At 32.2% G+C, this 66374-nt stretch overlaps 6 protein-coding genes and 1 pseudogene across 21 annotated transcripts; 1 reads left to right on the forward strand and 6 right to left on the reverse strand.

Annotated features, from left to right (window-relative positions):
- Positions 1 to 9754: 9754 nt before the first annotated feature.
- LOC111318038 (homeobox-leucine zipper protein HOX3-like) lies at positions 9755 to 13308 on the reverse strand. The gene is made up of 4 exons (XM_022920655.2): positions 13079 to 13308; positions 12588 to 12790; positions 12365 to 12444; positions 9755 to 10271 (listed from the first exon to the last, which is right to left on the reverse strand). The coding sequence occupies exons 1-4, from the start codon at positions 13164 to 13166 to the stop codon at positions 9941 to 9943; spliced, it is 702 nt and encodes a 233-aa protein (XP_022776390.2). The 5' UTR covers positions 13167 to 13308; the 3' UTR covers positions 9755 to 9940.
- A 6258-nt stretch (positions 13309 to 19566) lies between these two features.
- Positions 19567 to 39251, reverse strand: LOC111318039 (DEAD/DEAH box RNA helicase family protein). 10 transcript variants are annotated; one of them, XM_089753896.1, is made up of 18 exons: positions 39089 to 39251; positions 37016 to 37112; positions 35343 to 35425; positions 35118 to 35253; positions 32416 to 33054; positions 32198 to 32310; positions 31278 to 31512; positions 30556 to 30716; positions 28493 to 28574; positions 26640 to 26729; positions 25238 to 25471; positions 23825 to 23896; positions 23446 to 23598; positions 23230 to 23373; positions 21941 to 22099; positions 21406 to 21489; positions 20486 to 21058; positions 19567 to 19927 (listed from the first exon to the last, which is right to left on the reverse strand). In XM_089753896.1, exons 2-18 carry the CDS (start codon positions 37067 to 37069, stop codon positions 19835 to 19837), a joined length of 3105 nt encoding a protein of 1034 aa, XP_089610022.1. In that variant the 5' UTR covers positions 37070 to 37112; positions 39089 to 39251; the 3' UTR covers positions 19567 to 19834. The 10 variants fall into 10 exon arrangements, with proteins under 10 accessions (XP_089610022.1, XP_022776392.2, XP_089610015.1 ...); XM_022920657.2 differs by lacking the exon at positions 39089 to 39251 and adding an exon at positions 37492 to 37746; XM_089753889.1 differs by lacking the exon at positions 39089 to 39251 and adding an exon at positions 37469 to 37746.
- Positions 39252 to 39531: 280 nt separating this feature from the next.
- SCPL50 (serine carboxypeptidase-like 50) lies at positions 39532 to 41124 on the reverse strand. Its single transcript, XM_022920659.2, has one exon. It carries the CDS (start codon positions 41010 to 41012, stop codon positions 39639 to 39641), a length of 1374 nt encoding a protein of 457 aa, XP_022776394.2. The 5' UTR covers positions 41013 to 41124; the 3' UTR covers positions 39532 to 39638.
- Positions 41125 to 41513: 389 nt separating this feature from the next.
- Positions 41514 to 43660, forward strand: LOC111318044 (uncharacterized). Its single transcript, XM_022920668.2, has 4 exons — positions 41514 to 41815; positions 41907 to 41988; positions 42080 to 42196; positions 43432 to 43660. Exons 1-4 carry the CDS (start codon positions 41688 to 41690, stop codon positions 43480 to 43482), a joined length of 378 nt encoding a protein of 125 aa, XP_022776403.1. The 5' UTR covers positions 41514 to 41687; the 3' UTR covers positions 43483 to 43660.
- A 990-nt stretch (positions 43661 to 44650) lies between these two features.
- Positions 44651 to 50077, reverse strand: MPK17 (MAP kinase 17). 6 transcript variants are annotated; one of them, XM_089753930.1, is made up of 13 exons: positions 49661 to 50077; positions 49255 to 49443; positions 48253 to 48378; positions 47970 to 48000; positions 47745 to 47872; positions 47585 to 47644; positions 47020 to 47169; positions 46728 to 46883; positions 46496 to 46633; positions 46311 to 46384; positions 45356 to 45454; positions 45020 to 45269; positions 44651 to 44919 (listed from the first exon to the last, which is right to left on the reverse strand). In XM_089753930.1, exons 3-13 carry the CDS (start codon positions 48373 to 48375, stop codon positions 44887 to 44889), a joined length of 1242 nt encoding a protein of 413 aa, XP_089610056.1. In that variant the 5' UTR covers positions 48376 to 48378; positions 49255 to 49443; positions 49661 to 50077; the 3' UTR covers positions 44651 to 44886. The 6 variants fall into 6 exon arrangements, with proteins under 6 accessions (XP_089610056.1, XP_022776396.2, XP_089610052.1 ...); XM_022920661.2 differs by having other exon boundaries at positions 47970 to 48378; positions 49661 to 49894; XM_089753926.1 differs by having other exon boundaries at positions 47970 to 48410; positions 49661 to 49856.
- A 1745-nt stretch (positions 50078 to 51822) lies between these two features.
- LOC111318043 (uncharacterized) lies at positions 51823 to 56321 on the reverse strand. The gene is made up of 3 exons (XM_089753933.1): positions 55826 to 56321; positions 54402 to 55016; positions 51823 to 52696 (listed from the first exon to the last, which is right to left on the reverse strand). The coding sequence occupies exons 1-3, from the start codon at positions 56006 to 56008 to the stop codon at positions 52028 to 52030; spliced, it is 1467 nt and encodes a 488-aa protein (XP_089610059.1). The 5' UTR covers positions 56009 to 56321; the 3' UTR covers positions 51823 to 52027.
- Positions 56322 to 56838: 517 nt separating this feature from the next.
- On the reverse strand, positions 56839 to 60721 carry LOC111318045 (nudix hydrolase 25-like; annotated as a pseudogene). The gene is made up of 6 exons (XR_016333388.1): positions 60472 to 60721; positions 60006 to 60056; positions 59367 to 59459; positions 58745 to 58839; positions 57286 to 57397; positions 56839 to 57149 (listed from the first exon to the last, which is right to left on the reverse strand). The product of XR_016333388.1 is annotated as a nudix hydrolase 25-like (transcript).
- Between the last annotated feature and the right edge of the window lie 5653 nt (positions 60722 to 66374).

A 66374-nucleotide genomic window follows, 5' to 3' on the forward strand; every position in this document is an offset into this window, starting at 1 on the left:
CTCTACTTTATTTTTAATTATCCCACTTTCTCACGAAGTCTCAAATTTTTTCTTCTTATTTTTTCTTTTTCAGCTTCTAATTCTTTCTTTACAAGCTTAATTTCTGATAATTGCATTTCTTTTGAAAGATTAGCTTATCAATATGAGCTATCATCAAGATGGAGTATTATATCTCTAAACTGCTTTGCTTTTCAAATTTGATAATCAAGGGTGACTTTATCGATGAGAGGCCCCCAATTTCATTCTTCGTGTTTTTTTCCATGCTTAGATCAACTACTTCGAGGTTTTTGGTGAATTTGGTTCCCCGTAAATGAATTCTACCTAAAACAAGCCATGAGTGACAGGAACAAACTGCTTTACACCAAATTGCCTAAGCACAATTAACGAAGCATAATTTACAATGCCCCATAGCCCTAATAATGGCATCCACAGCTCATTTCCTCCATGATACAATAAGGGCACATAGGGCATCTAAGGTGCCATCCATTCAATTTCATCATCAGTAAGCTTTTGCCAGAAAATGACCCACTATTCCTTAGTCTTCAATGTTGGCCATTGTCTTTTGCAGTACTCTTCAATTGGTGCTTCGTTTCGTAGATACGATTTTAAGACTGCACTATTCTCACACTTGAAATAACTTCTAACCTACACATATAATAGCATTACATATTTTATGAACTATCTCCTTCTATTTCATTGATAAAAATTCAATGATCGGATGGTTTTTGCTAGAACTGTTAGTGTAGGATTAATTGCTTAAATTTTAATTTGCTCAAAAAAAAATCTACGACAGTTATCTCAATATAACCCAAAGTCTTTGAAAAGATCACCTTACCATACAATGATAGAGCAAACACAACCATGCCTTGATCATCATTTAAATGTTCTTGAATAAAGTTTCATAGAAAGTCTTAAAGAATGCCGAGATGTTCATCTTTAGGCTTCACGAAGAAATCAATGGTTTTCACTTTAACCCCCATAAGCTTGACCAACTTTTTACGATAACCTGATTTTAACTTTCGGGTAAATACTTTATCTGGACATTGTAGTTATATCTCAAGCAAAACTGAATATTCTTCAATAGTTGGCACCAAATCTTCCTGATTAAAAGTGAAACATCTATAGGATGAATCTCAAAATTGCATAACTGCCCTAATCAATCATTCATCCATCACTATCGAAATAAGAGATGTAATCTACCCGTACTTCTTGCAAAAGCTTTTTTTTTCTCTTCATTTAATTGACCTTAGATAGCATTTAAATCTTCTAAATCATTTTACGTGAGATTCAAATGCACTTTTTTTGGTAACTCTGATACATAACCAGTAAGAAAACAATCTTCACTATTTTGTTGGGCTTCTTTTGACCAAACATGTACTTCATTATGCGACTAACATGGGACATTGATTGAGGATGAGCAAATCTGTAGTTCTATAGGATCCATGAAGACTTCTTAGGAGAAAGTTATCCTAAAGTAAATATTGTATGACATGATTATGCAAAAAAGAAAAGAAAATAAATAAAATTGAGTTAGTGTAAGGATGTGGTTTGAGAAAAAATATTTTTTTATGTTTTGAGATTTTTTGTTTTGTATTACACATAACTTTCATTCTCATATGTTTTAGACTTAAGTATTTTCTACAAAAGGGTGGACGAGGCTCTACTTAAGGTTAGCTTCTTAGGCTTATTACATGCTAGGTTTAGGTTGACTTATGCCAAAGATTCTCAAATTATTCTTTACTTTCGTTCATGTTGGACTAGTAAGGTACCCCGATCCTCACCCATTACAGGCTACAAACGGAATGGGTTCAATTTGAGTGAAAGTATTTCACTTGTCATTACGAAAGTTATCACCTCACGAGAGCATAGGTACTCTACTTCCTCCTATAAGGGACGAAGCCCAGGTATAGAGCTCATGTATGAAATGCATCATGTTATTGTGTGTGCAAATATATCCTAATTTATTGAGAGTAATATATACAAAAAAAAAATAAAAAATAAAAGGCATAGTAAAATAAACATGTGAATTTTTGTTTTTGTTTTAGATCTATTTTTGTTTTTTATTTTTTTTGTTAAAAGTGAAAAATAAAAATCTAAGAAATCGATTAGGACTGTTTAAATCAAAATTTGAGGATAACACATAGTTAATTTTGACTTGACTCTTTAAAGACGTCCCCAGCGAAGTCGTCCCCAACGAAGTCGTCAAGCTGTCATAATAGTTTTACGTCTGTCAATGAATTTGAAAATGAAATAAAAATATAATGGAGTCGCCGCCAATCTTTTTTTTTACTAGGTGCGATTGGCCACCTAATAAAATCTATCATTTTAATAAGATTTTAAAATTAATTAAAATTTATTAAAAAGATAATTTTATGGTCTGCAAAATAGTCTGGATTCAGGAGTCGGTTACGCGTGAGGAAGGATTAGCACCCCCATAGCACCTGCTTAAAAACAGTACCACTTAACTACGTGTTATCCTTTGATTTTGATAGAAAACAATCTTATTTTTTGGTATTTGAAAAATAATTTTTTTGATTTTTTCATATGTTGAAAATTATTTTTTTTAAAATTTTATTTAGTGCTTCAATTTTATTCGAGAAAAATAAATTAGAATCTTTTTTATAGAAATAATTCTTAAAATATTTCAGTACGTTAGTAACATTAAAAGAACTTTTTCTCACCTAAAGATTTCTTAGGCATCGCTTCTTGAAATACCTTAGAGTTTCATCCTCAGAGGCTCAAATTTATTTTTCATAAAAGACTATGTCATGCATGCAATGTAAAATGTTATCATGTTGATGCACACATTTTATTCTCTTTTTTAGAAATTTTATTAATTGTTTTATTTGATATTTTATTTTTTAATTTAAATTTTGAAGAAAAAGAAGTTTTTATTATATTGAAGATTTTTTATAAATATTTCAATACACTAGTAATATTTTTAAAAATCTTCTTACCTAAGGATTTCGTAAAGCATCACTACTCAGAATACATTTAGAATCCCATCATTGGGTAAATTTCATTTTTTCTCATTTTTATTACTTTATTTTAGTTTTTTTATATAAATTAATTTTATTTTTTATTAATAAAAAGAAAATTTTTATTGTATTAAAAATTTTTTATAAATACTCCAATACACTAGTAGTTTTAAAAAAAAATCTTCTCACCTAAAGAAATCTTAGGTATCACTACTCGGAGTACGTTTGAATCTCATCATCGGATAAAAATTTTCATTTTTCTTTACATTTTTTTATTAATTTATAAGGTTTATTCTAATATTAACAAAATTATCAAAAACACTTTATTATATATTTTATCATATTTTTTATTTATTTCAACAAAAATTTATTCTAACATATATAAACATTTTAGTATGTATGAATATTAATAATTAAATTTACAATAATATATAAAAAAAATTCAAAAAAAAAATTTTACCTAAACACTGTCTGGGCCGGTTTAGCGGTTTGGCGTCGATTTGATCCAATCTGGCCAAGTTCAACTGGACCGGTTAAGAGACAAAGGGAGAACGGGTTGTCGAGTCGGATATACGGATCCCGGGTCAAGTTACAAGTCGATGCGCGGATCCTCTCGGGTTGAAAGAGCATTATTTTGCTTCTTTCCTAAACGACGTCATTTTGAAGGCCTGTTTAAAGGCCAAATCAACTAATTTTTTTTATTTTTTTTCCTTTTTCTTCCTTTAAAACTCTCTCTTTCTCTCTCTAGCAACACAAAATCCAGTGACTGCTCCGTCGTGCTAATCGTTATCGGTGGTCACCGACCATCGTCTGTCGGTTGCCAGAAAAAGCCAAAATCTTTGAAATAAATGTTCCCAGCCTCTTGAGTCCAAATCCGAGCTTAGTTTTACAAAAAAAAGCTTTGAACAGCAAGGATCTACCCTGAAAGGTTTCGACCAAACTGGTTTTTCTTGTTTCTGTGATTTTTTTTTTTTTGTAGATTGGCGTTGTAGTTCCTATTCCAGGGATTGTTGGTTTGCTTGTATTTTGGTATTTGATTTTTTTTGCAAGAATCTTTTTTTTTAATCTGGCAGTGTCTTTTTTTTTTTTGTTTTTGTTTTTGTAGGGTTTCTAGGCTTTTCCCTTTTTCTTTCAATTCATTGCTCTATTTATAGAGCAAAAATGAGTTTTGGGATTTTGGTGGCCTAGGATTAAGGCGGCCATCGACTGTCAAAATGGTTGTTGGTGGCTGTCAGGGTTACTGGCAGCGTAGCTGTAGACGACTGTCAAAGCCACTGCCAGAAAAAAAAAAAGAAAAGAAAAAAAGAAAAAAATAGAAAAAATAAATAAAATGGTGTTTACAAGAACCAAGATGATTGTTAGGATAATTTAAAATTAAATTGTACCTTTTTTTAGAATAGACATTGTAAGAGTGCTATAACCTTCCTACATATAACCTAACTCCTTAACCTAGTTCTGTTCAAAACGCTAGAACATATTCTTTAGGGACTCTTAATCAAACTTAGGATTTTCTTAAAATGATAGATTCATTAAGTGACCAATCACACCTTAATAAAAGATTAGTGGTGACTTCTTAAGTTGTATCTAGATATAGGTCTATGAATCTATACATTATAACAATAGATATTAAATATAAGAGCAATATATAGCTTCAAATCCTATAAAATTTAACAAAAATTTATCCTATACATAAAAGGTGAACCTTAAAACTTTATAAACAAGATTAAAGAATGAACACATATCTCATTAATATTTATATATACATAATGTTTAAATAAATAAATTATTCAATAAATTTATTGTAATCATCTTGGGGAGTTTAAGAACTCCACCTGATGCATAGAATAATGATTCAAATTGAAATTCTAAGCTAGAAATTGTTGATTAGAGTGATCATTAGACAAACTAAATGAAGAAATGAGCTTGCATCACTTTACTAACGAATCTTTGATACACCTATTAAGATGTTTATATATTAAAATATTTTACTAATGAATGCATTAACAGTACTTGTTATAAAATAATTATTTATATTTTTTAATATTTTCATTCAATAAATTAAAATTAATCATATTAATTATAACGATCAACTATTATATTTAATTATAATGTTGAATTTTCTATTACACTTTGATTTGGTTGAATTTTTCATTCCATTTTCATTAGCTTTGATCTAAACATCATCAGAAATAAAAAGTATAATGACAAAATTCAATCAAACCAAAGTAAAGAGGGGGACTATTTACACCCCAATTTTCTCTCTTCAGGTCTTATTACTTTTAAAACCCATTTCTTCTTCTCTTCACATCCTAAATCAAAACACTAATTTGTTAAAAAACCCAAACACCCTATACCCCATTTCTTCTTCTTCACTGAAAACCTTAAACCCTTTAGAGATTAAGCCTCAAATCAAACCCCAATCACCCTTTTGATGTTAGATAGATAACTTAGAATCATGAGCAAAATCATTTGTTTTTTTTTTCATTTTTTCATTTGATTTTGTGTTTAATTTCAAAAGATTCAAGATTTTAAGTTTAAGGGTGAGATTTAGGGCAATGATTCAAGCATTTCAAAAATGAATTTTTGAAAATTGTTGAAGGTTTTTGAAAATAAATGTTTGAAAACTTCTTTAACATACTAAAAATTCATTTCTAGAATCCCTTTTCGGATATTCACTTTCAAAAACTTTTGAGAATTTTTGGAAATGTATTTTTAGAATTTTTTCAATGGTTTCTAGATATTCATTTTCAGAATCCTTCAAAAACTTTCAAAAATGGATTTTCGGTACACAGTAATCTTCGGCCACTAATAGAGATCAAATAATTTTTCAGTACACAAGAATTGACCTCATTTTGTCATTAGTAGATTAGCAAATCCGCTAATAGGGACTTCTAATCTTTCAGCTATTAGACACTGTACATTTAATAACATTTGTAATATTTTATAATTCTGATAAATATGCATCTAAAAGGAATCGTTAAGTATAAAGACGCGCTCATACAAATTAGCTACTGCCCCATATGCAATGGAGCATGACTACCTCATTGCAAATGGTTCAGCAGTCATTTACACGAACACTTGTCACAATTAGTAATTCCTTTCAAATGCACATTTATTAAAATTGATAACATGTTTGGAATGTTATTAACCAAACAATGTTTAGCCGAAAAAGTAAAGATTTCTACTACCGAATTTAAATATCGCATATATCAGAGAAATCACTATAGACCCATTTAGAGATCATAACGAGAGACATCTAATATTCTCGTGATAGACATTGATCAAAAAATCACAACAAAAAAATTAAAGTAAAAAATTACTTTCAAAAATGCACTTCCAAATAATTACAATACTTTTTGTAAATACACTTCCTAATAATTGCAACATTTTTCAAAAATGAATTTTTAGTAGAATAAAAAATTTTCTAAAAATGCATTTTCGGTATATTGAAAAAATTTCTAAAAATTTATTTCATATAACTTATTGAGAAGTGATGTAAAAGATAAAAAATAATTAATTTATGAATATTTAAGTAATTTTTTTATTAATTAATATTTTAAAATGTACTTAAACTTTTTTAAAATGCAAATAGTCCTATTCCAAAGTAGATTTATAAAACTCGACCTTCTACTATAATACAATGATAAAATTGCCTTTATCCGTCTCTTTTAATAGGTTAGCTCTAGTCACCGGCACTTGGTCTCTCTCATCGGCATCCACCAAATGCACGTGCAAAAGTCTAACAATCAGCCCACCCGTCAAGGAACGGATGCTTCTTTCATTGGGCCTTGGTAATTTTTTGTTTGGATCGAGGATAAATTTGCTTGGCCCAATTTTCTGGATTCCCAGAAAAATATACGTAGTCATTATTTGTCCGTAGCTCTCTCTTAATAGGACAACTACAACTTTATTATACACTAACCATTAAACTAAACATAAAGATTAATTGTTGTCATCTTAGGCACGCTATGGGTTGAACCAAAATCTCACCATTTTCAAATGCATCGATATGTGGACAGTCAAACCACCATTAGTTGTTGGACACGTAATACATAATGTTGATTCAATATATCTATCTTAATCTTCGAGCCATGATATGTTTAACCTAAGATTTAATCGTAATTAGAAATAATAATAATTAATACAAAAGAAGATTAGGATATTAATAAATTTAACAATGAGAATTTTTTCTACAAAATATCTGTAAGTTTTGTCTCAATCTTTTTTCCTTTTTTGGACGATTTTAAAAGCATTATTTTTAATATTTTTTGATATATTCGTGATTTTATTTTTGAGTATTTTTTACAAAAATCAAATTAAGTTAATAAAAAAGATAACCCATCCTCTTACCAACTGGAATAACCTAAAAGGTGAATGCATCATTGAGGATTTTGCATGTATAGAAAGTAGGGTTTGGAGGTTTCGTGCTTGCGGGGCTTTGCTTAATCATTATTGTTTACTAAAACCAAAGCCTTCCATGTGAAAGAACATTCTTTTGAGATAGTGTCACTCCGACCACAACAAAAACCCATCCTAGTGGCTAATGCTAGCTATTTTTCCTTACTCCCATAATTAGCATTTGTCATAATTCATCTTTCTCTTTGTTTCTTCAAGTAGGAGGAGCAATTTTCCAAAAGACAGCTAAGGCTTTCATTGATCAATCTCACTCCCTATGGATTCACCACTTGGATTTTTTTGAGAAAATGAGGGAACATATTTGATGGTAGTTGGGGACATGTTGAGTTTTGACAGATTTTAGGTTGGGAAGGGAATTTTGGTGACAAATTCTTTGAGCATGTGTCATGGCAGGTATGCCCCGTGAGCAAACCAATTGCAGTAAGGCACAAGTCAGCTCAGTTTGAGGCCCTTCGATTTGGTTTCTTACCTCAAAGGGAGTCCACATTAACTGCCCAATTATGCCAGTCCGTGTGTATTTGTTAAAACTATCAAACTACTTTTCTTTACTGAATAAAGAAAAAAATATGAAAGGAAAATCAAGAAGGAACTTTCATTTTTGGGGTATGTCCCACAAAAGTAAGATCTTGAGTTGTAGGGTAAGGTGTTTGTTTGAGACAAGATCACAGGGTGTGTCCTTGGGTTTATGCGAAGGCAAACCCCCCCCCCCCCCCCCCCCCCCGGGTTTTCCTGGCTGTGGTTGCCGAACTCAACCTCCGAATCATCAAGATTTGTCCGGTCTTAGTACCCCCAAAACAAAATCTAAACCATTTGTTTTTCTAAGCCTTTCGTTTTGAAGGATAAGGCCCACACTCAGGCTTCAGTTTTACTCAGGCTCATTACAGAGGAAAAGTCCAAGGGATATATAGGCCTCGATTCAAGGAGGGCTTCGGTCCAACTGGTCTCTCAAGGCACAAATTTTAAACCCATTTTAAAGAGCAAGCCAATAGCCACTCCCTCAAATTTGCCATTTCAACTTCAGTATTTTATGAAAATGAAAATATGCAAAACCCTCGTACTACAAACCCTATTTCCTCCCATGTGGTGGGACAATGCTATGAGAGGTACTTATATATCTTAAAATTTATTGGTCTGATGATTATAATGCTCCAACAAACCTTAAGCCATGAACAGATCATACCTAACTTCTTAATACAATTTTCAGAAGTTGGTTCTACCTCTCATCTTTTGGTGGAAGGCGTGACTGATCAAACCCGAGTTCTTAGGTGAATTTAGTTTATCAACCCAAGTGAATTAACCGACAAAGTTTAAAGGTTAAAACTGTGGTGAGGTTGGTATCATCATAATGGATCTGATATAAGCTTTAGACATCATAGCATTAGTCCACGACATGAGAGATATATCTACCAAGTTCGCGCACATTAGTGTGTTTTGTTTCTTCTGGCAAAATCATTTGAAAGTGACTTTGCTCAACTTTTTGCCATAAGTATTCATTATTGTGATGCCAACCAACCCATCCTTCTCTCAACACAACTGATTTTTTTTGGATACCATTGGTAATTGCTACTATATATGTCTCTGCCTGCACAGTTGAGCTCGTGATCGCTAACCGGGACTTTATTTCTTTACTTGGCTACCAATTTTTTACTTAATTAGGATGGTTCATAGCCTCAACCTTGGTTGAAAATTGGCTCAAGGAGGCTCAAAATCATCTTAATTAGCTAGAAATTGATGTCAGGATTTAAGAATCATATAATTTCCTCAATTTAAAATCACTTTTTACTTTTTAATTTGTTAGAATTTTTTGGTAAATATGCGACTAATTGATGATTTTATATTTTAATAAAATAAGCTGATAATTTAATAAATATGGAAGAGAACCAACTAAATTAATATACAAACTTATAATTTTGCACATTTTTATTAGATCATTGTGGTAAGACAGTTGTGTAACCCTTAACCTCATAAATCTTTTATGAGACTATTAGGGTTTTCCTTTAAAAATGTATATGACTAGTAGTTTTCACGTCTTAACCCACACTATCTATCCATTGATAGTGATGAATAAGAAATAGAGCAAAGAAGAAGATTATCCTGTCTAGAATTTTAATTTGCTTCTATTGCCCAAACAAGTATGTTATTTAGATTATTTAATTCTGATTTTCTAACTATCACATATAATTTTGAAATTTTGCTTACATAATTTCCTCAAATTTAAAACAATTTGGTTTCTTTTTTCCTTCTATTTCCCTTTATTTTATTTTCTATGACCTTTTTTAGGCAAAACAATATACAAAGTTATGGATTTTCTAACAACTTTTTGGCTTTGGAGGCACTTGAAAAGAATAAAAAAGTGCATATAGGCAGGCAATAATAGAATCTTGATCAATAAAATAAAGAGACAGCAAAACCACGTAAAATCCCTATGTAGATTAGATACCAATATTTAGTATCTATCCCATACAATTGTGTGTAAACTAATATGAACATTCCCTAAATCATTTGCTTTTTAAATTAACTTCTTAAAGTGGGGTCATTAAGCCTGACTAACAAGCCGCCGAAGATGGCCTTGATTGGAGGGCTGATGTTCCAACGTTAGAGGACAATGTGGTGGCAGTGGCAGTGGCAGTGGCGGAGTTCATTTTTGCGGGGCCTTTGTCAAGGGCAGTGGTGGTGACACGCTCACACCGAGGGCACATTGTAAGTGTTGATGCAGGGAGAGGTTCACAGCTATGAGGCGAAATCACTGTTGGCGGCCCTACCTTCATGGCCCTAAGCTCCTCCACCTCCCTTTGAAGCCTTCGGTTCTGTTCAGTCAGTGATCCGAACCATCTCTTCAGGTACTCACACTCCATCTCTGTCTGCTTCAACTTGCTCCTACATATTTGGTTTTTCGTTATTTTCATTATACAAATTAATTAAACATGTTGTAACAAAGCTAATAAACTCTATGAACCCAAAATTTAATTTAGTTAGTTTCATATATATAATCAGGTGAGATAACATTCAACATGTCTAGAATTCGAATCCCATAATTTACAATCCCTTTTCATATTCCGAGACTATGATTTCTTTGTAAAAGAAAAGTAATAAACTCTATCAAGATTTTTTTTTTCTTTCATGATATGGTTTTATAATTCCTTTTGTTACATAAAATATGCAAAGGAAACATAAAACATGGGATTTTGAAACTTTCCCAATCTGAATTAGCACAAAAAATGCTACTAATTTCAGCAAGAATGCGAAAGCCTTGTCTATAGCATTTTCTTTTTGTTCTTTATCCCTTTTCAATTGATTGGTTGATTCCAAACGATTACTCAAAGAAAGTCCATGCTTACACACACAAATATATATATATATATATATGTGTGTGTGAGCGCGCACGCGCGCATGATATAACAACGACGTGCAAGGTCCTTACAATTTCATGTGGCGTGACCAACCCAGCTAGCTGCTTATAAAAACTTGAGAACAGATATGCATTTAAGTATGAAATTAATAAAGCTCTTAAATAAGTAAATACTTTTTGGGATCATCTTTTCATTCCTTTACCGTTTTTTTCCTTTAGCTGATCGTGAATGGAGAGTAATAAATTCAAACTTCGATTGTATTCATATCTAATATAGGTGCATTTATTATCTTATTAAATGCTAACCATTACATACGGCCAAATCATGAAATCATCTATCTATAACTCAAAAGAAACAACAATTTCTATTACAATCATAATTCTGTACCTAAAATGTCAAACTGTTGTATGATCGTTGTATGATCTGGTAGTGAAGTATTGAATTCTTATTCAATAATCAGAATTTAATTTCTCATAACATCAAATATAAAAAAAATAATTCAAAAATTTGTTCTCAATTACTAGTGCATTGATTAAAAAATGATTATAATAGCAAATTAAGCTTGGGGTTTCCTTTTCCCTTTATTGATTCCATTCAATAATGTAATACACGTATGTGAGAATTCATTAATGCATGGCTAAGTCCAACGAATGATGGGTCAAAGCAGCACTTTGTTAGGGGGGTGATGAGGGCGATGATCTGACTAGCACACGAGGCCAGAAACAGACATGCATATATATTCTCAATTGCAGTTATCATTGTTATATATTGGTGTTTTTAGACAAACCATCATTACTTTGATCCTCAAAGCTCTACCAGCTCATGAAACCAAACCACATCATTAATTCTTCATAGATCTGTTCGGCTACTTGTCGGTCATGTGTCGTTTTTTCTATAAACCAGTTCTAGGTTTTGTTTATGCTTCGTTATTGCTTTTTGTGTCTGTTGAAAGTAGTGTTCTATATCCCTCTACCCCATTTATTGCTCTTTCTTAATTATTATATTCAGCTAAATTTCATGCTAAGTTTTATAATGATAAAATTATTTTGAGGAAAATAATGAACTTTTTCCATTGTAGATGTTAATAAACACAAAGTCTTATACCATATATATGGAACTGCAACTTCCTTTGGCAGCATCGAATCCTATGAAATTTTCTCTGAAAGATAAGTTCTACTAGTTCTCTTCTTTTTAATTAACGAGAAAACGGAAAATTTCATAATAACTAAAATTTTGAAACATCATAAAATATATAAAAATATTGTATCCATAATAGTAGAATTTATTGAATAGCATCATAAAATATAAAAATATTATATCCACAATAACTAAAAGTTTGAAAAAAAAATCCATCGTTTCACTTTATACTTATATTATTAGTGTACGAAAAATATACGGGTCGAATTTGATTCAGATTATATACTTTGTGATATTCTGTTAACGTTTTGATGATATCTACCCTAAGCTACTTTTAATCCCTCCCACCAACAAAATAACAAGGACCCAGAAAAATGAAAAAAAAAAAATCTATCAGAAAAAATGGGAATTCATTTAAATGAAGAAATATATTAATTTATGTATATGAATATTTGTATACGTATAGGGTAGAGTAAGCAGTACCTGGCCCTACGGTTCTGGAACCAAACTTCAACCTGCCTTGGCCTAAGATTCAGCTGCAAAGCCAATGCTTCTTTCTGTTTCTGAAACCACAAACTCCAAAAGGCATTAAATAAAGAGATTATCTGATGAATTTATTGGACATTTTATGTGAAAAAGAAATGGTGGTGTTGGGTGTTAGTCAATTATTAATTTTAATAGGTAGTAGTTTTGAAAATTTACATACAGGGTTTAGGGTATGGTTTTGTCTGAAACTTTCTTCAAGAAGGCGAGACTGTTCTTTTGTTAGACGAAGTTTTTTGCGAGGAGGGGCTCCATTGTAGCTTTCTTCTTCATCTTCCATGCTTGCTGTGATCCACTCATCTTCTGCTCCTCCTGATGGTACTTGGTTTATATCCAAATCTCTCACCGTTGAACCCACTTGATCACCTTTAATGTAATACAGAAAAGGAAAATATATCAAATTTAAAGCTAAATCAATCAATATTCATCAACCACGATCGAGGACGATCATGATAACAGCGAAAAGAAAAGGAAAGACCCTTTTTTGGAAACCATGCATGGAATCCGAGTACAGAAGAACAAAGGCTGAAACCTCATAAAACATGGGATTTTGAAAGGATAAAAAATATTTGATATATATCTTCTAAAATTAAGAAGCAATAAGTAAAATAAAAGGGTGGGAAAAGAAAGTAAAAGGGATTTTTTTTTGCTTACCAGAAGAAGGAAGAAGAGGGGAAGAAGAGAAGCCAGGAACTGATATTGTCAACTCCAAGTTAGAAGAGAAGGTTGGTAAAACCGCCATGAAAGTTGCAGGAAAAAAAAAAAAAGAAAAGATGACGATTGGTTTTAAGAAGAGAAAAGGTAAAGTTTTTAAAAAGCTATATATAAAAAAGAGAGAGAGAGACAGTATGTTGAATGAAATGAAAGAGAAAAAAGAGGGGAGGTGGATAGATATAGAGGTCAAAGTAATAAATAGATATAATAAATAATAATAAAAAAGGAAGCAAAATAAGAATTAAAGATAGGAAGTGCTGAATCGGTAGGGTTTTTGACTGTGGTCACCAAGTCAAAGGGTTTGACCATCTGATCTGAGACACGTGTCAGAGATTGAAAAATCTTGGTGGTGTAAGAGAATAACCGGCAGATTTTTTTAAAAAAATTAAGATAGATAAATTATTTAATTTTTTAAATTAAAATAAAATATGTAATAATTTAAAATAAATAATTATAAATTATATATTTAAAATAATTTTGATAAACGATCACCAATCAAATTTATACTAAAAAATTTTTCGACTTAGAGGACGAGCGGCAGGTTTTCTGTTTATAAGTGGTGAGTCTGATTGTCGGTTCACAGGTTAGCTGATGAAATGATTGGAAGCTTGGACTGGGAGGGGGCTTGGGTCCGGGCAGGGCAGGCCCCTCTCCCATAATCCCGTTTAGAATATACCTACACCTACAATATTAATAACCCCTTCTCATTTTTTCTTTCCTCTAACGCTGAGTGTTGACCTGACCCTTCAAGTTCAAGTTCAAGTTCAAGTTCAAGTTCCACGACGGGATTTGCCATCTTAAGCCACAACCCCATTGCACTTTCATGGTCTTTGGACTTTGAGGCATCTGGGTCATCCACTTTTTCTGACCGTTTGATGGAGAAATTGTTGATTGGTGTGAGATCGTTGGTGGGGGTAACGTAGGGAAAATGTTGGGTTTTGGGTATTGCCATTATTATAGTTATTGATATTGATGTTGAGGAGTTTTAATGCTGTTTTACGTGTTGACGGGTACAGAGGAATTGTAACGACCTATTTCAACATTAATGCAAAGGAGAAGAAGTCATAAATTAGGGACAAGAGACATTTATGGAGGATGAAGAACCATTTTTGTTTTTGTTTTTGGGATCTCACTCTTCTTTATTACTATTGCATTTTTAGAACATATTTAATAGTACAACAATTATTATCATTCATATCTTTTTTATTTCAATTCATTTGAAAAGTTTGATACATAAATAAAGAAAATGAATTTACTATTTTTTTTTAAGAATGTAATAATTATTAATTGTTATACTCTTGACCTTTTTTTTCAAACAACTCTTATATTTTTGGTAAAATAATCCTTGACTTTGATCAAAAGCCCGCATAAACGCACTATTAATTAAAAAAATATGTAACAGTTTTTTAATTTCATTAATTTAGTTAAAAAATTTTATGATCAATGCATAAAAAAGAAGTCTGATTGGTTCAAAAAATATACGGAAGATTCCAGAATTATGTTAATTAATTACTCGTATATATGTTCTTAATGTTTTCTTACCATTTCAATTAAGACAAGTAAACGGATTTTTTTATTGATCAATTAAAATTAATTTTATGGTGTGATTAGGGATGTTAATAGGTAAGATATGAGTAGAGCAAAATATTTTATATTTTTATATTTAGATTTTTATATTATATTTATATTTATATCTAACGAATATTTTAAATTTATTTTTATTTTATACTCACGAATATTTAATAGGTATGAATAATTTTTATATTATAATTTATAAAAAAAACTAAAAACTAAAATTTTTTTTTAGTATTTTTTATTTGTATCTTATATATTTAGATAATTTTTTATAAATATATATGTTAGATGTGAATACGAAACAAGTATTATATTATTTATTTTTATTTTCGTACCAATAAAATTTTAAAATTATATCTATTTTTATTTTTATATTTATAATATAATATTCATCTATGTTTAATCGAATAAAAAATTAAATTTTTATTGAACATGAGTAAAACCTTAAGTTGACTAACTAACAAAATAAAATGAAAGGAAATTTGGTGTACAAGGAAATGGGGATCAATCAACCAAGGTGTGGCCAAAATTGACCTGAATAACCGGACTGCCAATCAAAACTCAAAGATTAAGTCAATTGCATGTTGGAGGGGTTGGTTTTGGGTAGCAACAGAAACCTGATAAGCAACTTTGATTTGACGTTGGGGAACCTTGACTCGATCGTACTGGCCAAGTTTTGTATCCATATTGCAACCAGTTCCATCTTTTTTCACCCAATTCATTATTATTAGTTTTAATCCCACACTAATTAAAAAATAAACTTTGTTTAAATAAAGATTAAAAAATTTGAGATTTAATTCAATTGATTTATTTATTTTTATTTAAAAATAATTAGAAAATAAATAAAAAAAATCAAAACTCTTCTGACTTGTAACCTAGACTTTCCTTTTCTTCTAATAATACCATAAATTCATAAATAAATGTCACATAATTTGTCTTAATGTTGTTCATTTTTAATTTCTAGATTTCAATCCAAGGTAAAGTGGTAAGAATATGCGATTGGAGAAAATTTTTTGTCTTAATTAATCAGACATTTAGTATTTTGCTTAAACATTTATATCTAATTAAACCACTTTAGTCATGATCATGACTTTTTGAACAAATCCCAAAATATTTAGAGCATGTTTGACATGGAAAATCTCCTGAAAATTTTTCCATAAATTAAATACCGAGGAGAAGAACTTAATTATGATCAGTATGCTTTCCTGGTAATTTACACTATAGACTGCTGACCCCTTCTTTCCAAGTTACAACTGCCACTAGTTTGCGCAGCTCAAAAACTTTGAATGTTTTACTGACAATTTCAAACATTAAAAATATAAAAATAATATGATTTAAATTTTTAATAAAAATCATAAATAAATTTAACAAAATTAAAAATATATATTTTATATTTTGTATCGACATAAATTATAACACGTAATTTTAATATAAAATATAATATAAATATATAAATTTTTAATATTTTATATGATATAAATACATAAATTATCAAATTTAATTTTTACATAACTAGGCATAATTATTCCTAACTACCTCTTGTTTTTTCCCCCAGCAGTAAAGTGTACAAATCCTGATTTTGCATTGATAGCTTGTCCAGAATCTGAAAATCTGTTAGCCTTTCTTTTGTGAGAATTTTTAACTTTGTGAAGCCTATTTCCATTTTTTTTTCCTTTCTACAAAAAAAATTGAGAGAAATTAGATATTTGAAATTAAAATGTATATTATATTCGGATGAAAGCACCATTGCAATAACAATGTTTATACCTATTTTCTTGACTCGTACTACACGACCAACAAAAAGCTTTACTTTTTCATTTGTTATCACATTTTGTAAGATATAACTTTTTCCGATATAAAAATTCTTATGGGATGGTTTAAGTCTTGAGTGACAATAACATAGGTTGTTTTTTTTTTTTGTATTTTTTTTTTAACTATAAGGGATATAGCTAATGAAAAAGAGGAGGATTTTTTATTCGAATACCAATATATATTTTTTAATTTTTATTATTATTTATTTTTTTAAAGTTGTTATAAACCAACAGCAAATGATAAAAAGCAAACTCATTAATTAAAGATATTCATGGGCCGAGCTTGTACGTTTTAAAGTCAAGTTTAAATTCCGCCCAACTCAATCATTTATATAATATTTTATTTTAAGTATTTTTATATTAATATTTAATTACATTTCAAAATAAAATAAATTAATTTTGTTAATAAAATCATATTTTGAGCTATGATAAACTGGATTTTGGACTTGAAAACCTAATATATGTCTAAAACTCAAGCCTGTATTTTACCTTTGTTAGCCTACTTAATAATGAAAAACAATGCGAAAGAAGTGAGTTGACCACTGGAATTATCAACGTAAACCAATGCTTTCTTCAAAAAAAAAAAAAAATCTGATAATCAAAATTGTTTACTCAAGCTGTGACAAGCATCTTGACCCTCGTTATATAGGTTGATATATAAAGAGTTTTAAATTATTTTTTTTCTCACAAATCTCATTTCATCATTCACCCAAAACTTGAACATAAAAATGTTGGTAAAATATTGACTTTTTAGTTTTAGTAATTAGAGTTCAACTCTTAAAAAAAAAGGAAATGTTCAAAAAAAGAAACACAAGTTTGTAATCACTATGACGTTGCCTTAATTAGGGACAACAAATTAAGCTTGGTATATGCTGTAAACAGTTCAAATTTATACAAAATAAAAGGCTGAAAGAGGGTAAGAGATCATTTAATATCATTCTTCAGATAGTGAACATGAAATCTGTCAAAATGGACTTCGATGTCCAACACGAGACAAATAAGCCTTTGAGTCTCTCGAATTATGTTATTCTGATTGAGAATTTCAATCATTTTAGCATTTGTCTATAGAGAATACAAGAAAATAATACCAGCATGAATAGAAACTTTCATTAAAATCTCAAGAAACATCCAAAGCCAAACCGGAGATTTAGAAAAAAAAAAAAAAAAAAAAAACAAAGGTTATCTTCTAACCAATATGCTTCACCTAAAAATTAATTTATCTTTCCTTTTTTTTTCCTTAATAGTAGTATAGGAAACTCCAATTATACGAATTATTTTTTTATTGACTTTTTTTAGTATTGTTTAACACTAATAGCTAATAGCTTTAGGTTTACTTTTTGGTAACAGCAGATTCCTGATGGCCGATAATTGGTTTGTATTTTGAAAAAAACTGAGCAGAAGCTTTTTCCTTGGAACTGAATATTAGTAGCTTTTATTTACTCAATAAACAATTTAAATGCTTATACTGAGGTGGATACTGTTGAAAATACTTTTTTGTTGAATGTTATGTCTTCACACACATACATATATATATATATATATAAATAATGAAATACCCTTTAAAAGTAAAGAATGGTGTAAGCAACTGGTAAATGTTTGATCATTACAATGTCGACACTATGATCACTTAAAAGTAAAAAAATCAATCCATTCTTTCATGATGTTTTGGAGTTGTCTCGTACATAAAACAAACTCTAAAATGAAATAGGAATATTAATTTAAGTCGCAGTAAAGTTTATTTTTGTTTGAATTCAAATTTATTAAAAATTTATAAAAAGATAATTTTTTATTAATTTATTAATTTTAATATAAATAAATTTATTTAAATTAATCCAACAATTAAATTTATTAAACGAAATCTAAAAACATTTTACAATTAAAAAAAAATAATGAACCTCTTATTTTGGTGCCCCTTACACAATGATATTTCGAATTAATTAACTCTTATTACTTATTGGAATATTTTGTTCTTTTAATAATACCTTTTTAATTTTTGTTTCATGGAAGGGTGCTACAAAATTTTTAAAAAGTTGAACATTTTTAGTCGGAATATAATAGTAATTATTTGACTAATTACCTATTGACAATTACCAATATAAGAATGAAAATGGGTATAAATTTTTTTTTCCTGATAAGGAAAATGGGTAAATTAAGTTGGGGTTTGATCAATGAGTTTATAATGTAGTAGTTTGAAGTTTAAAGCCTGGGCCGGAGGCAACTTTCCATCGGGGAATGGCTGGGATGGTAGGAGAAGCGAAGAGGAATTGAGAAAATATATGGGAAAAGCGTGGCAGTGAGTGGGGCCCACATTTATGATGATTAAGTGTTGTGTACAACACCAATGGGACATGGAAACGCTGTGGACCCAGCTTGGAAGATTGAGTAGGGAACCAGGTGTGGACCCCCCTTTGTCTGCTTGTCCTCACTCCTCCCCTTCCCCCCTCTTCCCTTCAACATCCCATGTTTTGTAATCTCGGCCGATAACATGTGGGACCCCTCCTTCACTTCCCCAACTGCCCTCTCTCTTTTTTTCTTTTTTTTTTTTAAGTGCAAATATGCTATCACATGTGCGAAAACAAGTTTGTGTTTACCAACAATAACAAAATCCAATTATGATTTTCTTGTTAATTACACAATGAAAGGCAATTTTTATCATTTTATACATGTTTCATTATGTTTATTCTAAAATTCAAATTAGAAAATTTTAAAAATGAATTATGCTTTGATTAGGCATGATTGTTCTATGCAAAGCTTATCTTAATCACCGAGGTCGGTTTAATGTTAAGAACAATTACTGTCTAAAGTTTGAATCTATTAAAAAAATTATAAAAATAATTTTTTATTAACTTACTAAATTCAAATAAATAATTTTTTATTAATTTTTTATTAACAATCAAATTCGAAGTTACCTTGCAATCTAGTTGAATACTCGTGAAAGCAAAAGAATCGATAAAATGAAACAGCCCTGTAATCTTAAAGAATGCATAAATCCAACTTTTACTAGAATTAGCTAGATGCTGTAATTAACATGCTCCGGTACTATGAACTAGTAAAATTGTAATTCATCCTTTTTTCTTTTTAATTGAAAAATTGTGATTCATCTATTCACAGCGAGACAGGCAACACCGAGAACTGTACAGCTTTTACTAGTTGATTTTGGCTTTACAGCACATCAAATGAGCATACAGCAAAAGGGCAAGTAACCTACCTAAACAGAATGCTATATAAGCAAGGTCTATGCACCATGCCAAGCCTGCAGCTATGTTCAATATTAAAATATGATAAGCTGTTGAATTTACCATGACATAGCTCAATCACCCAGAAGACAAAGTGGCTGTCGCATGCTAAGTTCTGCTTTGAGTGCTGGAAAACGTTCCAAGTCATGAGAATCGCTCAAGATTTTCTGCATACAGAAAAACCAGTGTTTATGTTATAGATCATGCGCACAAGGTGCACCAGAATTAACAGTAGAACTCATTCTGAGAAGCAAATTAATGTGATACAGTATAGCTTATAGCCTACCATCAGGGTTTCAAAATAAAGACATGGCATTATCAGTAGTTGTGAAACAACTCTACAGTACGATTATCAAAAGACAAAGTTTAGATTTTATTAACACTGATTTTACTGCTAGGAGAGCATGTTCGAATAACTTTTTCACACAAACAGTGAAGGGCATAAAGAAAACACCTATACATGAGACAGAAATGCAGAAATCACTGCGCATGCAATGACCAATTGTTTAGAGAAAACACCTATACATAAGACAGAAATGCAGAAATCACAGCACATGCAATGATCAATTGTTTAGAGAAAACTAGTATCTCAGTCAAGAATGAGGATACACATATTCCCTGTAGCGGATAACTTAACAAGTATACCCTATGAGAAGACATGACTAAGTCGAAAAAAATTAAACAAAAAGCATTTAAATAACAAGGGCAAGAGGGATAGCATTTACCAATGCCGCAAGATGTGCCTCTTGCAAAAGATTGCCATCCATTTCCAGTCTGGCAATAGGAAATTCAGGAAGGTGTCCTGACTGTTTCTTCCCAAGTAAATCACCAGGTCCACGTAGAACAAGATCCACACTAGCTAAGTGGAAGCCATCTGATGACTTCTCAAGCACCTTCAGGCGATTTAAGCTACTGGCAGTAGATGCTACTAATATACATTTAGACTTTCTTGCCCCACGACCAACTCGTCCTCTAAGTTGGTGTAACTGAGCTATTCCAAATCTCTCAGCATTCATAACAACCATCATAGATGCATCTGGAACATCAACACCAATCTCAATTACTTGAGTGGAAAGCAAAATATCTGTTTCTCCAGACCTAAACCTTCTCAATGCTACTTCCTTTTCATCACCCTTCATTCTTCCATGTAACAACCCACAGTTATAATCCCGAAACTGATTTGTTATGGTCTCAAGATCCGCAGAAGCAGCCCGAAGCTGAGGTAATTGCTCAGATTGTTCAATGACTGGATATACAAGATACACCCTTCCTCCTGCTTTCAACTCCTCTAGCATCATCTGTGACAAAAAGAAAAAGTTCAAATCAGTTTATTTGATTCTTCACCTGTTGAAATAAATAGGCAAACTCAAATTCATGCACAACTTAACAATCTGCATTTTGTTGAAGGAATGTTATATATATATATATATTTCTTTGCCTTGCCCCTCTCCTTTTATGGCTCTGAGAACTATAACTATATAGTTTCATAATTACAAACAAATTAAGCATTTATTTTTATAAAGCAGGGAAGGCTCATGAGGATTTTCTTCAAAATCATAATAAAAAACCAGGTGAATAAGCTATGAATTGAATAAAAACAGACACATGAAGAATTTAAACAGATTAAAACAATAATATGCTTTACCGCATAAATATTCTTAAAGCCATTGTCAGTTCCTTCAATGATGTGTGTTTCAACAGGTATCCTTCCAGGGGGTAAGTCAGTAATCTGTCATTACAGGAACCCGAGAAAAATCTTTAGAAGGCAATGAGCAATATAACTATAAATAAGTCCCTAAAGTGCACCATTAAGTTGTCAAATTATCCTTAAGGGTAGATGAGCTTAGTATGACAGAGTAAAGCACCTCAATCTATCATTTTGATTTTTCTTCTAATTTTCCTCAACTGTTTCTTGACTATTAGGTGGTGTAGAATTAGACAATCCTTTCTTTCCTAGCTCAATCCATGTATTATGCTTCTATTATTTTTTTCCTTTTTGTTGAATAAATTTTTGCAATCTAAAAGATATATTAAAAAAATTGAGCAGAATCATGACAGAAATTTAAATAAAAAATAAACAAAATTTCTTTAGTACAGTGCATCAAGGATTCAATCTGTTTAAATATGAAATGCAACTACAGAGAATTCAAGCAGCTGGAAGTAAAGCAAATTGAACATACATGTGTCAAGGACATATCACCATACAAAGCAAGAGCCAGGGTCCTTGGGATAGGAGTAGCTGACATGGCAAGAACATGAGGAGCCATATAAGTGTCTTGTTCAGAGTAAACATCCATGTCAGCCGCTTGCATTCTTGAGCTTGTTGAAGTATAATATAGCTGTAACGTTAGGTTTCTCCATTAACTCATCATAACAACATTTGCACATAACAAAAGAGTAACTCCTGCTAAGAACTTAAGGATGGAATAACCACTCCTAGCAAAATCAAATAGGACAAATGATACCTTGAGAAACATTTCAACATATTTAATTAATCAGATTCTAAAATAAAAAATTCCCTTTTTTCATTTGTATTTGAGGCAGGGGACCATAGGGGTATAGCGGCGTTTCTTTTCAATTAAATGGTGATGGCCAGCATTCTAACATCAATTGGTATTTAACTTGCAGGTGTCAATCATAATTCTGGAATGGACTAAAAGAATAGATATGTAAATGTATTGAAAAATATGTTAAATATTCAACGATAAAAGTGACTAAGATGTCAATATGTAAATTGGAAACAATATCAATGACAGACATAAAGCTACATCCGCCATGCATACAGCATCTCATGAAAATTGGGCCAAAAAAAGTTCATGAAAATTTTGACAATGCAAAGAAACACACAAGTTTGTAGGTGACAAGGATACTTCACCACTAACAAAGCAAAAGGAGCATATTTATGTAACCCAAAGGCAAAATTTATATGACTTTGTTTCGGTGGTTTTTTTACCAAATATCAATGTTCTTTTCAATATTGTCTCCTTTGCCAATCTCAGCTACTGACAGCAAAGATTCCCCTTGTGATATATTTTCCTCTCTTCAAAAAGATATTACAACCACAGACTCAAAAACACATACACCCACACACAATTTGGATAACAACACAATAAAATAAAACATGAAGCTAAAACAAATGAAACTTCATCACACAGAGCTCTTTTCTGTAAATTTTTAATAATGCAGAAGGCATAATCAACTTTTCAGTTTTACGATAGTGAGAATTCAACTTATGTTTTAAGTGACCAAGAGACACACAGGGACAATGTATAATGAGAACACTTCAGTGATAGAAGATGATGAAGAAAGAATCACAAGATTAACTGTCCAAACTATTATTATCCACCATTCTATTGATGACTGAAACACAATTTGAAGATATCACATTCAATAGAATTCACCATTGACACATAGCTCCTCAGATATTTGCATAGGATTTATCATTTCTAGCCAATTAAAAGTGGACAACCTTACTGTTAAACTTTCCTCTCTGGATCACACCAAAACGATGCTGCTCATCCACTACAGCAATACGTAAAGAAGAAAACTCCACTTTTTCGGCTATTAAACTATGGGTTCCAATGACAAGTGAGATATTTCCAGTTTGGAGATCCTGCAGCCTAAAAGGGTTAGTGAAACTCAAGATGGTTATATACCATGTAAAGGCACCAGATTATATGCATACCTTACGAATAAGACGTGATTGCTTCAGTGGGGTTGATCCTGTTAGTAAAGCAACAGAAGGTTTACACTCAACCTCGTCCATCTTCTCTAGGAGATTAACGAAGTGTTCATAATGCTGGATTGCAAGCAACTCAGTGGGAACCATGAAAGCCGCCTACAAATAAGATAAAGTCAACTCAAAACATAATTCATGTCCTATTAAAACCAGTCAAGAATAGCATACCAGGGAACAATAATCATAACACAAACAAGATTACCTAATATATTACCATAATTAGTAGGATGACCAGCACCATATAGTATGTTTAATAGTATGTATAGATCAATTTTTAAAAGGCTTTTTACAAGAGTGAGTGTGAAAGTAGATTGAAATGACCAACCTGGTAACCAGCGGCAATAACCTCCATGCATGCCAAAAAAGCAACCACAGTTTTCCCACACCCAACATCTCCCTAGAAAGAGCATCCACATATTATCAAGGAAATTTATCAGTTTTCAAGAATAAAAATTACATATATGACAAAATCAGATAAAACCTAATCTCAACTGTCTTTATATTGATTGTGTCCTCTTCCCTTCAGATAAAATATTGATCTTTGCCTATTCAAGATGAAGTTATTCCCAATAATTTCATAATTACATATATATCTTGCTCTTAAATACACAAACAAGCAAATATAAAAGTTCAGGATTTCCATAAAGATTACATGTTGCACATTGCAATTAGGATTCTTTTAATTTCTAGTTTCAAGGATTATTTAAAATAAAAAATTTCAAGCATGAGCAAGTAGTTAAGGATGGATTTTCCCCTTGTAGTTAATGCTTCATTTATCTCATTGTACATGGTAGATGTCATGCCTTCAACAAATTCAAGGAGCTAGAAAAAATCCAATTTCTCGTGATATGGCACCTCAACATCTGAATCCTTATTTATATCTCATAGTAAATTAAATCCCATTTTCCACAAGAGTAACCAGTTGAAAATATATTATTATCGATTAATATCAGCCTTAAATGCCCTCTCTACTGCATACTGTTGCTTCTATTAAAATCACATTCTTAGTTCTTAGCTCTCATTTGCTATAGCTATTGTCTTTTTCAAAAACCTTATCAAAGATGACTAAACATAAGGGCATAACCTCAATTTCAAGGAAAACAAATGAAAGATTTCCACCAGCAAGAACCCAGAACCTGAACCACAAGAGGCTGGTCTTAACCATGGACTTTAACTAAAATTTTGGGAGCGAAATAATCAAGAACAAGCAAGTTGAAACTAATCTTTTTATTTTTATCAGGAACTAGTCAAACCAATAATTTTTTCTACATTTCATTAGATTTTGCGAAGTCCTGGCGTAAGGCATCAAGAAGCCTGCAACCTAAAGCACAAAGGAGTTTTGCCACACCTTCTGCTTTAAGAGTAGTAGAATTATATATGAAGCAGATGGAACTTATGATCAAGATATTTGGTTGTTAGTAATTGTGGCAGAGTGTCATGATCTTAGAAAGGAGGTACATATGTGTCTTTTTGTTTTGGAGGGCTGATTTGGGAGTTCAAATTATTGGATGTATTTCTTTATAGGGCTTAGGGTAGAGGGTGAGGGGGACAGATGCAAACAGCCAAACAGCCCATCCACAATTTGTTAGTGACAGCAAATTCATGATGAAGATTAGAAAAATTAGCTTCAAGAACAACAGCATTATTTTAAGTTCAAAAGCAAGGTTCAACACAATTAGAAGAGATTGTATACTGTGGAATAATGATAGAACAGTAGCATGCAAGCAAAACCCAAAACCTGTAAAAGTCGATTCATGGGGACTGGCCTCTTTAGATCCCATATAATTTCTGAAATAGCACTAAGTTGACCAGAAGTAAGGGAATATGGAAGAGCTTTCAAAAATTTCTTGGTCAGACTGGACCATTCTTCCAAGTAAACCGCATTCACTTCAGGTTTTCTGTACTTTTCCAGCAATCCATCTTTTTCAATTTTTGTGCCGAGACCTTCGAGCATTTGAAATAAGCGTGCTAACTGCAGATAAGATCATTTTGCTTATATGTGTAACTAATGCATAATATAAACTCCCAATGCATTATCAGTAAGAAACAGCCAGATATTCAGATATGATACCAGGAATGAAGAAATCATAAATTTCAAAATTAATCTACTTAATCAACTGTGTAGCCAATTACCTTCAGCAAAATTCTCCATCAATGACACAATTGCATTCTAATCTAAAAGAAGATTTACTACCAAGAATCCTAGAAAGGACATTTTACTAATCCAATGATATCACAAGTGTGCAATGATACCATGTAGGAAACTTAAAGAACAATTGTCCTTATTTCTTCTTATTCTATCTACAATGAAGGAGTACATCTAAATAAATAGGACTAGTGAAGTTCCTAATTAGGAAACAACTTATATGAAACAGAAAACAAAAAATAATAAAAGGAAGGAGAATTATTCTATTCTAAAATAGAAACAAATCCCAAAAAACTTGACAATCATGATAGTTGACTAAATCAAAAGAGTAAATGAGAAATACTCCCAAAATAAATTAGGAAATCAAGCTGCACTAATGTAGGAGATGCAGATCTGCACTAATGTAGGAGAATCAGATTTCTACAACCAGGATATTTCCGAGGGGCACAAACCACAACTAACAACAACTTGACTTCTTTTTTTGCCCCACATGTGGGCCTCCTATGGGGTCTGATTAAAGTAAAATACAACGACAAAAAATAAAGATAAACATAAAATATAACATATAACATATAAAAGTACAGAATCACAGTTTTTATCTTAGTTGAAACACTTGATAAACATAGAAAGCAATACAAGTAATCAACCACAATTGCAGCCAAAAATGTAATAAAAGAAAGCATTCTAAAATGATGCCAGAGTCCAACGAGAGCACTTCATGATCCATACCCTGTCCTTCTCCCTCTGTTTCCTCTCATTCCCTTCCCCTTGTAGTTCCCAAATATAGGCTAATGGTTAGGAGAGGGATTTTGTTAATATGGAGGTGTTTAACTATAATGGAAGTAAATCTGATTAATTGAAACAGATGTTATCCAATAGAAACAGATGCCAAAATTGAAAAAAATATCATGATGGTAGCAATAATGAAAGATGAGTATGATACTAACATCTCACTTTTTTAAATAGCAAATACTAAATCACAAACGAAGGTTACCTGTAGGTAGAAGAACTCATCAAATATGAGCCTTTTGCGAGCTAAATCAGCCTCCCCTATATTCTTTGGCTGGTGAATCCCAATGTATGCCTACATTGTTAGCAATAGATAATTAGCTTGCCATAGAAAAAGAACATAGAAAGAATATTTTGGTTTTATATACTCATCTCAAAACCAATTAATAGAATTTTTTTAATAACAAATTGTTGAAAGGGCAATGTTAACTAACAGTTATAGGTCCTTATTAAGGTTATACATATGGAAAGGATTTTATAATTAATGTATTGTCTTCTCTTGAATTTGGTGAAAAACCATCTCCTAAAATAGTAATTTAACTAACCTTAACAAGTGCCTATAGGTATCTGCGGAATCTTGTTGAAAAGGTTAATCAATTAATACCTACTAATTACATTCAATATGATTTTTATTTTTTTAATCATTTGACCATGTAAATTCCATATTCTTTCATTTTTAACTTTATATTCTCTCTATTCCTTTTCCTTTATTAGATGTGGAATCTGTAAAAAATCATCTCTTTTCATAAAAAAAAAATTGAAAAATCTATTTAGTATTTGATTTTCAGCATCATACCAAACAGATTTTAGAGTATAAATTCAGTGCTTAAAAATTTCAAGACAAAATATAACACTGAATTTTCAACATTTTATTTTTTCAGTCTATCAAACAGCACCATAATTCCAAATTTACATAAATCTTTCTAAATCCAAATCAACCAACAAAATGACCTACATCTACAAAATTTAATCAATTTGTACGGTTAAACCGTAGTTGTCACTCATTACAATGAGAGATTCTCTTTTCTTTTTCATAACAAATGATTTAAGAAGTCTCTTTTCTTTTTGGACCAAATAAATATTACACAATCTGTAATGCTGGATGGAAACTTTAATAAATGATTCCAAAATGCTGTAGATAATTCAGCACTTCGTGAAATTTGCAGCTGATATGTAATACGCACACAAGCTCCCATTTGAAAACAAACTTTGCTTAACAAGCCTGGCATTCCTAGTGTCAACCAAACCTACAAGCATGACCAGTGTCCCCTAAGACTAGTTGACATCTGTATTAAGATTTGTTTGAGTCAAAGCCCTTGAACCAGTAGATAGTCATGGTGACCAGTTTAGCTCATTCAGGTAAATATTTTAACTTCAAAACATCATGAGTTAAAGCTTATTTGTTACTTAGCAAGCCCAAATATTAAATTATAATTTCTATAGATAAAGGACATAATCAAACTAACAATTTCATAAACTGAGTCCAAATGAAAATTTTGAGGTGAATGTTTGATAATTTGAGTAAAGACAGAAAAAAAAAAGGAAATAAAGCCAACAGAGAAAATGTGAAACAACATTTCTTGAGGAACATATGAAGAACTGTTAAATTAGATGGTTACAAATTACAATTACAAGATATGCCTAGAGCTAGAGGCGCATACATAATGGTAGAAAGAACAAAGAGGGGTAGATGTCATCAAGACAAATTCAATATCTAACTATTTCTAAAGGAATATGGATTAAGATAAAGGAGAGGAAGAAAAAACTGTCCCAAACTAGTCTGACAATATGTTTAGTTAAATTTTGAGCAGACAGTGTGTGTATGAATGAATCAACAAAAGATGCTTGCCTCTTAGCTTCAGAAAATGTCTTAGGGGAAAAGTTCAATTTAATAATCCAATATGCATAAGCCAAAGTTATTCCGTTAAATTGAGAAGTAAAGATTGCAATGCAACCACCAAAAGATGCTTCTACTGCACCATACCAAACTTGTCGGAAACAATAATTTCTTTAGTTAAGAAGGAATGATGCATCATGGAGGAAGAAAAGGTCACTTACATCATGGAGACATAAAAGTCCAAATTCTTGGATGATTTCTTCAGGTAAAGGATCAATATTGACCGGCACGGCTTGTAAAGCCCTGAAAGAAATAATTGAATAGCTACATTATAAGTTAAGAGGCAAAACTAAAATTAAGACCAACAATTATCGAATTCTTTAAAGGAATTAAAATAACTGCAATAAGTAAAAATCGCATTCTATTGCCCAAATAGAATCTATAATTATGTCATGGAGCAAAGATTGAAAATCTCATGAAATAATTAGAGTCTAAACATGCATCTTGTTTTTCCAAAACAAGAGCCATTGTAACCGGTGTACATCTTTCTTCTTGCTTATTAACATTTTACAGTGAATACCACTTTAATTATGCGGTACACATCTACTTTAGGTGTTAAATAGAAAGGAAATGAGAACGCTTGATGTGGGCAACAACTGCATCTAAACAGCAGCAATCCAGCCAAAGAGCTGAATGATCTATCTAGAATATACTCGAGTCACAAGATTGTCAATTATAGTAGCATTTTAGACCATAAACTAGATAACATCGTCAGAAAATATTCCAGTTAATGTGGACTACAAATGTAAATAACTCGCTAGCCCGCTGCGTTCATCAAAGAGGCAAATGAGGACACAAAGTTTTAGTGCCCTCACCACCTGCCCTTATCTTCACCTCAGTGAGGCATCAGTCAACCATTACAACAACATAACGCCAGGGACAAACTAAGGCAGATGAGTTAACGCTGCACTACATTCTGGTCAAGAAGCTAGGAAACCAGAAGAAATCATGATTCAACTAAATTTATGCAATTGTTGACTGAAAGGCTAACAAAACCAATATTTTTCCCAACAATCATTTTGGCCACACCAAAGCTACTTGGAAATACCTAAGCCTTGACCAAAGGCATTAGAGGAGAGTGCATAGGGATTTGCTCCAGGGTTATGCATTCTCCAATCGCCTTGAAGCACAAGAATAAAGGCATTTACTATTTGTTTGATTAAACTTCTAAAAGAACAAAGACTTTGTGTAAGACTACAACTATTATACAAAGACTTTGTTTAAGTCTACAACTATTATTCTTCCATTTCCCACATTTTGAAATGGAGAGAGTGCCTTTGATTTGTTTTAGAGAGAAAGAAAAGTGAATCGTGGTGCTAGAGTTGTACTATAAAAAAGCACGAGAGAGAGAATAAAGCATGGAAGCAAATTAAGTTTTGAGATTGCAATATAGTAGAGGATAGTGGTGCCATAAAACTCTTTCACCTTATCAGGCTCAATATTAGTCCAGGCCCAAGCCAACTAATCAATAAGATTTAAATCTTTTTTCCCTTTTTCTTGTGTTTAGTTGAGGGATAACTTTACCATTTTATTTAAATTTTTTCAGTATGTGTCATTTAATTATTTGGTTAAAGATTTAAAATGTAATTATATGAATTTGAATTATTAGTTTCAGTATTTTACTAATCACAATTTTTTAAATATAAAAAGTAAGACCTAAAAGCCATTTTCCCGAACACTTCAAGGCATACATCTCATCTAAGAGAAAGTAAAACACACTGTCTCACTCTCTCCCCTCTGAAATATTGAACCGAATCAAAATATCCACCCAGGCTGAAATGCATAGACGTGTACCTATCAACAAACCCACCAATAAACTGTCCAATAAATAGGTATTCGAGTGTGAAACAGGCTCAGAAAACAATTGTTTTCATGAGACTTGTTCACTTAGATAATATTCATAGCCGCAATAGAGATAATTACAGTAGCAAAACTCAAAGTACCACACAATAGCAATTTTTCAACACTGAAACATAGCTTTTATAGATTGAGATGGCTTCACAGTTCAAAGACATACCTAGAAATTAAGAAGTATGTTAATTAATTAATTGTACACAAACACACACACACACACACACACATATATACATAACAAACAAAACGCAGAAAAGAATTAGTACTAGAAAATAAAACCACGCAGCGTAAGCACTGAAGCACTAATCTAATAACTCTTTCTTGAAAGACACTGAGGTAATAATTCAAAACAGAAAAGTGAGGGACCAACCTTGCAATGATGTCTCTAAGAAAATTAGGTTTTAAGCCACCTTTCGAAGGATAAATAGGATATGGCCTCCCTTTTGTGATAACAGATGAATCACTTTCATCTTTTAGCATGTCAATACTGTATTCCCTAATTTCATAGTGATCTTTACTCAAAGCCCTCACCTAGATTGGAAACAAAATTTGTATGAATCTTTTGCATGATAGTCTAAGAAATAGAAATCAATACTAAAGGATGAATGACAACATCTTAGAATGAAATTAGTAGAAGCTGTCATTCTTTTTATATATATGAAAAGGCTACATTAGATCAGTGTTTATTTCACTCTGCTAGTAAGAAAGACAGTCAATACAAAAGAGAATTCTTCAAATCATGAAAATTATAAGTAAAACCTGAAACATTAACCTCACTAATAGGGAATCCCAGTGAAAAACATTTTATGTTCACAATCCTGTTATAGCATTTGCTTCACAACACCTCACCACAATTATCAAAAACATTTTTCCTAAAAGAGTTAAGGAAACTGAAACAAACAATTAATTTAACAAAAAATGAATCCATTATTACTGATGGCTACATAGATGACAATGAAGCAGCCTCATGTACCAAGATTTAGCCTCCACATGTCAACCATTATATGTGGCATTACTCTTTGAACAAAATATCGCATTGACAAGGATATTAGCTGAATCATTTTGAAGAGTATGAAAGAAAAAGAAACTCACCTTACCACTAACACATACAAGTTCTCCCAATTTATGCCTTTGCTCAAGACTTTTAAAAAAAGGTTGAGAAGCAAAACGAGAACCTCGGAAAAACTTCTTTAAATGCAAATAAATTGTCTTCTCCCCCTGAGTATCACTATTGTCATATACATGCTCTGGAGTGATTTCATTATTTGCAACTTCACAACCCACAATCACCTCAAAAAATGAAGAAGAATAACCAGTTCTAACTCCCCTGCAGCAAAATGATAAATGTTAACAGCCTAAAAGCATCAGCATTCCATTCACAATTGAGTATCTCAATAGTTGCTATAAATGTTAATCTGTGTTCAACTAACAAATTTACAAGCTCTAGTGCATTAGTTTTTCCCAATCTCAAGGTTTCTATTTATTGTTTAATACATTAAATTGCACAACCATGTTTTGAGAATTTTCAAAAGAAAAAACCAGTTTATTGATTTCATTAGGTAGTTTTGTATGTACAACAACTTTTAAGATGTACAGCCATTTGGGGTTTTTGGGATAAGTAAAGCCAACAAGGTTAGATCTAGTTAAATCTAGTGATGTTATATGCCAAGTGGTTTGTAATCATATAATATGTTAACATATCTTGTCACCAGCAAACAACTGAACTTCAGTGATTGTTCTAAACAACTGCATCCTGAAAAGTCAAATGCTTTATATGTTCTGACAATGATTTACCAAGGGGATAAATCTTAGCACCATAGAAAAGTCAGCTCCCTACGTATATCAAGGAACTTAATTTTAGGCTTGAACCTCACCTCATCCACAATCCAAAGTTAGCACCAAGAGCAGCTATAAAATTAGTAATGAAGATATCTAGTACATCAAATATGGATCTAACAATTTGTTTCCAGTCAACAAAATGATTAGAATTTCAAGAGCAAATAGTTAATCACCTTGAAGACACAATTTTCCCAACAAAAATCAAGTACTGTCCATCATCGATCTCAATTTGTGCATTCTGTAAATCTGCATAGGTCTTGGGAAAATGATGTAACAGTTTCCGCAACTGCATGGCAGGAGGGTAGAGAAAAGTAAATAAGGTAAACCAAGGCTCGTATAAACAAAGAACCTCCATCAACTGTACTTTTAACATAATTTTAAAAGAACCTACAGTGTAAAAGCCACATTCATCTAGCTGCCGACAGTGCCTTTTACTTAAACCAGGAATGCAACTGATGGATCCATCAAGAAATAAATCAAAAGTTGAAGTATCTGACTGCGGTTCAACCCCCATTTTTCTAGAAGATTCCTCCTCAGTAACTAGATGATCCAACTTTCCTTCAAATTCTAAAGTTGTGGACCAAGAAGATTGATGAAAATTTTCTGTATTTTCTTCCACAGTAAGTAGATAATCTGACTTTCCTTCAGATTCCAAAGTTGTGGACCAAGAAGACTGATGCAAATTGTCTGCACTTTCTTCTACTACTACAGAAGAACCAGCTTCTGAAAGGGGTTGATAGAAAGAAGGCCACGTTTCACACTGACCATTTGGATCAACCCACTTTTCATCAATTGAGTTAGAGAAAAATCTTTGAGCCACTAACAGGTCCCTTATTCGCGAGCTACTAGTTGTCTCATCATACAATTCTACTGGCGGGGAACTACCCAAAGTGATTGATGGAAATCGTTTACATGCCAGGGAAAGATCAAAATCATTTGCAGCATCTTTGAGATTTCTATCAGATTGCTCATCAGGTCTTTCATTCTCAATTAAATCATCAAGACCATTGTAACCCATCAAAACTGATACCTGTAAGCAATGAAATGTGGAAGCTTAGAATAGAAAATTACAAGATGAATAGAAACAGAGCAGAGGAACATTTCAAAGTCCATAAGCAAAACACCATCAGATTCCTTTACAAAACTTTCAATTACCTCATTACAAACTGAAAAGAAACATTTTAAATACATTACTGCAAACTACCAAGAAAATTATTAATTGGAAAAACATAAGTTATCAGAGGGAATGACTCAGAAGATATTCCATGAGTTAGTATATCAGCATTAAATGCCAGACAAAGTTCAAGTTCATGTATCCCCTTTAACATTAACGTAATTTTAAGATATTAGGAAAAAACCAAAACGGAACTTTCTAATGCTGCAGCCTCTATCTTGCCATCTAATCAAAACTTTTTAAACTTCCATTTAAAATTGATACAGGAGCCCATTAGCCTAATGGGCTCATCCTATTTCCATAAGGCTTCATAATTTTATTTATTTTTCGTTTCCTGACTTTTTTATTGTTCTTGATTTGTTTAAGAGTCATAAGAACTTAATGCAGTTGGATGGCTATTAACTTAGATTGCAAAGATGTCAAGAGCTAAGATTTTTGGGCTGCCATATAAATAGTCTTGTAATGCCTTGTTAGCAATGTCACCATATTTTAAGGTTTAATCAATTGATATCCAGACTTTTACATTTGGTATATTTGGCTGTTCTTCTCTTATGTCCTACTTCTTGTGTGATTTCTTCTAGCATGACAGCAATCTAGGAATCCAACTCCTTTTTCTGTCCAAAATCAACCATAAACCCTTAATTTCCCAGCCTTAACCCGACAAAGTCAATTGCTTGTTCAAAGTGTTTGGTATTTCAAAGATGAAAGAGTTTTGCAGCTCCTGGATCTTCTGGGCCAGATTAGTAACCTTGTGCTTATTAGTAACTTATGGGTGAGTTTGATAGATTCCTCGACCCATGGAAAGATCTAGTCCAAATATATGTTGAAGCATTTCTAGTTTTTCTTTTATTTTGGCCAACTCCTGGCATTTCTAGTGAGTCATATGGTATCTTCAAGTACAAATACCTTGATATGCATATGTTTTAACCTTTAATTTCCCAGCCTTAACCCAACTGCAATAACCAAATAACTAGATTTTACACAAACCTGTTTTATATTAGAGACACCTTGTGATAGATCAGAACCTAGCTGTAGATGGTTACTTGTAAGCAACAACCTTAAGAACTTTCCACGATAAAGAGCAAACTAGTCCAAAGAGAAAAGCTGAGATTGAAAAAAACTGCACAAACTTTTAGCTAAAGTTGAAAAAAGATAATTCCTCACAGGTTGTGAGATTACAGAAACAATAATTAAATCAGAATAGCTCCATTTGGAAGAACAAGGAATAGGTGATGCAATAGGTGACGCAGCCTACAAGCTGTTTCTCATAATCTTAAACAGATCTTCAAATTGGAAGCTTTTCTGAAAAGGCATACTACACTTTCCATCCTTGTGGTTTGAGAAAAAATCACTTTAAAGTTGGTGGTTTCAACACAGTTGGCAACTTATTTTGCAGCGTTTAATATCAAGGACTTAAGCTGTTAATTTTTAAACAAATTGACATTAACACCCATTCTCCAACTGTATCATGTATTCTCCATTTTATAAATTTAATCCTTCTTAATTTTTATCTGCGCAAGTTGCACAACAAACTTGATGTCAACCATTGATATGAAAACATGTGAAATGTAAAAGTACTAAATTTTTATTTTCAAGACATGCGTTCATATCAACAAGAATAACTGTAAGGTTAAGGCGCTCACTGGACTTTGGAGTTGTGATAACCAAAAAGAAAGAAATAAAGAAATTGTAATATTAGTCAAGATTAGTAAAATAAATTTTCTCATGAAGAAAGTGAAAGAAAAAGAGGTTAGAGATCTGCCTACTGGTATCATAAATGGCAGTATCAGTATTGATGCAAAACATAATATAACCATAGAAACTGGAGAAAACATTTCCTTGCTAGAGGAGATACAAAGAAAAGTCTTTGATAATTATAAGCAACATCCAATTGCCAAATCTTGTAAATAGGCATCTACCTTATTTAGCAGCTTTGAGCGATCTGAGATACTGGCTGTATCATAATTATGTACTTCCTCCAATAACTTTTCTGGAAATGTGTGCTTGGATCGAAAACAAATTTTTGAAACTTTATCGAGGAGAAAATTATTAAACCTGAGATTAATTGAAGGCAACTCAAAGTAAAACACTCCTTCTCAATCATCGTGCTTTAAGTAACCAGAAAACTGAATGTAGAGCAATACCTCATTTTTCTACCTAAAGCATTCCTATATCCTCTCTCTGCTTCGAAGACTATGGCACTTCTCAAACCTTGCCCGCTAAAACACTGAAAGAAAAGGAGGAAATTTTTAAAAATACATGAGAAAAATTCAGTATCACCGTCCTCATTTGAAGCATATGAAAAACTGAAAAACAAAAATAAAGAGGGATATATGAAATTTCTAAAATGGAATAAATGGTTCTTGCAAAGTTTTCACAAGTGTACTTAAGGACCTGGTAAGCAAGCTTGGTTGGATAAGTAAAACAGCTATAAAATAAGTTAGGGCAAATAATGGGGTCTCAGCAACATAAATCACAAGTACCTTTGACATTGGCAGAAAATAGCAGAAGAGAAGAAGCAATTTAAGGCAATGAAAAGTGCTAAAAGGAGTTAGTTTGTGTGTGTCTCTGTGTGTGTGTGTAAGAGAGAGAGAAAGAGAGAAAACAAAATTTCTAATTTGGTCCATCAGAAACAAATTCAGAAATTTTGTCCATCAGAAACAAATTCAGTTGTTAATACATTGAAAACAAGAAAAACAAGGTATTGATGACCTCAAGTATGTTAACATATTCCCAAATTTCCATTGATTTACTAAACTTTAGAAGAAAAAAAAGTGCAAGCAAATGCAGACACAGTAGATAGAAAGACAAGGAAAAAGAACTCTCTGCTATGCCAAGGCATTGTACAGAGAGGAAAAAACAACTTAAAGGGAAACCAGGGAAGCAATGAAGCTCAGAAAATTCAAATACATCATAATCTGTAGAAAGCCAACTCTGAGTCATTGTCACAAGAACCTTTACTAATATACCCTACAAAACAGCCAATTCAGTATTTTAATAATCTCATCATCCTTAATTTTCCAACAACAATAACGGATTTTGATACAGGAGTGGCTTGTAAAGTCATCTCCCTCATCTTCTAGGGCCTCATTGAAATCCCATTTGAAGCTACTATGGAAACAATTTCAATGAACCATGAAGCAATTGTTTATGGTCAACTTCAAACCACTCTATTTATGTTATAGCTTCTAAGTTCATACATCATCTCACATTAAAACTACATCTATAAATGCAACCTCGCTATTTAACTTACACCGCAAATGAAGATGTTGAATAATCCAATATTTCTCTGTTCTATACTAACCAGTCTCACTAAACCCTTCCAAATTCAAATCCTATCCTATATTTATGATTGTGCAGATCACTACACTTGGAAGCAATTGAGATTTTCATGCTAAGAGAATTTGTTCCAATCTGAATCACATAATTCACTTTCAAAGAAAAAGACTTCAGAATTCAGACTCGGCACTTACTTTTCAACCTAACTAAACAACTAAACAAATGGATTTGCCTAAATTGTTAGTGTTTCCACTAGTCATTTATCCTACTCGGCTTCTCACCTGTATTTATGTTCTTATTTTACGGTAGCCTCTGAAATTTTCCGTACACACAAAGACACATGTACCATTCATCATTCTTCCCATCCGATTCAACCCTACAACTCTCTCTGACAACTTCGTAGCAGAATCTAAAACAATAATAAAATCTAAATAGACATAAAAATGCATGCTTTAATTATTCATTTAAAACAAATGCGAATGGCGCCCATGCTGTTGTACATAGAAATAAATTTATTAAACATAAATCTGATTCATACCATGCCACATGAATGCGCGATTGAAAAAGTTTGTGCCATGTGAAACAAACTCATTGCACCAAAAGAACATGCCTAGCTCATCAAAGCATATATAATCCTGCAAAACAGCATTTGAGTTAGAATCCAGGGTATGAAATCAACTATTACCCATTAAAAAAGAAAACTAAAAAAAAAAAAAAAATGGGATCTAGAAGATTTGGGTTTCTTTCAAATCAAACCATACTTTTTTTCTAATACAAGTTCTCGGTTCCCCACTTCAATTTTGGAAAGAATTTGAAGTTGTGAAACTGAGAATTGAACCAACAGACTTTAAGCAAGAGAGGCCTAACTTGGCAGTTTGTTTGGATGCAGTTTCTCGGTAACCAAACATGGAAATGTAAAGAAAATGCAAGCAAAGCAAATTGAAAGTTAAATTATTGATGGAGATTATGCAACTACGGGTTCATGACGCACCAGGGTTTTTCGGGTTCACGCACCTGGGTTTTTGGTAACAAGATTTCTTTTCTATGTGGATAGCAATGCCTCAAGTGGCTACAAGTAAATGCCAGAGAATCTCATAAGCTGTCGACGAAATTTGCTGAGGCAAGGGGAAAAAACAAGCTCGAGGAATTTGGCAAAAGTAAATGGACATTGACGACAACGGCAAGAGACTTGAGAATTTAGAAGAAGAAAGACTCAAACAAAGCTTCCGTTGCGTGTCTGAATCTCATTTTTATGTTCGGTTGGAAACTGCCATAGTTTGCCGGATAGAGATGTTTTGTAGCTTGTGTTCCTTTTGGCTTTAAGATATTTAGATCACGTGAGCATCACGTGATCAATTTGCCCTTGTTTGCTCAATAAATAGACCGATGTAGGGTTTAATTCAGCAGCTGTGCCATCGCCAAACACCCTGGAGAAACTGCAGCAATTAGGTTAGGCCTTCAACCACCAAATTATGTGATCATTTCCAAAAATTTTATTTCTGTATAAATTCTATGAGGGAGAAAGGGCTGAGGCAAATAGGGGAGAGCAAGATTTTCAATCAATGGCTCTTAAAATACCTGTGGGTTCTCCACGGGCTGCCCTGCATTTCCGTCAGCCCTGCACAACAAATCTTTTTTCAATGGCATCATAGTACGGGTTTTGTGCTTTTGTTTCTGTTGGGTTTTGGTCGTCAGAATGGGATCTTTGGTTTACTTTACCGATTTCCCTTCTTTCGCCTACCCATCAGATTCTTTTCACCACATTCCCGCCTCCAAACGCCATTACATGAATACCATCTGCTCCAAAATCTCTGTTCATTATCCTTTTCCAAATTTTAAAAACAAAATGTGTTTTTTCATTCGTTATGGCAAACTTTAAAAGCTTTTCTAGTTTTGCTTGACTAATATAACACTATCATAAATCGGTTTCATCGTGGATATTGAAATTGATTTTGTTGAGAATTTGGCTTCTGAGAGTTCCTTACCAAAAGTTTTCACGGTGTGGCTGGGGTGGGCTTTTTTTGCGTTGGAGTTCAAGTATTAATTCCTGGTTAAAATTGATCAAGCCCATAGATTCATGTAAATGGTTGGTGATAAAAATCATTAAACTGTTGAATAGTGACTAGTGACTAAGTTTTGAATCGGTTCAGTGATGGTAATATAAGATTACAATTTAGATATTTGAAGAACCAAAACAAGTTAAGGGGGAATAGAATTCTGGAATTTGATTGTGAGCCATGAGCCATTTTGCTTTCCACCAAACTGACTCTTACTAAACCCAATCCTCAAATCATAACCTGAGAATTCAATGCTTGGTAAGCCGGCACAAGATACCCAGCACAAACCACGATAACGGTCAAGCTTCCCAATTTTTTCACATAACCGGCAAGCTTTCCATTTACCTACCAAATTTCATTGTTTTCCCGAGCAATATATATAGGTGGATGCTTAAGAGAAGGATCAAATTAGATAAAACTTGTAAATGCAGCAAAAGAGTGCTTAGCAACAGAATCATGGTCTCTAGTAATTTCCATTAGCATTGGAGCTATGTTAAACCATGCTCCAATAGGATTATCAATAAAAAGAAAACCAAATAAGCGATTCCAAGAACCTGAATTAGTCTCAAAGAGACGAGCGTTCCACATTTTGCCTGTTCGAAGAAACAACACACCAGGGCCCAAGCTCCAAGAAGTTTCTCATAATCAGGGAGCAATCACGGTCACGGCCACCTTGGGCCATATGATAAGAGGTGCTTTTGGCTAGGCGTGAGATGTAGCTTTTGCTTCATACAAGGTGTAGAAATAGCAGAACTAGTGGCAGGATTGACTCGGAGTTAACCTAATTTAGTAGCTAGGGCTCTTTGGGAAAGAGAAAGTTGAATTACTGCGATGAAGCAAGCATCTGTTTTTGACCTACTTTCCTTATTTGTGAAGTGTTTGTAAATTGTAGTTATTTGCTTGTAATATTCTTATTCGTAAAAGAGCTAGTTGATTAAGAATGTGGCAACTGGAAGGATCTTTGGCTTCATGTAGACAAACACGTCCTTCACTGGTATTGATACAAAAGAGAGTGGAATTTTTTATTGAATAGAATAGATTACATAGCTTAAAACCCGGTCACTGAAAGCAGAACAACAGTAACAAGTTTCAGAGCAATAAAATTCAGAGTGTTGCCCTGCAATTTGATGATGAACCTTTTTGTTGTCCACCAAACTGGCCCTTCTCCAGAACCCAATCCTCAATCATAGCTTGAGAATTCAAAGCTTGGTCGGTGGGCAAAAGATGTCCCGCCCCTAAAACCACAACATGGGTCAAGCTCCCCCATTTTTGCACGTACCCTACAAGGTCTTCATTTACTTTCCAAATTATTCTATCAGCCATCATGAACTTCTCAATTCCTTCCCACTTCATCGTCTTCACCCATGCTTCTGTTGACACTATACCATCCCTTAAATCATACAGCCCTTGATACAACAACACCTTGCTCTTCTTCACCAAGAATTCCACCATGTACTTCACGCTCTTCATCACATCTTCATGCAGTGCAGCGCCAACAACATCGCTGCACTCCTCGAAAACCATCGATTCGTTCACTCCTAATGATTTCTTTACCTCAGCTATGTTGAGAAACCTGGTTGCAAAACTTGTCTGGTAAGGCTTTTTCTTTGTGAAGTCATACAAAGTGGCCAAACCAGTCATGTTTTGCAGCATATACAAGACCCTGCGTCTAGCGTCTGTTGCCTCACTCCAGTTCCCTATCTTAACCAACTCAACTGCCTTCCTTTGTGCTTCCTCTAGTTCCACCTTTTGCCTCTCGTTGACTAAACCAGAATAGTAAGCACTGTCAGCATGAGTAGCAACCTGGACGATCGGGTCTGTTAACCCATCACCTATAGCAACACCTCTCAAGTTCACTCTTTTCGACACTGGCAATTGAACATTTTTATTCACAATATAATACCCAATTGCAGGAACATACTTCCCTGCATAACTCTCACCAGTAATATAAATAGGACGACACTTAAACAAAGGATCTGATGAGATAAAACTTGTAATCGCAGCAAAAAGATGCTTGGCAACAGAATGTTGGTCTCTAGGAATTTCCTGCGGCGTTGATGCAATACTAAACCCTGTTCCAATGGGATTGTCAAGAAAAAGAAGACCAAATAAGCGGTTCCAAGAACCTGGATTGCGTTCAAGAGACAAGTGGTCAGGGTTTTGCTTGTGAGAAGACACGACACGCCATGGTCCAAGCTCAAACAAGTTGCCGATCATGGAGGAGCAGCCAGGGCCACCTTGGAGCCAAATGAGAAGTGGGGTTTCGGAGAGATGGGAAGTGGGGCTTTGAGCTTCATAGAAGGTGTAGAAAATAGCAGAACCGGTGGCAGGATTTACTGGGAGGTAGCCTGATTTGGTGGGGAGGGCTTCTGTGGGAAAGAGAGGAGTTGAAGTACTGAGATAAGGCAAGGAGTAAAGGCAGAGGAGCTTGAGGACGAAGCTGCAAGCGTTTGTTGTTGTTGACCTTGTCCTTGCCATTATCGTCACAACTGTTTGTTAGTTGTAGAGTCATTGGCTTCTAATACAGGCAGTAATATTGTGATTTGTGATACAATGTGTAAAAGAAGTAAGGCCCTAAAAATACTAAAAAGTAAGTTAACTTTATCATTTATCTAGATAAATTTTTATATTTTTATTATATTTAATTCAAATAAATTTTTATTTTTTAATTTATATTTAAATATATTTTATTTTAATTAAAAGATTGATATATATTAAAATTTTATTTAAATATAAATTAAATAATAAAAATTTATATAGATACAAATTAAAATTTAAAAGTTTATTTGAATTGAAGTAAAAATTAAAATTTTATCTAAATGTAAATATAAAAATTTATTTAAATAAAATAAACAAATTCAAGAAATTTTTTATTATTTTAATAAAATGTTTTTTTTTTTTTTGCAAAAATTTAAAATAATTTACCAAATGAAACCTAAAAATATTTTACCATTAAAAATGAAACTAGAACGAAAGGACGGGGAGACTACTTTTAATGCAGGACAACAAAAAGCGCCCTTTTACTCACGCAACACCGACAGCTGGGCTGCTGATTATTATTACCTTTTTTTCAAGCACGCCACTTGTTCGATAAAATGTCCCGACGATAAAAGAGTTCCCTCTTAGAAACACTTGAAAATTTCAGAAGCAATCATGATAGTCTACAATCTTTTTGACGGCTTCAAGGAAATTCTGAAGATTCAAAAGTTCCGAAGAATTGTGTCATACACTGGATTCTATTGCTTTGTTGCTGTTTTGAGCTACGCTTATACAAGCAACACGTACGTTCTATTTTTATTGTTGATTGATTTTCATACTTTTATAGAGTTTCCTTCTAATGCGTTTGCCTTGATTTTGGTGTTTATTTTGCAGAACCAGAGCTGGGTATTCAAGGGCTGATCAATTCTATGCTTCTTACCCTGCTGGAACTGAGCTTTTAACTGACACTGCTAAGGTACCCCTCTTTTTTTCTTTTAGTTTTATTGCCTTGCAAATATTAAAATTTTATATTTGGTTAATATTTGTTTGTTGTTTGGTTTGGATAGTTATATAAAGCAGCATTAGGCAATTGTTTTGAGTCAGAGGAATGGGGTCCGATTGAGTTCTGTATCATGGCTAAACACTTCGAGCGTCAAGGGAAATCGCCATATGCCTATCACGCGGTAAGTCACGCAATGCAATTATATATGTTTGTTTATGTGTGTGCACGTACTCTTTCAGTAATCTACTTATGATTTCATTCCTGGTTTGCAAAATAGGGTTATTTTCTTCTGATGTTACATGAAAGTTGAAACCTCAATTAGAATGGGCTCTTTTTATGTGCGTGATTCAAGCATAGTCTGGTTGTTACCTAAGACAGCAGTGAGTTGGGCTGAATGGAGTAACGCTTTCTTTGTAGATACTCCTTGATACTTGTCATCTCCTTCTCTACCTTTTAAATTTCGCCATATCAACCTCCCTCATACATAAGAGGAGTTGCTCAACTTCAAGGCACCTAGGCACTTTTTCTTGGGTTAGTAATTTCTTGGTCAATTGTCACTTTTTGGGAATGAGGGAAGTCGTGTTAACAAGGAAAATGATTCATAAAATTGATATTTGATTGTCAACTCATCCAAGTAGTGCCTTATTGAATGGGAGGAAAGACACATTGACGCCAATAAGTTGCTAAACTGATTATAGATTGCAACGAAGCGGTTTCAGTTTATTTTTTCCCTATCAGCTGGCCTAGTGTTTATTAACTCAAAACTCTTTGCCTAGTCTTCCCTTAAGTGTTTATACCTATTTAAGTGTTTATTAATGTCTATCCACGCATATGTCTTCCCTTGGCTGTAGGCATTATTAAATTACCTTTGATTCTTTCCTCCCACGTTTTATTTTGCTTTTACCCTATAAAAATTCTAGAGAGAGATTCTCTGCTATTATTGGATGGCTGATGTTTTTGATATTGCCTTTTTTTACAAATATATATATATATATATATATATATATATATTGAATCAATGATAGCAAAAGGCAAATAGTTTAGCAAAATGTAAATAGCACTAACATCTAGCAAAGATAGCCTAGGCTGCTAGGAATAGAGGCAAGCCAAGGAAACAACAACAGTTGCATAACCTTCTGCTTTAAATCTACCCACGCATAATCCTTTAACCTTTTTCGGCTTCTGAGACATATAAGGCATGCATGGTTAAATCAACGCAAGATCTCCCTTCTCCTTGTGCTTTTCAAATTGCTCTAATGCTTCCTATACAAGTTTGCTGGCTTCTTTATTTAATGCAGTACATAAAGAAAACTTTCAATCTGCTTGACTTAATATAAATTGGAAGGTTTTTGATGCTAAATTTTGAGCTTCTGTTGCTCAATGCTATCTAATTCAGATGTTGTTGTTTGGTTGCAGCAATACATGGCCCACCTCCTTTCTCATGGTCAACTAGATGGAAGTGGCTAGAACCTAGAAGGGGGAAAATTCAACTACTAGATGAGTGAAAACGTACTAGTACCATACCCGTGAAATGGACTCGTGGTGATACTTGTAGTACCAATGTGAGAAGAACAGAAATTATACTGTTTAGGATACCAACTGATTTTCTGTTTAAAATAAGAATGTGTGCTGGCACATTAATTGAGTTCCTTGGTCTATGGTTTGGACTTTGTTTAGACTTCAGAGGCCATAATTTGCACCATTGGTCATGGACTTTCCAGTTTCTGCCATTAGTGTCTATTTCAGAAACTCATGTTCTAACAGTGTCTTTCATTCGCTGCAGTTGTTAAGGATTATTAAAGAAAGAAAAGAAAGGCTTTCTCGCCTCTTTCAAGAAACTGGAAACATGTTAAATGATTTCCAAGCTGACAACTTTCAAAAAGATCATGTTGTCTAACTACCTCTTGATCAAGTAGTAAGAGAATGTGGTTAGTCGTATGCATATACGTTTCTGATTAAGATTGGAATGACTAATCATCATTGGGATAGCAGTACCTAGTCAGAGACTGGAGGCATTTGTGCGATCAATCCTCAAAAGATTGCATTTTTTTCATGATCATTTTGCAATGGAATGAGTTTGTACTAACACCACAACTAGAAATGAAAAACTATTAAACGTAATATAAATCAACAATAACTCAGAAGTTTCATCATTTTTAGTGGTGATATTAGATCCAGTTTGAAGACTCTTGTTCTTTTTAAGAATCCAAATTTACCGATAGTTTCCCACTTTATTAACACATCACATCAGTAAAATTTATGAACGAATGCAACAACAAAATAAAAACACCCAAAAATTTCATTAGAAGCTCTGAATGCGTCCATATATGCCACCAGTTGAGGTAGAATTGCATGTTTCATGTTTGTTAATCTGATCTTGGTTTCACATTACAACAAAAATGTCAAAATGTGCCTGTAATTGAATTGCTTGAATCTTGTGAAGGTGTAGCTGAATCCTAGTGAACCATTTAACATCGAGTGACTGCAAATATGCGTATCTTTACAGCAATCGCCCAATTCGTGACCACAAGATTAACTCCCTTAAATAACTTCTAAATCAGAAGTCATACCCTTTTTTGTGTGTCCCGAACAGCTACTGCCATTGAGATCAGAAAATAGTTTGTTAAAGGCACTCTACAGCAAACAGGTAATTTCCTCTGAAGAATCATATATAAAAGCTACAAGCTACATCAGCAGGGTCACCACATATCAGTTCATTAAAAGAGCCAATAATACAAGAGCTCTAGTAAGTTGCCACAATTTTTATGGCCTATGGAAACAGATTAAAACCTCCAAAGGAAAGTTGCGGACCTAGCAAAAGAAAACAAAAGGACCTGCAGACTATCTTTGTGGGACGCTGTTAACAACACATTAAGCTACCACTTTTTGTACTTCATTGTGCACCTGGAAAGAGGGTTAGAGAAGTAAGAGAGAGGATACTAAACCCCTTTGCGAAGTAAACATTGACAAACAGCCACTGAATACATTGGTAGGTAGCACATACCTTGCTAGGTTTTCGAATGACACCCACGCACCTTGAAGCACTGATGCTATCACTTTTCAACAGGCGAGGGGCACTGCTAGTAGGTTTGCCAGAGGCTTTCTGAATCCCTGACACATGCTGGTTTGCATATTCCAATTCCCCAGATCCTTGCAATTTTGTAGGGCTTTGAAGTGTTGCACGAGTAGCGGAAGCCACTGTACGTTTTTCTGATTGATCAATGTGATCAGTATCGTCATTGCAGACTCGCTCCCTATGAAACAAATGGCCATACTCAATATAATAAAAGCAGCCAATTCAAATCAAACAAACTGCAAAGAAGATATTCCAGCAATTCACCTAGGCAAAGATGTATATTTCCTCTGAAGTAGAATGCCCCTTTCATTTTTGCCATATTCCTCAAGACAGGCAAATTGTCGCCTAAACTGATCAACTCCGCTGGGTAAATATAAAACACTTAACTGATTTAACATTCAACAGCATTTAGAATAAAAGAAGGGGTAGAAACAGTAACTTATGATGCAAATTTCAGGTAGCTAACATATAGATGATAAATCCTATTAGAACTTAGATGAATAGCCAGAAGATTGTTGTGTTGAAGCAAAGATGAGGTTGTATTACAATTCCTCTTTTGTGCCCAAGGTTTTCTAAAGATGGTTGCTAAAAGACGAACAGTTTTGGAACATTTCTTCTTTGCGCAACATGCTTGAAGTGAAATGAATGACCACTTTTATAATCTGTATAATACTTTACTAAAACGGAACAAACAAATCCATCCCACAAGTTGGAAGTAGATATGCTAGAATAAGCTAGAATAAGCCATTCCATTGTTAGGGAGAAGAGAACAACATAGGGATTTAATCTGTAGTTATGCCATTGTTAGGGAGAAAAGAACAATATTGGGATTCAATCTATAGTTATGACAATAATAACTAATAAGAACATACAGAACGATACTTTGAATACTGAAAATGCATAGTGATTATAAAATCATTCCGTGATGGATGACAGGTTGCTGATCATGACCATCTTTCAGCACAGGCCACACTATCTGTAAGTTTGTGCTATATTTTACAGAATAAAAGATTTTTAGCATCAGTGTTAATTCTGCATCTAAGCAAAGGAATTCTTGATGCAAATAAAGAAAGATAATAATTCATCACTTTCTAGTTTCAACAGCAGAGACCTTGTACCTCACTGTTATGATTGAAACTTAAAGAGGGTTTGATCTTTATGATTTACGTTTATGTAACTGTTCTAAACAATCATCAGAAAAAATCGTTGGATGCCTGACCTTGGATACATGAAGTTAATATGATCTTTGCCTTGAAGGTACTCCTGAAGCATCTGTGGATGGTACTCTAATATCTGTTTGCATTTTAAAATAAGATGCGCCACAAGTAAACAATAAGTGAAAGAAGGCATTAAATTAAGAACAATATCACTGAGCCAAGAACTAATCTCCATGCACATAAATACCTCTCTGTAAATTAGCTCTCTGACATCATCTTCCGCCAATTTCCTTCTTTCAAATTCAAATTCAAATTTTGAAATGGGTTTCATGGATGGTTCATTGTCCACATTTGCCAATCCATGGAAATATGGATCAGCTAATGCCTGCATAATGAACAATCATAAAAGTTAGGAAATAATATAAGAGCTTGAAGAAAAATCATCCAAATCTTAAACTATCAGAACCCCAAGAGTTTACCTCTTCAGCAGATGGACGATCATTAGGATCAAATGCAATCAGGCGCTCAAGTAAATTGAGGGCCAATGGATCTGTATTTGGAAATTTTTTTGATAAAGGAATTGGTTTCTTTTTTCTCATGCTATTCAAATACTTTCTAGCTTTTTCATTTCGAATCTGCAGATATTACGAAGAATCAAGATGGTTAGGAAACCAGATCTTGTCCGTGTTTAGTATAAAGCTAGGAAGTAACTTAAAGAGGCTCCCAACAAGCACTGATGGAATTTTCTCTAATCAATAGGAGATAGCAAACCCTTGCAATTGTTTCAGAAGAAGGAGTGCCAAGCAAATCAGTCACAAGATCCAATTGATCCACCACATTCTTCCCAGGAAACAAAGGTTTTCCTGTCAGCAACTCAGCAAATATACATCCTACACTCCAAATATCAACAGCAGGGGTGTACTGCAGAAAACACAGGTTTTAAAAATCAATTGATAAAGTTGTTAGCGGAAATTTGCTCAAGTTGGTTCACCTGAGCAGAATATAAAGTAAACTTCTAGCAGCAGTTTATGTGAAGAAGAAGAAGAAGAAGAAAAAGAAGAAGAAAATAAAAACAGAGGATAAGAATTGAAATATATGATGAGTCAACAAACATCTCACATTCTTCAACCCACAAAGATTCTATTCTACCCCTCAAGCAACACAGCCACCATGACAACCAGAAAAGTAATGAACTCAAATACATCATTGCCTAAAGCATAAAATCCCTAACGAAAACTAAAAGAAGGCAGGTTAAAATAATCCATTTGGCTGACTAACAATTCTTCAACAGATTATAGTAAATGAATTGCAGTAAGAAAAAAACAGCAGTATTTACCCTGGAGAAAAATGAACCACACAGTTCAGGAGCACGATACCATCGAGTTGCCACATAATCCTGGAAAAGTAACTGATGATCAGAGGCGAAGGATACTAACATGGTACAAACAAAGGATATGAATAGCAGAGAAGTCGTAAAGCAAGATGGAAACACTTACAGTCCAAAAAATAGCATAAGGAACATCAGTAAATGATACCCGAGCGAGTCCAAAATCACAAAGCTTCAATTTGCAGTCCGCATTAGCAAGTATATTTCTTGGCTTTAAATCTCTATGGAAAACATGTGCTGAAAAATTAAAAGGAAAAGGTAAAAAAAAAAAAAAAAAAAGTGGGTCACTTAATATCACAAATTGGAGAAAACTGTACAGCAATTGATAAATAACCTGTGTGAATGTATTTTAGACCCCGAAGAAGCTGGTACAAGAAAAATTGATGATGTTCAGGGGTTAGATCATCATTTATCTTTATAACATGGTGAAGATCAGATTCCATCAACTCAAAAACAACAAATATATCTTTAAATTCTCTTCTACATGGAGGAAGCATTATGTGTTTTATTTGAACTATATCAGGGTGTAGCAGTAGCCGTAGGAGTTTGATCTCTCTAAGAATGCGTGTTGCATCAGAGTTGTGCTCAAAGATATTGGTCATCTTCTTAATAGCTACCTTCTCTCCAGTGTGAGTATCTATTGCAGATGCAACGACACCATAACTTCCTTTGCCAACTACTTCCTTTATTTCATATTGACTTGCTTCGCCATATTCAGTGAAAAAGTCTTTGTCAAACATTTTCTGATTAAATTAAAATAACCATTAGATTCCATCTGAAAGAAAACCAATATGAAAAGCTTACACTATAATGTGCTCACAGCTACTTGGAAGTAATAAAAGGAAAGTATATGAAACCACCTAACATATAATTAGATATTAGTATTCAGGGTTGCATTCAGGAACCTAAGGATTTGAATTCAAATATAATATAAGTTGTGTGGTAATACCCATGAATATATGAGCTTTATGACTAAACTCAAATCCATGAATTTGGTCAGATTTCGAATATAGTATTAATGAATCTGTATATGGAGATGGAAAAGCGAATTTCAAATAAATTCCATTACAGGCTTCCAAATGTATAGGTATTTCGGATTTTAACTATTACTGTTTATGTACTAACTGAACTCATCTTCATAATTCGTGGAAGACATCAAACCCAAATTCACAATCCTAAAAAACAGTTTTAGTATGAAGATCTCTGGCAACCCTAACTTGTGAATTAGATGCAAATTTTAGTATATTAAGCAAGAAAAAAAAAAGGACAAAAAAATACACATAAAAAATGATTATTTTTCCATCTATTTTATACAATTTCGAAATATAAGAATAAGAGCTATGTTTGGTGAATCATAATAAGGCTTAAAGAATTCCCAAGAAAGCATCTGAGAAAAGAAACTCCACGCAGACAATTAAACCTAATAAGCTTGTAGTTGTAGGTAAAAACTTTATTCAAGTCATTTTCATCCTAAAAACAAAACTTTAAACATCAACATCGTTCATCAAACAGACATTAAAATTCCTACCCCCAAACAAAAAAGGAGAAAAAAAAACCCAACACTCATTTCGAAGAGAAACAGAAAATTTTAATAATTAAGGAGTAAAAGGAAATGTTACTTTTTTTTTGTCGGCAAAGGAGGCGAAGGAGGAAGCTGAAGAAGCTTGAAGATTGATGACAAGAGCTTCAAATAACAGCGAAGAAAATATATGAACGGCTCAAATAACACCTCCAACACCTTATACGTTGGAATACAGCACCACGTAAGCGTATATTTAAACGCATATATGTACGTATGTATCCCGAATCTGGTGGATTGCCGACAAAACAACTTGAACATGTCAAAAACCCAAGTGCTGTCAGAAAGCCATCATTACTATCTATATTTTATATTAAAAACGATATATAAAAATGGATAAAATAATGTAACTGCCTTAAAAAAAAAACACATACAAACAATTCTTTTTCCTTTCTAAAAAAAGGGAGAAATTATCTAAAAGTTCAGGGTTTGCTCGAAATTAGAACCTTATCTTATCCCCACATTTGTGGGGCTATAAAGAGAGACAGAGAGAGAGGTGGTGATTTCGTTTCCGCCGTGATAGGAATAGGAATATGATTGATGTTGAGTATTATGAGAAGTCACAAGGAGAAAAACAAAGCGATTTGGGTTTTTTATGAGACTGCGAATCGCTGAATCGCTGCCTCTGTTCAGCTGTGAGACGATGAGTTAGGACTTGGGATTGGGGTTTTCTTGCATTTGCAAATTTGCCAATTTGCCGTGCATAGTAATAGAATGAAGGAGGTCGTGCCACGTAAGCCTAACATTTATGGTGTTCAGCGTTTATTAAATTCCAAATTTGTGGAGTGGAGTCAATCCTGTCGTCTACGACCCATGTTACTCGTGAACTTGTTTTTTTGTCCAAAAAAAAAAAAAAAAAAAGGGACATGTTTTAATTTACCTAAAGTGCCCGTAAATAAAGATGAAATAAGACCAAAATGGCCTGAATATTTAATAAAATCGCCTCTGTAACTTAAAGCCCACATACTTTAGATTAGGAAAAGATATTTTTTTAATTTCACGTGTGTTTTAAAAAGTTGTTATTCACCCTCTGACATATCAACAATGTTAAAGGTACAGACGGTTCGAGTTATTAAATGTATTAGAATTAGAATTACTAATTCTCAACACTTTTTGTAATTTTGAATATATTAATATTTTAACAAATCAAACTTTAAATTTAATATTATATTGATAAAAATTTAAATCAATTTGATATCAATGACACATTATAAAAATATTTCTTTTTACAACTGAATTGTATTAATGTAAATAAATAAATAAATATTTTTAATTAATTTGAAATTTAGTATGTATCATTTACATGTATAAAACATATACCGTAAAATAAAATAAGAAAGCCAAAAGTTATAATAAAATTTATACTATAAATAAAAAGATTGACTGAGTTTAATATTACTGAATCAAGTGACGCTAATTCAATAGAGCAAAGCATAAAAAGCCAAATTAAATCACGATACAAAAAATAAAACAGGGATATTTTTATAATACATTTCTTAAAATAAATTACTTGATCTCCTTAAACAAATAGCCACCTCTCCTTAAAAAATTACCCTTAAAAATTTACCCATATGTTTTTTTTTTCCCTTTCAAAACACTTGTCTTCACATCACTTTTTTCTTCGACCCACAACGTGGGTGTGCATGTGTCTAGCGTAAATTATATAAAAAGATGGGAAATATATAAAACTCAATTATTATTTGGCATACATACTTGAATAGAAAAGAAGAAAATTATTCAGATTCCAAACGTTCGACAAAATACCGAATGATAAGGGATTCGGTCAGGTTGGGAGTGTCATTTGGGACCCATATTTTCATGCCACTTCCAACCGAGCTTCAAGCTGAGACCTGCCTAAGTGTGTTGTATGGTTGTAAAAACTATGAACATAAAGAAAGAAACTCTAGATAAATGAACAAATTCTGCAGCCCAATAATGTCTGAAACATTTTTAGGTAAACAACAAGATGACGAAATCTTGTCTATCTAATAAATTGATAAAAATATCTGCTGCAATTTCTCACCAAATACCACAATTTGAACATTACAATTGCATCCAATTTGGAACAAAGACTACAGCTTGAATGCTTCATATTCCTGAAGAGAATGTCATATATCCATAGATATGTGCCTGTCTTGTATAACTAATGATTTAGACAATTAATCAAAGTGGAAGGAGTGAAGATTTATCCTCATTTTTATGTTGAAGAAATAGAAACAGATGTGTTACCAATAATTAAAATGGATAACGGTAAAGAATTATTGATTCATTCACAGACTCCATCAATAAGCCCAGAAAAGTAAGCAGTTAAGCTAGCTGAACACGAGCATGCTTCAGACATAAACAAGGGAAAGCAAAATAAAAATTTTGGATGTCCTAAAACTGTGCAGCAAGATAATGAAAAATCTTTTATACTGTTAGAGATACCAAAGACACTTAAATGTGAAAATACCAAATGGAAAATATTTGCTCAACTAACATCAAGGCAGTTTTACCTACGAAAGTATATAACTATTCGTATCAATGATTTCAAAAAACTGTAGATACTCTTAGGTAAACCACAAGCAAGCATAAAGCTATGAAACAGAAAAAAAAATAAAGGCTCACCTTGTGGCTACAAAAGATTTAGCCAGCATCACAGCATCAATTCCATCCCACTAAGAGGCTAATATGGATGTCAACTGCATAATTACTAGGTATAGAAAGCAGGAAAGTGCCTTTTCCTTTACAGATAATTTGAGTTCTCTAGAAGGAACCCCTGCTAGCTTGTGTTCAGTAAGTGACTGAATCTCCAATTGCTACTTCTTTTCAAGCTATTCTGGATTTGTTGGCAAAATATTGGAAGTTTCTGATTCTTTTACCTGGGATTTGCTCACATTTCTCCTAACATAAACCTTTATCTGCTTCTTCTTTTGGTGTTCCCTGCCATGCTGCCGAAGATCCAATGGCACATTCAAAGAATCTTTCACTTCGATTGATAGGGATGCAGCTGCCTTCACACCACCAAAATTTACTTCCTTCGTCTTTATTTCAAATTCTAGAAGCTTTTCTGGTTTTTGAAACTGCAGTTCTTGCTTCTCAAGCTCTTTTTTGGACATACCAAAGGAAGGTTTTACTTTTGGCTTAAAATTTTGTATCTCTCTCCTAGTATAAAACTCAGCTGGCTTCTGCTCACTTTGAGTAAACCTCTCAGATGTAGTTACTTGAAGTTCTGCAGGCCTTTGAGGACTACAAAGCTTACGTTGCTGTAAAAGGATCTGTTCTGACTCCCTGAATTCAAGAGATGCTGATATAGAGTCTGTGTGCAACTTATGTGCCCTCTGGTAAATATTTGTCCTCGATTGTGACTTCTGTTGTGCAGGCAAAGCACAAACAATAATTGAATCTCTTTCTCTGTGATGAATCTTCCTTTGCTGTTGTTGCTCCTCAACATGTTTCTTCTTTTCTTCCATCAAAGGCTGGGGAATATCATCCTTTAATACCTTTACAGTCCAATAAAGAATTAAGTCTCAATAAGCTGTTTATCAAATATAGTTGAAACTTCAATCAAAAAGAAATTTAACACTTGGACCAACAAAAAAAATACATAGGCAACTGGAACTATCCCTGTTTACCACTACAAAGTAATAAAAACCAGAGAAAAGCAAGTTCACATATGCAATGCTTGATATGTATGAGTAAAAGGTGCCAGTTTGTTTTAAGTTGCAATATGTGATATGAGTAATCATTTTGTTAGGTTGTCGACTTGCAGTTTCAGGGCCTAGCTGGAGTCTCTAAGAACTAAAAATATCTGCCAATTATTTTCATCATGAATTCTCGGGAAAATACTACAATATTGGCAATTTTAGAAAGTAATTATGAATACTAGCTACAAATTACTGGTGTATTTGCAATATCGTAACCAATAAAGGAAACTTTTTTCCAGTAATGTAAGAATATCAGTATTGATTAATGGTCAATTAAGATATCAAAATCTAATAATCTATACCATTTATTAAAGGAACTATTTTCCAATAATGTTGGATCAACTAATGCTAACAGATACTATCTTCTCACAATTAGGATTATATTGAAGAGAGAGAGAGAGAGAGGGGCCTTCCAAAAATAGAAGGATAGAAACTTGATACCCCTTAAGCCAGGGTATTTAGAATTATGTACAGCAGCTATTTATGTTTGAGAAGAAGAACTGCCTCTTCCATGTATGATCAATCAATAGAATTTGTTACAAGGAGAACCAAACTATATTTTCACTTTTTCCTGGTTCTGCTATAAATTCCATAAAGAGTATAGCTCACAGCATTATTCCTACAAAAGACCTGAACTTATTATCTAAGCAGAATGATATATAAAAAAATTTCTGATTCATGCAGCCAAAAGATGAGACCAGCTTATCCTTGAAAGTTGTTTAATATGGTATTTGACATATAGAAGCAGGATTTGATACAATGTCCAAAGTCAAATGCTACATGGCACCAGAAGTTACATGCTTTTAAAAGCCATTTAATAATGGGGCTTTGAAAAAGGAAAACAGTCTTTTCTTATCATGGTTAAGACCAAAATACACTAAGGTTCTTAATAAACAGCTCTTCTATGGGCACAATTAGGACTTAGGACCACTATTTTAAAAAGATTCTTACATATATGGTGATTGCCAATTTATTGATTGTAAAATCATTCCTAAAATGATGTTCTTGAAACCCTTAATAAACAATAGACAGCATAATTAAGAAGCACAACCTAACATTCAAAAGAAAACTAGTAAAAAGAGAAAGGATCATAGGAAATGTTACTCCATGTCAGAAAATACCACTTTTATTAAAAAACTGACATGTAAATCACGTTTTTTAGGAAGTCAACTATTTGTTACACATCATTTGTGGGGATAATAAACAATGATTATTTGTCAGAATTTGAATGGAAGTAATCTTTGTTGACATAAGGTAACCGCTTCACACAATCCTTTCTCCTACTAAGGAATTGCAACATTACAAATAAGCAGAATTCTTAGAAAAGTATTATAAGCATAATAAACAGTATTATGACTGAAAACCTGATATTCCCCAACTAAGCCCATCTACATTAGTCATGTTTTACTTATTCTGTTTAAATTCTTTTTACTGCTACCACAACTAGGAGGCAAAGGCTATTACTAATTGCAATACTATAAACAGGTGGAAGATGAACTACCTTTATCTGTTGTTTACTCTTCTCTGGTTGCTTTCTCTTTTCTCGCCTTTGTTTTTGAGCCACTTCAGTTAGCTTTCCTTTTGCTTCATCGACTTCTTCAACCATTTCAATTTGTCCACTAAAGCTTTGACTTACTTGTAGAACCTGTTTAATTAATTCTTGGCTGTCTTCCTTTTGTTCTTCAAATCCCTCTATTCTTTGCTCACATGTTTTGTTTTGCCCATTCACTTCAGCACTCTGTCTTTCAACTTCATATTGGTCCTCAAATTCCTCAACTTGATCACCATTTACCCTGCTCCAGCCATCAATAACCTCAACTTCTCTCCCATTGCCTTGGACTAAGGTTTGATCTTCCTTCCCATTTCTATTTGCAATGTTCAACCTATGACTCATTCCCTCCTCATCCCTCAAATCACCATAATCCACTTGGAGCATATACCGTTCATTATTGACACATACAATATCTCCATTCCTACAAAGCTTTTTCAAATGATGACTCAAAAAACTAGCATGCGCCCATGGCAAACCCTTGTACTCCTTCTCTAAAAACCTTGATATTGCCTCCTCACTAGACCCATCTTCCTCGTTTAATTTCAAAATGGCTTGTTGTATCATCTAATCAATAAAAAATCAAGAAAGGCAAAAGTGAGTTGATAAATAAGCAATAACAATGTTCAATTTCTTTCATTACAGACTGAGATAAAATCAAGATTTTCATTTTGCTTTAGAAAGAAACAGCAGCATTTGCATACATTCCTTGCCAATTCCATTCCTTTGTAAGCATTCAACAATCTTCTATTTAGTATGCACAAAAAACATTACTAGGTGCTGGCATTTGCAGCAGCAAACGGTTCCAAAACACACATATTGGAACTCATTTTCTTAATTCTTTTCTCACTTGCCATACATGGCACTTTGTCAGTACTTTTGCTGGTGTACTTTTTACTTTTGAAAGTAAAACTAAATTTGGACACAAATAAAACAGTACAAATTAAAGATATAATCGAACCAAAAACGTAATTATTCCCCTTATACCTAACAATGATTTTGCAATTGTTAAGATACATTCATTTCAAGTTTTAAAGAAGAAACAACCAAGGGTATAAGATCAATTTTGTCATGGATCAATATTGAATTTTCTTAGTTCACTTCAATTTTATTGAACTTCACCACTACTTAAAATTCTATTGATTTTTAGATTAAAAAAAGAATATTTCATGGAATGTTCTGTAAATACAAGTAGTAAATGCCCAGGAGTCAACTTACTTTTTGTACAAAATTCAATAAAATTAGAATATAATAGTAAAAAAAATTAACATTGGCATACAGGATAGTGGCAAGGACTTCGTCCCCAAGAGCAAAAAGAGAAAGCAACAATCAAATTAAACAAAAGAAAAATAATTGAAAGGGTGATTGATAGTTACCGAAGAGTAAGGAGGGTGAATGAGATTGTGGGTGGTTGGAAAGAATTGCTGCGAGCGGAGTTGGATGAGGTGGGGGCTTATGGACATTGAAGGGTTTGAAGCAGCCAGCTCTGACAGAACTGCGTCTTTAAGCTTGCTCATTATTTTCACTTTATTATCACTCCTAACCCTACCACCATGCATTTAATTAGCTGCTGGCTTTTGCGTTTGTGCCTGATTTTTCGTTTGCAGAACTTTGGGTTGGAGTTGGGAGTTGGGACTCTAACACACAAAACTCAGGCGTGCACTGCCGTCGGCAGTCGTCAATCGTCAATTTGTGTCAGACTCAACACTCACCAAATAACAAACCAACCTAATTTAAAATCTCAAATTAGGTTTAATCAATTAATCAAACAAAAATGCCTACTACTACCACTACTCTACCAGCAAGAAAATACTCTTTTTGCTTTTGGTTTTCCTCTTTATTTTTTTTTTCTCTACTGTCCCCTTTTTGTTTGATTTTTTTTTTTTTTAGAAAGACTTGTTATTTGATATTTTATTTATTTGGTAAACTTAAAAAATCCTTACAATAAACATGATCTTTTAAAAATTAAGGTAGTTTATTTTTCACTTTTTCTTTTTAACTTTCTCCTATTGTCTCCGTTTTTCTTAATTTTTAAGTTTTAACTTATAGTTGCTTTTTTTTTTCTTTTTCACAAAACATTTTAAGTATAGAAAACTAAAAAGAATAATTAATTTTTTAATCTTTTAACCTCTTTTTTCCCTTTTTGCAGAATATTTTAAATAGATAAAAATCATAGAAGATAAATTAGAAGTGTCCATCAACCGTAGGCAATGGACATCTTTAAAACTCATAATTGACTTGTTCTTAAGAACCCATTTAATCTGTTTAATTTAAATTTAATATTAAAATAATAAATTATTCTTATATTAATATTTTTAAATATATATTTTAAAATTAAAATCAAATAAAAATAATAATTTTTACCCAAGCAAAAAGATGATGCAAAAGGTCCAATCAAAAACCAAGAGCATCGTATTTCTTTTGCACAACAAAGATCTTATTACAATGAAACAACCATCTAAATTTGAAGTGCTAGCTGCAGTATCCATTTACAGAGAGCGAAGATGGATTAAGAGAGTCCAAATATAATCACTACCAAGAGCAAAAAAAAAACATGGAGAGAAACCTACTAAAACACACCATAGCATTCACCATTTTGTTGATTTACATTTTGCGGCTTTGCTATTGCCTATTGTCACTGAAGTAAGGCCTGAAGGTCTTCATAACTTCTTCATACGTCGGCCTTTTATAGTCCACTGCCTGCATACCCATTTGTTTATACATCTTATCTTAGTAAGCCTTTTCAAAGGGTACTCATTAGTAAAAGTCATATAATAGTAATTGATAATGCAGCTATTGTAATGTATCAAAAAATAATGCTTCTACTGCATAATACCTGCTCAACAACTTCTTCAGGGGCTGCCCATTTCCACTCAGCAAATTCTGGGTCTGCCTCTCCATTTGCTAAGTTGATCTCACTCTCATCTTTTGTTAACCTCATAAGAAACCTGTCAATGGTCCAAATCTATAGTTAGCCCACAAATCATAAAAAAACATGAAAAACTCTTATACTTTGCTCGTATGCACTTCATGGCCTCAGGTAAAAAATTACCACAGAGATCAGATGGCATATAGCTTAATAATGAAATTAAATAATTAAAAAAAGAAGCAAGGAAGATTTTGGAGCACAGGTTTCGTGCACATATTTTCACAGGGAGAGGGAGAAAGAAAAGGCCAGATATTTGTAGACTGTACTGATCATAGTTTAAAAACCATATTAATTCTAAACAAGCATTTAATGCCCTCTCAATTGTTTTGGTAACTCTCCCTTCCCGAGAAGGATGCAAGCATACAAGGTAATGAAACATACTTCAAAGACTTAAATCAAAATGTTTACAAATTTAAAGGGCATATACATGCTAGCCACTAACTCCACATGAGGACGAAATGCATAGCTAAAGCTGCTTTATGAGTAACTGCTCCTTGCAGTTGCATATAAAATCCAATAAACGAGAATTTTATCATGAACTAGTCAAGTTATAGCTTCTTTTGACTTTTGACCATTAATTGAAGCCACTCATATACCCCTGACGCCAAGTAATTAGTGTTTGACTCTAGGATCACTCTGTCTCCCAGCATTATCTAGTACACTAGAAAGAAAAAGAACAAAAGTTACTTTTATCTCACGGTAATTCCATTACCACAGACAGGCACACCACGCAAAAAGGGAAAAAGGTATTCATGATCTCTTTAATTAGCAGCTCTTGCTGGAACAAAATTTAAAACATTCTACTTCCATATATTTATATATATCGCTACTACCACAACTTTACAGATAATGATATTCCATATTCCCATCCGTTAAAATTAAGCAGAATGCCACTTCAGATAGGATATTGGAACAAGAGAGTACTCAAAAGAATATTGTTTCTTTACGTTGCTAAAGGTAGCATGTGAGTAATTCAAAAGAAATGCTCAACCATTAACAGATAGCCCATGCAAGTGTCCACATGATTCATCATAGAGTTTCAGTTTTTCTTGTATATACTTTCTTAAAAAGTTTTCCCTAACTAGAAAATGCAATAGTTGCCTTCCTCCTAACACCCGGCATAATGAAAAAGAATAAATTAATTCACAGAAACAAGGAAGAGAAATATGACACTGCAGGCTAGCATTAGATGCACTGACCACTGTGAGAAATCTGTAGACACTAGCTTAAACTATAAATTAGATTAACAATTAAACTAAGCCATCTTAAACCCAAATGGCTTTCTTCTAATAGATGAGGTCACCTAGCTGTAAGCATGTGTGGTTGGATAAATGAGAGAGGAATGCAAAGAAAAGGAAAAACAAACCACTTCTGTGCCTGCCCGTGCCATTCACCTCCCCAGAGTCGATTCACTTTGGCCTTTACAGCAGAAGGAAAATCATATGTCAACCAATTAGGAACCTGCCAAACCACAACGTTAATTAGATGTACAGCAGCAATTGAGGAAAGAAAGAAGTGGCAGAGAATGGAGGAAATTATATTAAACTAAACTCTTGCATAGAAGTTTAAGGATATAGCTTGAATGCTTTATACATTTAGCAGGAATTGTTGTTTCCAGTACCTTTATTCAAGTGAATCTAAATTTGAAATAACCGTATGTATCCGATTTCTCTTATAGACAATACATGAAGAGAGAAAATGTTTGATCCATTCTCTTTTGCTTTAGCTTGTTCCCAAATTTATTTGCTTTTTGAAACTCAGACTTCAAATATATCATGCATGCTATGGCTGAGTAAACAGTAACTTTGGCGTTAATAATTCTACACTGGATCCATCCTATTTACATTTAATACTTAAATCTCTGAGGTTTTGAAAGAATTGCAAAAATTATCATGTAATAGAATTATATCTGTGAAGTGCCGCTGCCAACCATGTATAAAAGCCCTACAGAAAAAACTGCCCAAACAAGACAATCTTTATTAACAAACCTCTGCAATAAATTCAGCAGATACCACTCCAGTTTCTTCTCGCAATTCCCTGATAGCTGCAGATCTTGGTTCCTCACCATCTTCAATACCCCCCTGAGTTTGTAGAATCCCCAAATTATAATCAATTAAACTAGACCCAAACATATGTGCACTCTTTAAGAGATGAGGCCATCTCAGGTGTAGCCAAAAAAAAAGCTTTTGAATGTCCCAAAAAAGGAATAAGATCGCAGTAACATATGTATGAATTCCTTTATTTTGCTAACATCAAAAACTTGAAAGACACTCAAATACGAAACAAAAATAAAAGAACGCAGCAGGCTGGCAAATCATTTCTTTTAATTAATCATGTGCACACTCACAGAAAACTGTAAATACACTCCGTTTAAATATGTATAAGTATGAAACAGAACACGAAAAAAAGGGCTTCCGTTGGGAGGCAACGAAGTTATAGTCAGCAATACAGTGACAATTTTCAGCCATTGACGTCTAGGAAGACTAGAACTTTGGATATGAACTGTGTAATTACTCGGAATGGCCAGCACAAAATAAGAAAAAAGAAAAGTACTCCATTTCTAACAAAATTAATAGCCAGCAAGCAATGAGGCCTACAAAGAATAGATGATCCAACAGCGGTAATACCTGAGGCATCTGCCAGGCTCCTGGAACATTCAATCTGGAAGCTACAAACACCTTCAAGCAGGAAAATGAAGTATTTCAGCTTTCTTTACCCATATATCTGAAGAACAAACCTCAAACAACCATTAAACAAAACAAATTTTCACCAAAAAATGGAAAATTTAACTTGACTTAATTCAAACTTCTTTTCCACTTTTTATATTCTAAATATTTTAATCAACAAAAAGTAAATCACAAAAGTCTATCAATTCTCTTCAAATTATTTATCTCAATATAGAAAAAAATCCAGAAAATCCACACACACATCCAATTTTGACTTAATTTCGACTCCTTTTATTATTATTTTAATTTTTCAGACCGTGTGTTCTTTCGGGCCATTAGTCCGCTCAATCCCCTTCTGCTCTCACAATACAGATGAAAAAACCCAAACAAACAAAAAAAAAACAGAAATAAAATTAAAGAAGGGTACCTGATTATCAGAGTTGATTAGACAGACACCAACGTTGGGGCGATAACCAGGGGGCAAACCCTCCATTCTTAATTATCACTACTATTATTACCTTTTTTCAGAGAAAAAAAAGGAGTAAATGCTGAATGCAGTTCGAGGAATTCAGGGAGATATCAGAAGAAGAAGAAGAAGAAGAAGAAGAAATAACTAAACCTTTTCTTTTAATTGATTTTTTTTTTTTTTGGGGTGTGGGAATGAGTGACGCTGACCTACAGAAGACGGTGAAAATGGATGCTCTCTTTTATAGAGGCAGAGTACAAGGATTGCTGACCCTTATCCTGCGCACCACCCTGTTCCCAGGCTGCTTTTTTGGCCTTTTGACAATTCTTTTTAGATTCTCTTAGCTTTGTTATCGTGCTATTCTCCATTTCGTCTCATCATGAACTCCACTAATAGCATTCAGGCACGTGTGACAGTAAATTTTCATTCGTTAAGCCCTTTTTACCTCTTTTATATCGTGGCATCATCCCAACATTAAAATGTACCAATGAAAATTTTCACTTCAAGTTATAACAATTCTTAATGAAATAATGTTTTAAAGTTTATATTCTTTTCTATGATTAAAATTGATAATAAAGTAATGTTACCGGCACATACAGATTTAAAAAAATAATAAATTATACATCTAATCCAATTAAATGATCATTTCACTTTTTGCATCAATTTTATTGTTTGATATAAATTTTTTACCTTTTTTAATTTTTAAATTTATTTTATTCATTTAATCAATTTTTAGTACTTTTTTCATGATCTTTTTTTTATTTTTTCATAATTTCATGTAAAAACAATATATGTTCATTAAATTATATTCTTTTTGCACTTTAAATTAGGTTATTGAACAATAACTTGCAGTATTTTTCTATATTTTTATATTTATTTGATATTTATAATTTTTTAAATTTATATTTTCATATAGATAATAGATGTATGTAATTCTTCTTTTGAAATAGAATAACGGTTTTCAATTTATATTTGCATATAGATAATAGATGTATGTAATTAAAGTGTATTTTTATGTGTATATATATTTTATAGAGTATAAATATTTTTACACCACTGCAAATGTTACATTTTTAAACAAATTTTATTAAAATAAATTTTATAACTGATTTGAATTAAAATAATATTTTTTTATTTTAATAATCTTGATTCAGTGAAAAAAATAAAATATAGTACTTATATTGACGCAATTAAATCCCTCTTTTATTTTATAAATAAAAATATTGGATAATGTCAATAAACCCAAAACCATACTTTGAAATACATTAATAACCAATAAATACCAATATTATAAAAAAAATGATATGGTAAAAAATTTATTGACATTTTTATGATGATCAACTACTATTTGAATGCAATGAATTGTCTTAAAATTTATTTTACTTGCATTCAATAATATTAATTGCGTCGTAAAGTCAGTTATAAAGAAAAATCTACCAACTTATTATTGTTCCATTAAGAAATTCCTAACAACATAACTTTGATGGCCAACTTATGCAAATGGCAAAACATATGACTAAATCACTAATCATAATTTTATTATTCAATATTGTTTTATCTATAAGAAAACAAAATTTGTTTTCTTATATTCAAATCCCATCACAATATTGAATGATGGTTGGTTGCGATCATCATTTTAATTGTATTTATCATTTTTTTCTGTAATTAAAATGTGAGGTCATGTGACAAATAAATTATTTTAATTTTTATATAAAAAAACGAGTGTTTCTCATAAAATTTTATTAGTTATATTTAAAATAAGCATCAATAAAAAATTATCAACGAAACTAAAAAATGGTGCATTTGATAATGAAGAAAGCAAACCAAGCTAATTAAGTCAATCATTTTTGGCATTTGTATTTGTAACTTTATCAATACACATAGTATTTATAAAATTTATTCACATGAAATTAGTAGTTTGCATTATTTAATGATAAAAGTATATATATTTTTAGTATTCAAAAACAAATTTAACATAAACCCAATAATCAAGACTGTTCAAACTTAAAATAAGTTATCATAATTTTGGATTATTACTATCCCATTGACAATAATATTGAATGAATAATCCTTATCCTTATGGAAAATCAAACATCTTGTCGTAAATTCTAATACAACATGAAAAATGGGATTGAGGGAAGAGGCGGGGGCTCAAGCGAAGGAAATGAGAACGAGCGCATAGAATAGGAATCGAAGACGCGGAAGAGAAAGACCAATGGTTAAGGGCAGCAGTGCACTAAATGCGAAAAGTAAAGCAAAAAGTAGTGGGCGAGAGAAGGGAGTTGACTTTCAGTAGAGAGAGAAAATCTTTCCCGCTCATTCATCATCTGATTGATAGCAAAAGCATCTTCCTTTTTTCTTTTCTTTTTCTTTTTATGATGATGCACATTCATAATCATCCACCCTTCAACACAAAATCCATTTTATATTTTTACGGAATAAGCGTACTCGCCTCTCTTGGAGCGTCCCCCCACGCTCTCTCGCCAAGCTTCCTTTTTTTTTTTTTTTTTCTTTTAAGTGCACTTTGATCTGGCGACTAAAAATTTTTTTGAAAAAATATATAAATATTTATTTCGAACAAAAGTTTCTCTTTTTTTTCTCTTGGATTATGCCTATTTTATATAAAAAAAAATTCAAAAATTGCCAGAGGATTGGATTAATTTTGATATTTCATTTAGAATAGTGAAAAATACACTAGAATGAAAATGTGTTTTAGTCGTTAAAATAATTTGTCATATCTAGTAATATATGTAATTTTTAAAAATATAATCTAATAAATCTTTGTTTTATACATTTAATCAACCTTTTCAATTCTTGATATCTCATGACATTTTATTTAATAAAAACAAGGTTAATGGAAGGTAATATAAATGATATAAGAATTTGAGGTTATCTCAATTGATTTATATAAAATTTTAAAAAATAATATTTAATAAATTTAAATTTTAAATTATTAATAAATGATATTTAATAAATTTAAATTTTATTACTGCAATTATTTATTTTATTCTTTAATTATTTTTTTATACAAAAAATAAATGATAATGAAGTTCAATGATAGGTTTATAATTTTTTAAGTATTTACTTATAATATATCTAAATTATAAAAAAAAACATTTAAAATAATATATTATAATAATATTTAATTGTCAACGAACGAATTTTCATATTTTAAATATATATAATTAAATACTCATTCAATAAAAATTTATCAATAATCTAATTTTATCCACAAAAATGATGCTTAGAAGAAATTTCGATGCTATTTGGATTTTGTTTTTAGAGTGTTCATGAATATTTTATTTTAAGCTATGAGTTTTATCTCTGAAAAAAATTCATATTAGGCTAGTGTTAAAGACGGGCTGAGAAGGTGCCACATAAGAAAATAATTTTGTAATTGATATAAAGTTTTCATTTCTTTGAATTTCGTGAAAAGGAACGTTCGATAAAATTTTATCTAATTTAGGTAAGTGATTTTAATGGAATTCATTTAGATGAAAGGAGTTGGGTTTGTGGATGGTACGTAGGATTAATAATTGCTTTTATGATACCGAAAGAAATATTTGACTACCATTATTGAATTACTTTTGACATTTAGCCATATAAAGTCAAGGCATAAAGCAACAAAATTATGTTAGCTCAAGTGGCACAAATTTTCTTTTATTATATTTGAATAGTTAGTAAGATTGATTTTAATAAAATTAAAAATAATAATAAAATTATTGTAATTATGATTAAAAAAATTTTAATGAATAATTTATATTAAATAGATATCATTAAAATTAATATTTAAATTTAACTGATGATGTGATAAATTCAATTATATTTACTGAATATATGTGTAAAATCCAAATATAACTTTAATATAAAATTACTTATAAAACTTTGATTTAATGATAAAAAATAAACTTTAAAATTTTAAGTTTAAATTATATTATATGTGAGTTTGATTATTTAATTATATTTTAATTTGTTAGTTAATTATTTAATAATTATAACTTGATTATAATATAATAATTAATAATGTAATTAATTATATAAATATAATATTTGATTATAATTGTGTCTTTAATTTTTTTTTATAAAATTTGGATTCTTACCTACTACTAATAATCACTTTAATTATCATCGTTGTGTGATCAACATCACTTGAAATGGGTTGGATATCACTCATAGTCTAAAGTAGCAATCAGAAAACGAAAAATACATATTAGCAATTGAATAAATAACAAAGTCTAACTTATGTGATGTTGATCATCTTAAAATACAAAGGAATTTTTTTTTTCTCAAAAGAAAGTCAAAAGTATTGACTTTCTATCTAACTATTAGAAAAATTGGGTTTGAATTTTTTAAAGGTTAGAATATAACTTGGAAAAGAAACTATTATTATCATTATACAATATTTCTGAACATTTAGAAATAAAAATTATTATCAACATATAAATACAATATTAAATTAAAAAAAATAGTTAAAATGATAAATGTTATTTTAAATATATTATATAAAAATATGTTTATTTTCACGAGTTTAAATTTTTTTTCATATTTGAATTTTTATTATATGTATTATAAATATAAATATAGATATAGATTATAGATTAATATATTAAAAATTTTTAAGAGGAGGAAAAATTGTATTACTTTGTTACCTAATATTCTTTGGAATTCAGCCGGAGAATACAGTTGATGGAGAGGAGAAGGTTGTTCACGAAATTGGTGGGACGAATATTCCAGAAAGTGTGAAGAACTGGCGGAAAAAGAAGATTCATTCATAGTTGTTCACAAAGAAATGGTTAATTTTGGGCAGCTGAAATTGGTTTTTGCGATGCACGTTTTGCCACTTCAGTTGCCCTTTCCACCGCTATGGTTTCTGGAAACTTGTTGGATTGGATGGGTAGGTCCAAATCGCAATAAATGGGTTTGCTCTCGTCATCAAATTAAAAAAGAACATCTCCGGTCTTAACCATTGCATTTCTTTTTCAAGAAATAGGAATAAAAAAATGAAAATGGCTCGTTTGTCAAAATAAAATTCAATCCCAAAAAAGCCTTTTTCAAGGCCCAGCCCGTCGGAATAGACTAAAAATTTACAAAATGTATATTAAAATATTAATTATTTTTTAAATATATATTTTAAAAAATAATTAATATTAATTAATGCTCTAAGCTTATTCGAATAAATAATTCAATGGTGAATTAGTCGATTAACCAATAATCACCCACTTTCGCCTACCAACAGTATTATTAAATATGAATTTGCACACCCACGTTCCCCTGTAACCCAATTAGGGATGTATAACCAAATTAAATATGTTAACAGGTAGAGAAATATAATATATTGAGTTCAAGTCAATATAATATTAAATTTAATGTCAAATTTAAATTTAATTTGAAATTTAAGATTTAAAATTTAATTTGAATTTGATTAAGTTTTAATTTTTTTGTTTGAATTCGATTCAAGATAAAAATTAAAATCATTTAAATTCGTTCGATTATACTTGATTAATATATAAAAATAATATCGATTTTTATATTCGATAAAATTTTGATTATTTATACTTGAATTCAAACTTTAATTTGAGATATTTTATTAATTAAAATATATTAAAATATAACAACTCAATTAAATTTATGAGTTATTCGAGTTAAATATAAAAATATTCAAACTTGATTTGATTGATAAGTTAAGCTACTTGAGTTCAAACTTAATTTGATGATAATCAAACTGAATTTAAATTTTATTTAAGTCAAATCCTAATAAGTTATGAATATTAATGTATTATTTACATATTTAGATAAGATATTAGAAATGTAAAATTTTTTTTATTATGATTTTTATATTATATTCATAAAAAATTTTATTTTTA

Source organism: Durio zibethinus, chromosome 2 (genome assembly GCF_047325235.1).
Source record: "Durio zibethinus cultivar Kanyao isolate XHJ-2024 chromosome 2, ASM4732523v1, whole genome shotgun sequence".
In the NCBI taxonomy this organism is placed as follows: Eukaryota; Viridiplantae; Streptophyta; class Magnoliopsida; order Malvales; family Malvaceae; genus Durio; species Durio zibethinus.

Excerpts from the sequence above, each read along its gene's own strand:
- LOC111318038 (XM_022920655.2), bottom strand. The coding sequence starts at position 13,166 with ATGGCGGTTTTACCAACCTTCTCTTCTAACTTGGAGTTGACAATATCA. Across the intron at positions 12,445-12,587 it reads AAAACCATACCCTAAACCCT|AAACAGAAAGAAGCATTGGC; the intron begins GTATGTAAATTT and ends TTGTGGTTTCAG. Across the intron at positions 10,272-12,364 it reads TTCCAGAACCGTAGGGCCAG|GAGCAAGTTGAAGCAGACAG; the intron begins GTACTGCTTACT and ends CCAAATATGTAG.
- LOC111318039 (XM_089753896.1), bottom strand. The coding sequence starts at position 37,069 with ATGAGTTTGTTTCACATGGCACAAACTTTTTCAATCGCGCATTCATGT. Across the intron at positions 28,575-30,555 it reads CTTAGAGACATCATTGCAAG|GGCTTTACAAGCCGTGCCGG; the intron begins GTTGGTCCCTCA and ends TATTTCTTTCAG. Across the intron at positions 23,374-23,445 it reads AATCACGTCTTATTCGTAAG|GATCTCCAAACTGGAAATAT; the intron begins GTATGCATATAA and ends TTTAGGCTGCAG.
- SCPL50 (XM_022920659.2), bottom strand. The coding sequence starts at position 41,012 with ATGGCAAGGACAAGGTCAACAACAACAAACGCTTGCAGCTTCGTCCTC.
- LOC111318044 (XM_022920668.2), top strand. The coding sequence starts at position 41,688 with ATGATAGTCTACAATCTTTTTGACGGCTTCAAGGAAATTCTGAAGATT. Across the intron at positions 41,989-42,079 it reads TTTTAACTGACACTGCTAAG|TTATATAAAGCAGCATTAGG; the intron begins GTACCCCTCTTT and ends TGGTTTGGATAG. Across the intron at positions 42,197-43,431 it reads CGCCATATGCCTATCACGCG|CAATACATGGCCCACCTCCT; the intron begins GTAAGTCACGCA and ends GTTTGGTTGCAG.
- MPK17 (XM_022920663.2), bottom strand. The coding sequence starts at position 48,375 with ATGTTTGACAAAGACTTTTTCACTGAATATGGCGAAGCAAGTCAATAT. Across the intron at positions 47,873-47,969 it reads TCTAAAATACATTCACACAG|CACATGTTTTCCATAGAGAT; the intron begins GTTATTTATCAA and ends TTAATTTTTCAG. Across the intron at positions 47,645-47,744 it reads CTTATGCTATTTTTTGGACT|GATTATGTGGCAACTCGATG; the intron begins GTAAGTGTTTCC and ends TTACTTTTCCAG.
- LOC111318043 (XM_089753933.1), bottom strand. The coding sequence starts at position 56,008 with ATGCATGGTGGTAGGGTTAGGAGTGATAATAAAGTGAAAATAATGAGC. Across the intron at positions 55,017-55,825 it reads TTCACCCTCCTTACTCTTCG|ATGATACAACAAGCCATTTT; the intron begins GTAACTATCAAT and ends TTTATTGATTAG. Across the intron at positions 52,697-54,401 it reads AGAGTAAACAACAGATAAAG|GTATTAAAGGATGATATTCC; the intron begins GTAGTTCATCTT and ends TGGACTGTAAAG.